Genomic DNA, 56685 nt, shown 5'->3' with positions numbered 1-56685 from the left:
GGGCAACCCCAACAACAAGCCATGCTCTTTAGCTGGCAGAGTTTGCTGTATGAGGTTTAGGCAAAGTCACTTGGACTGGCCAGGCTGCTCCGGGTGTCATGGGCTTTGCCATGACAGCACCTAGCAAGCTAGGACTTTGGAAGTTCTCCATCTAATAACCCGTGTGGACAGCCAAAGTAGAAATTTACTTGAAGGCTACATAATCTGGTTGTCTGTAGCAATGAACATATCAAATTTATTATTAGCTGTGTGTGTACCTTGCACAAACCTTTTCTGAAACAGGCAAAGACTTTTAAAAGACCTTCCACATTTTGCCCTACTGAGGACTGTCCATCTGCAACACCTTTCTGGAACCTGAAAACACTGACTCTGAACGTGTTTATGTGTGGCATGCCAAGTGGCTTCAGTCGTGTCTGACTCTTTGTGACCCTGTGGATGGACTGTGGCCTGCCAGGCTCCTGTGTCCATGGAATTCTCCAGGCAAGAATACTGGAGAGGGTTGCCATGCCCTCCTCCAGGGGATCTTCCCAGCCCAGCGATCAAAACTGCATCTCTTGAGCCTCCTGCATTGGCAGGTGGGTTCTTTACCCCTAGTGCCACCTACGAAGCCCAGAAGTTTTTATAAATTCATCTAAATACCCTTAAAAAATTTCCTTACCTATTTTTTCCCCTTTAAGAAGTCACTCCAGTTCCAGAGCATCTTTTTCTGCCCTCTTCTTTCTCCAATAGATAGTCAAGTGAGGAGAAAGACAAGCATATTCTCTTGCTTATAATATAAAATATGAAATAAAAAAGTTTTTCTTTCTCTTTCTTCCCAAAAGGTTATCACTTATTTTCCTCTTTTATTTACCTAAATGTGCAATTCATTCTCTTTAAAAGAGATTTTTTTCCCAATATAAATTTTTATAACTCTTTGATGGGAAATCTGGCAATAAGTTTTTAAAAATTTAAGTATTCTTAATTCAGAAATTTATTTCCAGGAATCATCAATAGTGAACAAAAATATTTTCAAGGAGCAGGGTGAAAAGTTGGAAACAGCACAAATAGCCACATGAGTGAAATGGTTACAGAAATTCTACTTTATCCTTACAACCCAATACTATTCTGTTACTACAAAAATATTATAAATGTTTTATCATAGCTAATGCAAACGTGTTTTTGTTTTAATGGGGAAGAATGAAGGCTACTACACAGTATTTATTAGCTATTTTTTAAGTTATAAGCAGATATGAGGAGAAATGGGACCAGAGAAAAATCTATCAAAATATTAAAAAGGAGTTTTCTCTGGGGAGGGAGTTCAGTTACTGGTTATTTATTTATTTTTTGTTAGCTTTTCTCTATGTTTAAAAAAATGTCATTAACAAATTTTACTTTTGCAATGATACAAGAACACAGTTATTTTTTTCAAACTTGAGAAAACATTCCCAAGCCTATTTTAATTTAATAGAAAGGCAGTGTCATTTAGGAGCAAGAAGAACTATAGCTGTGACCTACCTCAGCACAAAGTCCATTCGCTGAAGATTCTGGAATGCTGTCTCCTCAGCTCAGACACTGCAGTATAAAGGGAGGTTGAAGTAGAAGAGCAAGCAGTATACCGACCACACAAAGCTTCTTACCCTATAATCGGCCATCATTCTAGTAACCAGCTTCACTGCCTCAGGCCTAAATTCTTCTGCAGTTGCTTTCATCTGTGGCTACCCTTTTCTCTGACGCCCTGGTGGAATTCATTAGGCAGTTTTTCCCAAGTGCAAATGTACAAGACTGGGCTATGGAAGATTTTAGCTGATACCTGTGCATGGTATTAAATAATGTTGTATCACTTGGTATGAGAATTAGTCTCTGTATTAGTTTCCTATTGCTTCTGTAACAAATTACCACAAACCTGTCCTGTTCTTAGTTGCTCAGTTGTGTCTGACTCTTTTAGACCCCATGGACTGTAGCCTGCCAGGCTCCTCTGTCCACAGGATTTCTCGAGGCAAGAATACTGGAGTGAGTTGCCATGCCTTCCTCCAGGGGATCTTCCCCACCCAGGGACTGTATCCAGGAATCCTGCATTGCATGCAATTTCTTCCATCTGAGTCGCCAGGGAAGTTCATCATATGAGTTTATTCTCTTATAGTCTGAAGGTTAGAAATCTAAGTTGGAGGGGTTGACCGGTTGTATTCTTTCTGGAGACTTCCCTGCCTTTTCCTGATTCTAGAGACTTCCTGCATTCCTTGGCTCCTGGTGTATCACATCAATTCTTGTTGTTCCATTTTCATAGATCCCATTTTTGACTTTGATCTTCTTGCCTCCCTCTTATTAGGACCCTTGTGATTACATTGGACCTATGCAGATAACCTAGAATAAACTCTCCACCTCAAGTATCCTAACTTAATCACATTTCTAAATTTTCTCTTGCCATATAAGGTAACATCTTCACAGTTTTCTGGGATTAGGACATGGACATCTTTCAGCAGGGGGCGGGGGGCATTATTCACATTTTTCATCCTACCATATTCTCTCTATATAATTTCTTTCGCTCTTTTGAGTGCATCAAGAAGAAAGTATAAATTTGGTTTATGGCTCTTTTTCTAACACTCGTTAACTTCTCTTTCAAACGAAGAGCCCATATTGAATGAAAACAAGGCAGCAAGTGTCCTGAATAGTAATCAATTTTATTCTCAATCATCTCCTTTTCACTGTTGCTACGTTTATGCATGTGCACTCTGACTCTATGTGATCCCATGGACCCTAACCCACCAAGCTCCTCTGTCCACAGGATTTTCCCAGCAGTACTGGAGTGGGTTGTCATGCTCTCCTCCAGGGGATCTTCCTGACCCAGGGACTGAACCCAAGTCTCTTGCCATCTCCTGCATTGCAGGTGTCTCCTTTACTGCTGACCCACCAGGGAAGCCCTATTATGCTTCTGGTTATCCTTAAATTTTAGCAAATAATATTTTTCCCTCTCATTTACAGTAATTGTAGGAAGTTTAATTTAAAAAGTTATTTAATTAAATAGGCAGATTGATTTTGAGGCTTTTAATTAAGTAGTATTAAAGGTGGCATACAGATGGGGCAAACATTGTGAATGAGGAATGTGAATGACTACAGTTTAGGAAATATGCCGTAGTAGAACACCACCCTAATTAAAATTAGGGAAGAATCAGGGAATCCAGGGATGGTTCTGCCTCTCACTTAGTTTTGCATGAGGCCTCCCTGGAACAGACAAAATTTCCTCTCTGTCTCTTTTGACAGTTGGTTCTATAGCTGCTACAGGATGAGCCAGCAAGATAGAGAAAAAGACCTTCCTTTTCATTCTTGGCATTGGCAAATTGCCAGTGGAAGATCTATGGGGTAATATGCATTGAGTGTTGGATTAGTGCATATCACCTTGCGAGTCTTGCTGAAATGGAAAAAAAATCCTTGAATGCTGGTGGTCTTATTCTAGTAAATGACTACAGATCAGGGCAACATAAGGAGGAAAATGTCAGATCCATAGGAAAAGCAGTGATACAAAGTTGCAGCATTCAGACAGGAGATGATCCTTTCAGTTTGAAGGTAGAGAGGAACAGGTGCGAAGGGAATAAATGGAGAATGTGGAGGATCAAGAAACTCTTTATGATGAAGACATTTTTCTTCAGAGACTTCATCAGGCCTTTCCTCAGGAAGCACTTGAGGAGAGGGGCTTCATCATTGCCATCACTTGGGTTTTTTCCTTGACACCATCCTCGGTATGAGAAAGATTTCCTGAGTCCCTTGCCAGAGTTGCTAATAATGTGCTGATATAAAACTAGAGTTTAATTTTCTCTCTGTTAAAATCATAAGATATCTTAAATTATGAGTCTTTTGTTAATAAAGTTTATAAAAGGATTTTCCTTACCTTTTATGTAATGTGCCCATGAATCATAGATGCTATGTCTTTTCAATATTTCTTGTATTTCACACTGACTTGCTCAAATCTTTGATTATTTAGAAAACTAAGTCTTTTCAACAAAAGAATAGGTTTTTTAAAACTTGTAATTTTTTGTATTTGCCTTTCAAACCTTAAATAATTGGAAATATGGATATGCATTGCACAAATCCCCCCACCCCAAAAATCTATTTAAAGAAGTTACTTAGTAGTGAACAATTGTTATAACATTTGCATTTCCCATCATGCACATGTATCATTTTTATGGTATGAATAGCATTGTTTCACTATTTCATTATTTAACTATTGTTACTTCATCCTAAAGGAGATCTGTCTTGGGTGTTCATTGGAAGGACTGATGCTGAAACTGAAACTTCAATACTTTGGCCACCTCATGAGAAGAGTTGACTCATTGGAAAAGACCCTGATGCTGGGAGGGATTGGGGTCAGGGGGAGAAGGGGATGACAGAGGATGAGATGGCTTGATGGCATCACCGACTGGATGGACATGGGTTTGGGTAAACTCCGGGAGTTGGTGATGGACAGGGAGGCTTGGCGTGCTGAGATTCATGGGGTCGCAAAGAGTTGGACACGACTGAGCAACTGAACTGAACTGAACTGAACATGTAAACATAAGCAGTTTCCACATAGCCTTGTGATAAGTCTTGTGGAGTATGTGATTAGTAATTTTCCCTTCCCTCCCTCCCAGTGCTGATTTGTTGGCTTTATTTTCAATGTGCAGAGCTTCTGTATCCCATTCTGTTGGCAGCATGCTTTGGCTGCCTGGGACCAGGTGTTCATTACCTATAACAGAGTTTCCAGAAATCCTTTCTTGGAGGAGGGGGAAATGGCAGGGCATGGAAGGTACTTTTTTTTTTTTTAGGTGCTAACTTTGATGAAGCTTATGGAGGGCACATAGGATTCCAAACAAATTAACTTTCAGTTCAGCTGAGAACTGGTTTGGTTAGGAGAACAGTTGGCACACAAAAAATCCCTGGTGCTTTTACGTATACTTTATATGTGCATGCTATGCATGCTAAGTAGCTTCCGTCATGTCTGACTCTTTGCAATCCATGGACAGTAGCCTGCCAGTCTACTCTGTCTGTGAGATTCTCCAGGCAAGAATACTGCAGTGGGTTTCCATGCCCTCCTCCAGGGGATCTTCCTGATCCAGGGATCAAACCTGTGTCTCTGGCACCTCCTGCATTGGCAGGTGGATTCTTTATCACTAGCGCCACCTGGAAAGCCCCATACTTTATATAATGCTTTTAATGATTACCGCACAATTGCACTCATCTCACACTCTAGTAAAGTAATGCTCAAAATTCTCCAAGCCAGGTTTCAGCAATATGTGAACCATGAACTTCCAGATGTTCAAGCTGGTTTTAGAAAAGGCAGAGGAATCAGAGATCAAATTGCCAATATCCGCTGGATCATCAAAAAAGCAAGAGAGTTTCAGAAAAACATCTATTTCTTCTTTATTGACTATGCCAAAGCCTTTGACTATGTGGATCACAATAAACTGTGGAAAATTCTGAAGTTATGCCCAACCTAGACAGCATATTAAAAAGCAGAGACATTACTTTGTCAACAAAGGTCCATCTAGTCAAGGCTATGGTTTTTCCAGTGGTCATGTATGGATATGAGAGTTGGACTGCAAAGAAAGCTGAGCACTGAAGAATTGATGCTTTTGAACTGTGGTGTTGGAGAAGACTCTTGAGAGTCCCTTGGACTGCAAGGAGATCCAACCAGTCTATCCTAAAGGAGATCAGTCTTGGGTATTCTTTGGAGGGACTGATGTTGAAGCTGAAACTCCAATATTTTGGCCACCTGATGCGAAGGGCTGACTCATTTGAGAAGACCCTGATGCTGGGAAAGATTGAGGGCAGGAGAAGGGGACAACAGAGGATGAGATGGTTGGATGGCATCACTGACTTGATGGACATGGGTTTGGATGAACTCTGGGAGTTGGTGATGGACAGGGAGGCCTGGTATGCTGTGGTTCATGGGGTTACAAAGAGTTGGATCTGACTGAGTGACTGAACTGAACTGAACTGATGCTGGGAAAGATTGAGGGCAGTAGGAGAAGGGGATGACAGAAGATGAGATGTTTGGATGGCATCACTGATTCAGTGGACATCAGTTTGGGTGAACTCTGGGAGTTGGTGATGGACAGGGAGGTCTGGCGTGCAGTGGTTCATGGGGTTGCAAAGAGTCGGAGCCGACTGAGTGATTGAACTGAACTGAACCATACTATTTTCATCATTATTATTTGTATTTGGGTTGGCTCTGTGGGAGGTATGATGATACTGATGAGATTTTTGCTTGTTTTATTTTAAAAGTGACTGAAGTTTTGATGGGACTAAAGTCCTGTTACATGTTGACATTGGCTAGGAAAAGTATTTCTTAACCTGTCAAGAATACCAACAATCTGTTTGCATTCTACCCCAAAGCACTTAAATCACACAGAACTCTAAAATGTAATGAGAATCACATCAATGTTTTGAAATCATGGGCAGAGAACTGTGTAGTTAAGTCAGTGGAAGCTTTTAGAGAACTGACATTTCCCCTGAGTTCCCTATACATGCTAGTGATGACATCAGCATAAAATTCAGCTTTGGTTGAGTTGTTGTTGTTTAGTCGCTAAGTTGTGTCTGACTCTTTGCCACCCCATGAACAGTAGCCCGCCAGGTTCCTCTGTCCATGGGATTTCCCAGGCAAGAGTACTGGAGTCGGTTGCCATTTCTTTCTGCAGGGGATCTTCCTGACCCAGGGATCGAACCTGCATCTCCTGCATTGGGAGGTGGATTCTGTACTGCTGAGCTACCAGAGACAAGGAATTAACTCAAATTGTAATTCTACATTCTCTTTGAACCAATAATTCTGGTTCAAAGATAATTTATCTTGTAGGTACAAATGATATTTGTATAAAGTTTAAACTGATATTTGTACAATATTTTCTACAATACTGTGTGTAATTACAAAAAATCCTAATTCATCATAATCTCTATTAATGATGAATTTCCATGTAACCTTTAATAATGTTCCATGTGAGCTGATGGAGAATGATTCCCAAGAGATAGTAAGTGATCATAGCAAGACATGGTAAAGAATGTACACTATGGTACCAAAAGGAGAAAAAACTAAATGGGTATCTGTGGATTCATTTGAATAAGCATACCATAATCTGTAGAAAGACACACAAAAATATTGGTAAGAGTTAGGTGTCTTTGAAGGAAAGAGTGTATGATAAGGAGTTGGGAGAAAGAGGAAAACTTACTTTTTATTCCCTATTTTTATCTTTCAGATTTTGGGCCTATATATGGTAGAATGGAGTATCTTCCCCAATTCTTCATTCTTATGTAATAGCATTTTATATCCACACTTTTTGGCATGTGGTTTGCAGTTTCTTCCTGTAGGTGAAGCAGACTACTCTGCACCACTGAGGTAAGGCTTGGTCCTGTGATCTGAATTAGCTGAAGGCATGTGAAGAAGCAGAGGTTCAAATATTCTAGTGTGATCTCGTTCACCCTCTTGTGTTCTTGGGATCTGTCACATGAAGAGCATAATCCTGAGGGCTGTTATTTCCAGAATGACGAGAAGGTATGGAGCAGACCAGGACCCAGCTTACAGCTTTCAGCCAAGGCCAGGTGATCTGTGTAAAATGGAGCCACACCAGCCAAACTGTGGACTTGTGAACATAAAAAATAAATGTTTGCTGTTGTAAGCCACTGGGTTGTTTATTGCACAGGATTGTTGTAGCGGTAGCTGAATAGGACAAATCCTATTGAAGCTCTCTTAATTGACCCTCGCTTAACCAGATTCCTATATTAACCAATGCCCTTTTTTCTATATGTAAACATATTAACTGATGGCCAAAACCTCTTAAATATTCATAACTAGTAGGCTAATCTATTATAGTCACATCCTTCCACTCCTTCCAGTTGAGTCATATTCTTACTAAGAGTTAGATATCTGTTCTCAGTCTTATCTATTTGTTCTAGCAGTTAAGTTATTGATAACTTACAGTTATCAATGAGTTTTGATTAATTTAATTAAATGTGACTAAAATAGAATGTGGGCTTCCCAGGAAGCATTAGTGGTAAAGAAACCTGTCTATCAATGCAGGACATGTAAGAGGCAGAGTTTCAATTCCTGGGTTGGGACGATCCCCTGGAGGAGGGCATGGCAACCCACTCCAGTATTCTTTCCCAGAGAATCCCCATGGATATAGGAGCCTGGCAGGCTATGGTCCATAAGGTTGCAAAGAGTCAGACATGACTAAAGCAACTTAGTATGCATGCATGCAAAATAGAACGTATTGTTTGTATGAAAACTACCATGTAATCTTTGAATGAGCTCAATAAAAAGTCACAAAATTAGTTTAATCTTGGTGAATAAATACTATAAAGATATAAAAGGATTTTCATTTAAACTTGCTTCCCAAATTTTAAAAAATTATCATCCTTTTTAAAGACACTAAAACTAAAAATGATCAATTATAGATTATTTATTGGAGAATGATTATATGGTATTCAGCATCCAAAGACCTTGATGCAAATATTTGTGAACTACTACACTTATCTGTTTTAAGTTAAACTGTTGAAAGTATGTATTATGCATTATTTATTAAATTTATGATTCCTTGAGGCTCATAGACAGTTTTCCATTAATTACATCTTCATGGAAGGAAAGGTCTTTTCCAGGTTCGCACCTGGAATTCATTCAGGAATGAATTCATTCAGGAATATAGAGCTGACACTAAAACTTCATGCTACTTTTGGAACTCTGTACTGAGTCCTAGACTCAGTGTCTGGCATTAGTTAGATACTGAAATAAAGCAAGACTTTAGAATTCCTAGTGCCTCTCTTGCTGGTTGGCCTTTCAGAAAGCTGCTTTAAATGTTAAAGGGTATGAATGCAGTAGTATAAATTCTACTTTGATAGTGAAGACATAATGACTGATCAGTCTAGTTTATCTTTAAAGCAAAACAAGAAAGAATGAGCTTTCAAATGCTATCACTTAAGACTACTGTCTATGAGTTCTAGTACACTATTTTCAAAAAACTTTATTCAATTTAACCTTGTTGTAAAGACAGTAGTCTAAGTGAATAATTTTAACAACTAGAAATTCAGTTTATCCTAATCATCCTCAATCTTGTCTGCCCCCCATCCCCCAGCTTGTAACAGTAAAACTCCTGGATACTTTAATTTGGTTATTTTTCCATCCTGCTATTCTTTTCAAGCTTGATGTGGATCAGGCTTAGTTCATGGCTTGTTTATAGTTGACTATTTGACTATTGCTCTAACTGTGATTTTGAGAAGGCCACAATATTACAGCCACCTGAAATATTTTCCCAAATGACTCCCCGACAAGATTTTTCTAGGCCAGCACTCCTATGCTTACATTCAGTCCTTTGAAAAGAGGGGATGGGGAGTGGGTATTATTTGCATGAAGCCACTATATGTATTTGAAATAAGAAAGACAAAGGCCTCTTTTAATTCTTCCCTGAAGTGTACATTTAGCAGAGAAGAGTTAACCAGGGCTTCTTAGATGAAAAGCATGGACTTGGTTCTGACTGAAAGGAAGAGTTCTGAGAGTTCAGGTGTGGACATTTGTTTGAGAAAGAGCAGCACAGTTGGAATAATTCCTAGCTGGGATGCCGTGATAAGAGAACACCTCAGCAAAAGCAACAAGGTGAAGGATGCTGGTGTACATCTCACTGCTACTTAAGTAGATTAGTACTTCCCCAAAGCCTCTTATGGACTTGGAAGCAACTCCTAATTGAAAAGTAGGTATATTGCAGTTAGGGATATGACTTCATCAAATCTATGATTTTGCTGTATACTCGTTGAGCAGCATCGAGGCCCCAGATGAAATCAAAGTGGTTCCAATCCGGCAATAGTTTGAAGTAACGGAGATTCCTGATTTGGGGGAGTATCCTGGCCACATCTCGGGGTGTGATAAGAATATCATTTCCACCAGCCCAAATAGCAGTAGGCACTTTCATGGCAGTCAGATCATATAGTGGAGGACGACTCTATGGAAGAGAGAGAAAGGACATTCATGAGAGGAAGCTCCTCAGAGCAACAACTGACTTCAGATAAGTAGAGAGACTACTAAATGAGGATTTATGACGACCATAGGAAGACAGCATGCAATGGTCCCTATATTCAAGGAGTGTGAAGGAACAAGGCAAAATGCCTAAATAAATATTTGTATACAAAGGAGGGTATGTTAAATGCTATAAAACATTCCCCAAATGTGATGGAAGTGAAGACAAAGAAGAAATTATTTTCACCTGAGGTTTCATGTAAAAAGCAGTCATTTGAAGGGCTTCCCTGGTGGTTCAGATGGTTAAAAAGTCTGCCTGCAATGCAGGAGACTGGGATTTGATCCCTGGGTCAGGAACATCCCCTGGAGAAGAGCCTGGCTACCCACTCCAGTATTCTTGCCTGGAGAATCCCATGAACAAGGGAGACTAGGGGGCTACCATCCAAGGGGTTGCAAAGAGTTGGACACAACTGAGCAACTAACACTCATTTTCACTTGAGGAATGGTTGTATTTTAAAGATAAGGATGAATGTGGGAGCACTTTCCAGCGGGTAGATACAACGTGTGTGCCATGGTCAGGAATGGCAAGTTGCCCAGTGCACCCAGAAAAGAAACTATGTGAGGGAAGACAGTAGGATATAAGACTGGAGACAGTCAAGGTCTAAATGCCAGGTTAAGGCAGTCGGGCGTCCTTCAGAAGTTTTAGAGAAAAGGCACGGTCATTTCTCATAGCTCTGCCTAGTTTGCGGGATGACTTGAAGAACAAATTTGCAGGGAATGGGTCCTGAAGAAAATCTAGGCAGGCAGTTTGGATTATCCTCAGAGCAGGATAACTGAAGCTGTTGTTTAGTCGCTAAGTCATGTCTGATTCTGTGATGATATAGACTATAGCCCATCGGGCTCCTCTGTCCATGAGATTTCCCAGGCGAGATTACTGGAGTGGGTTGCCATTTCCTTCTTCGGGGATCTTCCTGACCCAGGGATTGAATCCATGTCTCTGGCACTGGCAGTCTGATTCTTTGCCACTGAACCAGTGAAGCCCTCAGTTGAAGCTGTAGAGATGGCTAAATTATTCAAACACAAAGGGGAGAGATATGGGAAGAATTGTGGAGAATTCTGATAATTGAGAGTGGTGAGGGTTAGAGAGTAGCTAGTGAGAGGATAAAGAGAGCAATCAAAAAGGGAGGGAAAAAAATCAGAGAGTGTTACATTACGGAAATCCAAGTCTGGGTGGTAAGTTGCAAGGAATCTATGGTAGCTAACACTACAGGTGAGAACAGGCAATTATATTTGGCAATTAAAAGCCACAAATAATCCCATGGATTGGGGCCTGCCAGACTCCTCTGTCCACGGGATTTTCCAGGCAAGAATACTGGAATGGGTTGCCATTTCCTTCTCCAGGGGATCTTCCCCACTGAGGGGTCAAACCCAAATGTCCCACGTTGTAGGCAGACTCTTTATAGTGTGAGCCACCAGGGAAGGTACCTTAAATAGAACAGCTATAATAAAAAGATGAAGACTCAGACTACCTTTTCCAGTGTTCAGGAGTGAGTGGAGAAGTAGAGATACTTAGCATTTTTAGATATCAAAAAATGTTGATAAAAACAGAATGATGGAAGCATGACTTGATAGAGTTCAAGGCTTGAGGGAAGGGTTTCTGTTTGTTTTTGTATGAAACAGGAGTTCATTTAAGCTAGCAAGAGAAGCCAGTAAGAATAGATGGAAGAGATGGGTCAAGGACACAAGACAGGATAACTTGGATAATAAGAGGATCATCATATTCTGAGAGTGAAAAGAAAGACAGAATCAAAAAGACAGAGAGATTTTAAGGTGGATTAAAGGGAAGCTAAGAAATTTCATCCATACAGAAAATGATTATCAAGGGACTAGTAAGTGCCAGCTACTCTACCAGCTGGGACAAAACAGAAGGAAATTCCTACCCTCATAAATTAATCTTTTTATTCTCAAGAAAACATAGAATGGACACAGAGATTGTGTTGGGAACTTATGAAGAGGACACACTGTTGAGAATGGAATAAAAATTGACTTCCAATGATACAAAATTACAAGCAAATAAAACAGAATTGGCCTGGAGTAGGGTAGGACCAGCTAGCTAACTGTAAATTCTGAGAACATTTGCACCCTCAATATTTGTCATCACATCATACACTTCAATCTTAAATCTTTTGGGTCAGTTTTTCCTCAATAAAACTGAAAAAGAGAACATGATAATAATGGTTTTATGTGTATGTGATTTTTTGGTCTTATTTTCTTGTAAATATAAACAATATATAAATATAACTTGTTCATGAAAAACAATGAAAGAGAACAAAAGTGTGTGAAATCCAAAATAAGAGCCTCCTTTTACTCCTTTGCATGAATCCACTTCACCTTTTCGTTCTTCCTTTTCTTGAAAGTTATCACTTTAACATATGCTGTTTATTTTTTGGCCCTTTTCTAAACATTTGCAAATATATGCATCTGTGAATTTATATTGTCTGAGGAACAGGAGAAAACTTTTGTGGGTAATGAAAATGTTCAATCTCTTGCTTGTGATGTGGTTCCATGAATGAATATATTTGTTGAAACACTGAGTTGAACATGTAAAATCAGTAACTTATACTGTGTGTAAATCACATCTTAATCATGCTGATGAAAAATAATAAAAAAGATAATAATAAAAAAGAAGTAGATTCATTTCCCTAACAATTCGATCTGTTACTGAGAAATTGAGGGCTTCCCTGGTGGCTCAGCAGTAAAGAAGCCACCTGACAATACAATACAGGAGACATGGGTTCGATCCCTGGGTGGAGAAGATCCCGGGAGAAGCAAATGGCAACCCACTCTAGTATTCTTGCCTGGGAAATTTCATGGGCAGACGAGCCTGGCAGGCTAACGTCCATGGCATTACGAAAGAGTCGGACATGACTTATTGACTAAACAACAACTGAGAAATTGACTGGTCTGATTGACTCATTTGATGTCCAGAATCAATTTAATTGACCTATGTTTGCGCCCACAGCTTTAAGTATGTCAGTTTGGGAAAATAAAGGAAAAATTTAATTTAACTTTCTTAGTTCATACTGAGAAGCCCAGCCGCTGACTTAGAAAATAAAGGAAGGTGGCAACAGCATTGATTAAAAGTATAGGATGGCTAAATGAATATATAAATTTTGGTGTGTAAAGTTAGAGGGAAAAAGATGCCTCTAAGACTCAACACCTCACAGGTGGATAATTCTCTTAACTTCTACGTGCAGTTTTATTTTTTTCTGTTGCATCAAGACATATGTATTCATTTACTATATAAATTTTTATCACACAATTTTCATTATTATGCAGCCATTAAAATTATATTGAAAATCTCTCCTGCAACATTAGTTATGGTTTCCTGTGACTATAAGTAAAAAACAAGATCAAAAGTTGTGGAAAAGTAGTGATGTTGAGATTGGAAGAAATGTAACAAAATATTGATCCATCTAGTTATCTCTGGGTGGAGGGATTATAAATGATTTAACTTCCTTAGTATATACTTCTTTTATTTTTAGATTTTTTGAAATAAATACATATTTAAAATACACTTTGAAAAATCTCTGTCTACCATTGTGAATCTGACCAAGTACCAACTAGGATTATTTTTACTGTCAATAATTTATCATTATAATTTTTCAAAGCCAACCTTCTGGGGTTGCTCTGAGGAACTCACCTGGTTGTAGTGATGCATGTTTTCAGCTTCACTTCCCCAGTCATAAGCTCTGAATTCATCAGAATGGTAAAGCTGGAATGAAATGTTTTATAGAAAAGTAGTATTCAGAATAAGAATTAGGGTTAAGATTGTTAGTAGCAAATCTTAGAAAAACATACTGTATGCTGGGAAGAAAATAAGGCTTCTGCATCACCAGAGGATATAAATAAATTTTACCAGTGTGCAAAGCAAGATCAAGAGAAATGGAGGCAATGAATTCCTTGGTTTGAAGGAAAAGCTAACGAGAACCCAAGACTCACTGAGGGAAATCAAATGTCAGGTATTTCTCTCTCTGGGGAAGGCTAAGTTCTGAAGTTCTCCCTGTTTATGTTTAGTTTCAGCTCAGAGCCTACTTTGCAAGGTCGTATTTAAAATGGAATTCATTTATGTGACCTACTTGGTCTGTGCATAAGTTGTTCTTTCTCTTAAAATCCAGGGAAATGCAACTATAAAGATGGTGAAAAAGGTAAAATGGAAGGTAGCTGCTAAGCTTCTTAGGACAGACATGCTAACTCTGTCCTTTCAAATATAAAGAAAATAAGGGGAATGGTTTTCCATGTCACTACCTGTTTTATATGCAGGATGTTCTGTATTGATGATCCAGTGGGAGCATGGGACATATACACATCCATTCGGCTCTGAAGATAAAACAAAACAAAACAAAATATATTAAAGCAACAACCACCCAATGAAAAAACTGTGCCTTTAAGAAGCAGAGAATAATTATGCTAAGAATGAATAAATAAATATTGCAGTAGAATGGCAAGGCAGAATTCATTCCATTCCATTCCATGCTGTCTTACAAGTTCCAAGTGGTGAATTTTATTTGAGGCTAAAGTGACCCAACAAGAGAGGGCACAAAGAATAAGTTTAAAGCTTCTTTCCTAAGATTTCATTTTATTTTTTAATGCATTGTATTATAAAATCAAGCTGACTATATTAAGTGGTGGCTAATTGCAAACATGTGAAACCACTACCTATTGTTGGACAACTATTATCTTAAATTTGACCGAAGATGAAAGGATGAAGCTGCCTATTCTCTTTTTCAGTCTTCACATTTATGGTCCATTGAATATTTAATCTTCTATGCATAGAAAATCTCTGCCTTTAAAATGAGTTAAGAAAAGCACATTAATTTTTTAATATGATAGATACATCAAAATGAAACAAAGGGAACTTCCCTGGTGGCTAAGTGGTAAAGAACCCACCTGCCAACGCAGAAGATGCAGGTTTGATTCCTGATCTGGGAAGATCCACATGTCGTGGAGCAACTAAGCCCATGGGCCACAACTATTGAGCCTGTGCTCTAGAACCCAGGAACCACACTACTAAAGTAAGTGTGCTTGGAACCCATTCTCCAGAACAAGAGAAGTCATTGCAATAAAAGCCCACGCACCTCAACTAGAGAGTAGCCCCAGCTCCCTGCAACCAGAGAAAGCCGGCACAGCAACAAAGACCCAGCACAGCCAAAAATAAGTGAATAAAATAAAAAACAAAAAGAAGAACCAAAGGAAAGCTGGAATTTCTAAAAGCATCAAATGACCCTAAAATCATTATACATACCATATTCATGTTTTTCTTGTTGAATCCCGCCCATAAGGACATAAATTCACTACATATCACCCATAATATTTTATTGTTGCAGATTTTGATAGAAGGTGACTTCCCTATACTTTCTTCTAAAAGGACACCTTTGGTACCAAACAACTTCTGTAAAAAATAAAAAATAATTATTCTTTCAGGAATCATTTTCAGACTTCTTGATGTTCCCTTCACCTCCGGAATGAGAATTCTTAGGAATCTATTTATATTCATATATTTTTTTTCCTGTTTTGCTCAAGGAGACCAAGTTATTTGGGAAAAGTAGCTATTTATAAATCAATCTTTACCTAGGGAATATCATCAAACATAATTTACAAGGAGATGGTAGCAACGACCTTCAGCCCCAAATTAGCTAATTTATCCATTGTGAAAGCGCCCCTGAAATCGGTCCAATCAGCGATTGCCTATATTTCTCATTAACTTGCAAGAGAAGTAGAACAGTTTCTCTTTTAAGGTCAAACATTGCCTTGATTAGGAAAGAAAAGCAGGGTTTTACCCATGTACACATCACCTTTCTGGTAGTGTACCAGAGTGCTTGACTTTCATGCTGAAAAGTAGAGGATGGTGTACTGAAGGGAGGGTGCCATTGGATAGAAGAAAATGATGTCATGGGCGACAGCATGATTAAAACTTCTAGAGTTTATAAAAGCAATCTTGGGTGGGGATCTCCGATGGAACGACTGGAGCTTCTAGGGGCAACAGATATTATGGAGGGGTAGGAGTAGAGAATGGAACTTAGAGTGGCAGAAAGTTTGACAATAGGGAATTAGAAACTGAGATAAATCAGGGAAAATACGTACCTCAGACCTGACCTATGTAGGCAAAGCAATACATATGTAAAACAGGTATACTTAGTGATAGATGTGTCTATCTCTGGATTTACTTTAACTAGTTTGCCTGCTTAACTCTGCCCCAATGTAGAAAACATCCCAAACTAATGGATGCCAACACATTTTGAAATAGAACTATCAATCACACAAAAGGGAAGTTACATGTGGTTTAGTCGCTAAGTCGTGTCCAACTCTTGCGACCCCATGGACTGTAGCCTGACAGGCTCCTCTGTCCATGGGATTTTCCAGGCAAGAATACTGGAGTGGATTGCCATTTCCTTCTCCAGGGGATCTTCCCGACCCAGGAATTGAAAACAGGTGTCTTGCATTGCAGGCAGATTCTTTACCAACTGAGCTATGAGGGAAGCATTGTACTCAGTCATTCAGTTGTGTCCCACTCTGCAACTCCATAGACTGTAGCTCTCTAGGCTCCCCTGTTCATGGAATTTTCCCAGCAAGAATACGGGAGTGAACTGCCATTTCCTCCTCCAGGGGATCTTCCTGACCCAGGGATTGAACCCATATCTTTTGCATCTCCTGCATTGGCAGGTGGATTCTTTATCACTGAGCCACGTGGGAATCCCTAAATTTATTGTTGCTATTGTTCAGTTGCCCAGTCATGTCTGACTCTTTGAGACCCCTTGGACTGCAGCATACTAGGCCTCCCTCTCCCTCACCATCTCCCGAAGTTTGCTCAAATTCATGTCCATTGCATCAGTTCATGTCCATACAGCCATTTCATTCTCTGACACCCTCTTCTGCTCTCAATCCTTCCCAGTATCAGGGACTTTTCCAATGAGTTGACTGTTCACATCAGATGACCAGAATACTGGAGCTTCAGCTTTAGCATCAGTACTTCCAACAAATATTCAGGGTTGATTTCCCTTAAGATTGACTGGTTTGATCTTGGTGTCCAGGGGACTTTCAGGAGTCTTCTCCAGCACCAAAGTCTGAAGGTATCAATTCTTTGGCACTCTGACTTCTTTACAGTTCAGCTCTCACAACTCTACATGACCATTGGGAAGACCATAGCCTTGACTATACAGATCTTTGTTGGAAGAGTGATGTCTCTGCTTTTCAACACACGTCTAGGTTTGTCACAACTTTCCTGCCAAGAAGCAGTCACCTTCTGATTTCATGGCTGCAGTCACCATCTGTAGTGATTTTAGAGCCCAAGAAGAGGAAATTTGTCACTACTTCCAGCTTTCCCCCTTCTATTTGCCATGAAATAATGGAACTGGATGCCATGATCTTAGGTTTTTTAATATTAGTTTCAAGCCATCTCTTTCATTCTCCTTCACTCTCATCACTAGGCTCTTTAGTTCCTCTTCACTTTCTGCTGTTAGAGTGGTAGCATTTGCATATCTGAGGTTGTTGATGTTTCTCCTGCCTATCTTGATTCCAGCCTGTAGCTCATCCAGCCCAACATTTCTTAAGATGTGCTCAGTGTATAGGTTAAACAAATAGAGTGACAACAGACAGCCTTGTCATACTGCTTTCTCAATCTTGAATCAATCAGCTGTTCCATAAAGGCTTCTAACTTTGACTTCTCAACCCACATACAGGTTTCTCAAAGACAGGTAAGATGGTTTGGTATTCCCATCTCTTTAAGAGCTTGCCACATTTTTGTTATGACCACACTGTCAAAGGCTTTAGCATAGTTGATGAAACAGAGGTAGAGGTTTTTTTCTGGAGTTCCCTTGCTTTCTCTATGATCCAGTGAATGCTGGCAATTTGATTTCTGGTTCATTTTTCTTTTCTAAACACAGCTTGGACATTTGGAAGTTCTTGGTTCACATAATGCTGAAGCCATAACATGCAATATTTTAAGCATGACCTTACTAGCATGGGAAATAAGTGCAATTGTCCGATGGTTAGCACATTCTTTAGTACTACTCTTCTTGGGGATTGAAATGAGGACTGATCTTTTCCAGTCCTGTGGCTGCTGGGTCATCCAGATTTGCTTACATATTGAATGCAACACCTTGATGGCATTATCCTTTAGGGTTTTGAATAGTTCTACTGGAATTCCATTGCATCCATTAGCTTTATTAACATCAGTGATTCCTAAGGCCCACTTAACTTCTCACTCCAGAATGTCTGGCTCTGGGTGAATGACCACATCATTGTAGTAACCCAGTTCATTAAGATCTTTGTTGTACAGTTCTTCCATGTTTTCTTTCCATCTCTTCTTAATCTCTTCAACGTCTGCTTGGTCTCTACCGCTTCTGTCCTTTATTGTGCACATCTTTGGGTGAAACGTTCCCTTGATATCTCCAATTTCCTGAAGAGATCTCTAGTCTTTCCCCACCAAATATGATCCACTGGAGGAGGGAATGGCAAATCACTCCAGTATACTTGCAGTGATAACTTCATGAACTGTATAAAAGAACAAAAAGATATGACACCCAAAACAGTATTGCATAGGAACCTGGAATGTTAGATCAATGAATTAAGGAAAATTGGATGTGGTCAAGCAGGAGATGGTAAGAATAAACACTGACATCTTAAGAATCAGTGAACTAAAATGAATGGGAATGGATGAATTTAATTCAAATGACCTTGACATCTATTATTGTGGGCAAGAATCTCACAGAAGAAATGGAGTAGTCCTCATAATCAACAAGAGTCTAAAATGCAGTACTTGGGTGCAACCACAAAAGTGACAGAATGATCTCGGTTCATTTCCAAGGCAAACCATTCAACATCACAGTAATTCAAATCTATGCCTCTACCACCTGAAGATGGTAGAGAAGCTGAAGTTGATCAGCTGAAGCTGAAGACCTAGAAGGCCTTCTAGAACTAAGTTTATTAAACAATACAAAAAACCTACTACCAAATCAATCATTAGGGCTCATGAAAGTTCTTCCTTGGGTTAACTCACAAATCCTTTTTTTCCCACTCTTACCTCTCCACCACAAACCAGGACCTCATCTTAAAAGTGAATTATTGATATCTTGACTTGTCTCTTTGATCTCATTTTGGTCACAACTTATTTTATCCTTCAATTCACATTTAAGGGGCAATCTTGACAAAAAAAATAGTCAATGAGATTTTTAGAGAAACAAAAAGCAAACAGAAAAAAACTTTTAATGGATAAAATCTTAAATTCACAATTGATTATCAAACCAGTCTTCCAACCATTGGAAAATAACCAATAATTAGTTGAGTGAATAATTCAGCTGTAAAACATTTAGGCTTTGGCATTTTAGCTTTAGTAAATTGAAGCAAGCTCCCATATGGAAAGGGGTATATTATTCCAGCTTATCTAACATCAAAGTCAAGGACATCAGTGGTCAAATTGAAAAATGTCTTCCATTTGGGCACTGTGAATTCATTGACATGCCCAGTGGAATAAGAACAGAATAAGGAAACTGCGATAGCAGTCAGCTCAGCTAGAAATTCTGACTTATACTCAGGTCTATAACTGAGTATAGTGAATCGTATATGAGAGCTGTAGACACTGTGACACACACACACATACACACAAACACACACACACACAGCACCTGACACCAGAGTCTGGAATCTACAGACTTCAAAATATCCTACTTTTGTTTCATAGTAGATTTTCAAATAATAAGGATCTATCATCCAAAAGGAGATCCTCATATACACTGTGGCAAAAAGAAGAACTTACCTTGATTACAGAACTTGGAAGTTGGAAAAATCTGGTAAAAATGCCCGTGGGATATTTGAAGGAGACCACAGGACCCAAGGCAAAATTCATTTTGATTCTTCGTGCCAGTTCAGGCATGGTGGCAAAGGATACAAACCCTAAGAGAAGAGGAGATAAGACAATCTCATAAAAATTAGGAGTAGTGATGTAGTGTTTCTACTAACAAAAGTGAAGCTCTCCTTTTTCATTTTATTCTTGTACTGCAGAACATGGGGGATGAATTGGGCAACTCTTCTGAGTTATTCTGCAAAGTTAATCTATCTTCAGCCCTGTCTACTCGCAAATCTCCATTTCTTTCTTATTCTGGACAATTTAATTTGGTTGGGGAAAGTTAGGGATAAACTGCTGAAGCAACTCCTGCCAAGTAAACTGAGGATGTCCTCAACCCCCACCAAGCGGGGGCTAAGAGCTGGCAGTATTGTCACTCCACCCCGACTCTGAGATGACAGAGTGAGTCACGGAACCTCTAGAAATAAATGATCAGTTTGTAGGAGGTGAATCAATCAGATCTTTGTGCATCACCATCTAGCTATTCTGGAGGAAGAAATGGTAACACTCCAGTATTCTTGCTGGGAAATTCTCATGGACAGAGGAGCCTGGCAGGCTACAGTCTGTGGGGCTGTACAAAGAGTTGGACATGACTGAGCATGCACACACACACACACAGAGCTATTCCACAGTTTTTTTTCTCACAGTGGAACGAGATTGCATTGCTCCCAGTGCTTCATTGGATGCTTACCAAACCTCCAGAATCTTTTCTGCTTCCAAAAGTCCCACCATAGTCCCTGTAAGTACCAAGTGTCTCCATTTATAAAGCAATAGCATTGCGTTTGTATCTAGCAATATGAGGGTGAAGGGGGTGGGGCTCAGCCCCACACAGAAAAGTCAATGTGGAGGATCTCTTTGTTTTGGTTCCCTGTTGGGCTTTCCTGGGCCGCCCTCCATTGTGTGTGTGTGTGTGTGTGTGCACAAAGTCATAGTAGAAGTTTTTTGTTATTTTCTGAATTTCTTGTTGAAATACTGAAACTGTTTTAACCAGAAAAGGAGCTGGCTGGGCACTGAATTGAAACAGGCATAATAACTCCCCCTAGATGTCTAGAAATGAGCAGAGGTAAGTTTTTGATGGTCATACTGGCTGAAGAGTCCTACCCCATGCGGTATTTAATGGGCTAGGCCTGGTTGTTAAATGTCCTGTGAAGAATCGGTCCTTCCCACATAACAGAAATTTCTCTGCTCAGGATACAAATCATGCTCACTGAAAAATGTCATGCTCGAAATGCAACGCAGAGCCCTGATAATCAAACTGACTATTTTCTCTGCCAATCAGGTATGAGAGCATATCTAAGTCTTACCGACTTTTCTAGTCACACTCAAATCATCCTTCTCCATACAATCTCTCCACAGCACCCAAGAACCCCATCAGTGAAGTCAAGATGACCTGGTGTGAATTTTGTGTGCCATCCCTAAAGTGAAGAGACCTTGAAGGAGCCAATTAATTTCTTTGAACTTCTGTTTTCTTTTTCTATGAGATGGGAATAATAGTGGTAGGCTTGTTCTAAAGCTTAGAGAGGGATATTGTAGGAAAGGTCCTGAATGAAAATCCCTAAACATAGAAAATGCTCCTAAGTGTTAGCAATTATGGTGTGATTATTTTCCCGTTAGTGGCAGGGTTTTTTTTTTTTTTTTTTGGTTGGGGGTTAGGGTCCTCTTACTAGTTCTTTGATACTCCTTTAGTATATTCTCTCTAATGCTCATATGCTGCAAGCTAAGTTGCTTCAGTTGTGTCTGATTCTTTGCAACCCTATGGACGGTAGCCAGCCAGGATCCTCTGTCCATGGGTCTCCGGGCAGGACTATTGGAGTGGGTTGCAATGCCCTTCTCCAGGGGATCTTCCTGATCCAGGGATCAAACTCAGGTCTCTTACGTCTCCTGCATTGGCAGATGGTTTCTTTAACACTAGCGCCACCTGGGAAACAATGCTCACACCCTCACAGCCTCTCCTAAATTTGTAAGCTGCCTATCAATATAAATGGGCTTCCCTTGTGGCTCAGCTGGTGAAGAATCTGCCTGCAATGTGGAAGACCTGAGTTCGATTCCTGGGTTGGGACGATCCCCTGGAGAAGGGAAAGGCTACCCACTCCAGTATTCTGGCCTGGAGAACTGCATGGACTGTATAGTTCATGGGGTCACAAAGAGTCAGACACGACTGAGCAACTTTCATTTTCTCTTTATCAGTATAAAACACTGGTAAATACATGTTTGTTCTTGATGATAATAGTGGCAATGTAGGATTATTTATTATCTCTCACACAGTTTCACCCCAACTAAGAGTGCATTTTCATTAACCCAGCCTCTTAAAATTAGAAATTTTAGTGGAAGATTGATAACAAATTCATATTTTTAGTAGTATCGGGTTTTTAAATTTTTATTTGGAGCTAGATTATTGATTTCTTTTTTGAAAAATCTGGGAAACCTTTGAGAAGTATACATTCAAAGTACATTTCTTGGACTTTTAAAAAACTTTCTATACAGTACTTACAGTTAATTGTCTGCTAAGTCACTTCAGTCACGTCCGACTCTTTGTGACCCTATGGACTGTAGCCCTCCAGGCTCATTTATTCATGGGATGCTCCAGGCAAGAATACTGAAGTGGGTTGTCTTTTCCTCCTCCAGGGACTTTTCCTGAGCTAGGGATCAAACCCGTGTGGCTTATGTCTCCTGCACTGGCAGGCGGGTTCTTTACCACTAGCGCCACCCATGAGTCATACACTAAATGTATATGCCCAATTTACTTATTATAGTGTTTTTGCCTTCTGATTCACAAAGAAAACATTACTATATCTTTTTAAATTTGTTCAAATATGAATATAAGCCCTCTTTTTTATTTTTTAATATCCCATGTGGGCTGTGAGGAAGGTATGACTGATGTATATTTAACATTCTTCAAGGATATTTCACGCCATTTGGCTTTACTTTTTTCAGCCTGGAGGAGAGACTCAGTCTTCGGAAGTATTTCTTTGGAATTCCTGGCAAATTAACATTACAAATGTGCTGCAGTGACCGGAAATGGATGAAAGATGTTTCCTACAAACTCACAGTCTCTGGAATTCAGGTTTACAGCCACTAGAGTTACATTCCCATCACAGGACATAGAATTAAGGACACTATAAATGTAAAACAGTGACTCTGTTCCTGACTCAAAGGTGAACTCTTGCATGGCTCTGACTCTTGTAAAAATGTTGACCCTTGTAAACATACCTATTGTAGTACCAAGCGAATGTCCAACAAAATACAACTTCTGCTGACCAGTCTTATTGACGATGAAGTCTATTATTCCAGGGAGATCATATTTGGCCATTTCATGAAAGCTGAAGAATAAAACAGGACCTTATAAATATTTGCAGCTAAGTTCAAAACAGAGCACTTGCTCATTTATTTTTTATACACAGAATTTTGTGCTGTCCACTTACTTGGTTTGTGTTTCATTATTTATCCAGTTACACGTAGGCTATTGTGGTTTTTGTTTGCTGCACTTATATGTTACTTTCTAATAGCAGGAATGATGTCAAGGCTTGTGTATACTACATTTTCTGAAATTCAGTCTTGTCATTCTCCTTCTTCACTCCCTTCTCTTGCATTTCTTTTGCTGCCCTTTACCTACCTGGTTTGCATGCCTCTCTTTCAGTCTCTCCCAGGGAATTTCAAGATGCTTAGGGTCATTTAACACTCAAATTTTGAAATGGAAGTGGTTGTAAATCATGATTGTATCATGTACTAGCTAAGTAGCTTTCTGTAAGTTACTTAAATGCTCTGAGCTTAAGTTTCATCATCTGCAAAATAATCATGATAGTGCTTTATGGCAGGGGAGTTATGGGGGCTGGATAGTATTAAAGGAATGACTATAGCAGCAATTAGACATTCAATTGGATGTTGCTATTATTATTTCTGTCCATTTACAGTTATATTCAATATATACCAAAATCCTATAGTACTGGTTCAGCCAACATTAATACAAATGTTGAGAGAACAAAAAAATGCCTAAATAATATACGGTTGAGTTAGGTACTTCACAAACTAAGGGCCTGCTTATTAAAAGAACATGAGAGGAAATATAGATTGGTACTTTCCAGTATAAGAGAATCGTTGTGGTGCCTTACAATAAACAAGCTGTAAGTTCCCAACCAAGGATCAGCTGCACAAAGTATTTCCCGATGCTTGCCCCTGGGCCAAAGCTCTGACCCTAATTGGCCTATTCTTCCTTTGCTTCCAACTTGTCAGTAGGTACAGAAATAAAGTATGGAATATTTCATTAATATGGTTCTGTTCTAGCAGCAGGCTTCAAACAACCAGGGAGTTTAAGCCTGAGAAAGGATGCTCACTGCAGGCATCAGCCTGTTCTCTGATGACAGAAGAAAACATTTTCATTAAAGCAAGCAGTCAGCATGTCAAAAGATTCTTTCCTATTGCCTATTAACAAGATTGTAAATATCTCATATTAGAGTTTTCCTGAAAATGGTATTCTATACATTCTCAACCATAGTTCCTATAGGTAAAATATAGTACTGATACACAACATCTTTGCAAAACTAATTGACAGTCCAAGAGAAGAAAAAATTGTAATAACATCACTAGGATAAAAATATAAGCTTCGTGAAGGTGGAGGCTTGTTTACTCTTGGATGCTCAGGGACTGAACAGTACATAGGAAAGGCACTCAATAAATATTGGCTGAATGAGTGCATACATTGTTCCAGGAATTTTCTAAGCTGTCGTTTGAGACACACCTTGTATTAGACAGAAATGTATGTTAAAGTGACCTTGTTGAAATGATAATTCACTTGTCGAAGAATCAGTGTAAATCAGAGCTTCCTGCTGTTTATCTTGGAGAAGGCAATGGCACCCCACTCCAGTACTCTTGCCTGGAAAATCCCATGGAGGGAGGAGCCTGGTGGGCTGCAGTCCGTGGGGTCGCTGAGTCAGACACGACTGAGCGACTTCACTTTCCCTTTTCACTTTCATGCCTTGGAGAAGGAAACGGAAAGCTACTCCAGTGTTCTTGCCTGGAGAATCCCAGGGATGGGGAAGTCTGGTGGGCTGCCGTCTTTGGGGTCACACAGAGTCAGACACGACTGAAGTGACTTCGCAGCTGTTTATCTCCTTTGAGCTGTTAGTAGAGACTAGAAGGAGCTGTGTGACCCCAAGGATCATACATATTATTAATACCATCCACACTATTACATTTAAAGGACTTGTCTCAAATTGTGTTCATGGTCTTTCTTAGATAGAGTTTACCTAAAGGCCCAGAATTTCTCTTCATTCACCGAGAGTGTTTTGTGTCTTCTTGACCAAGTGTTCCCCCGACTGTTTCCCATCCATACATCATAGCCAGCATCAGCTAGAAGGAATCCAAGGCTGCCGTTGGCAAAATTCTCAAGCCAGCAGGCACTGTCTGAAAACAGGGCATGCTGCATATATACAACTGGTCGGGAACCTAGAGGCAAGAAGGCAGAGAGAGAAATTTATAGCTAAAGCATCTGAGAAACATAAGAATCACTCACACACACATCCCCCACTGGAAAAAACCCAAACCAAAAAAGAGACACATAATAAATATATTTTAATTCTCAATCTTGCCCAAATTCAATCCTCCCTTCTTAAGCAATCTCTTTCCTGTAAATGTTTCTCCTTTTATATTTCATAGTGGCTCCCCACAACTCCTCATCATGCTTGGTGTTGCAAGATGAGCCAAAAACAAAAATAAAGGTAAACAAAAAGACCCAGGATGCCCTGTTAAATTTACATTTCATATTAACAATGAACTAGCTTTTTAATATAAGTATATCATAAAATGAGACATGAAAAACTCATCTGCTCTTTATCTGAAATTCAATTTTAACTGGGCATCTCATATTTTATATAGTAACCCTACCCATGTCGCGCTCCCATTTTCATTCTGAAACTCTTGAATTCTTAAGCAACATGATTTTAGCTGCCTCTGAATGTGGATGGGAGATGAGATAATGCAGAGCGATCACAGTAAACGATTTGGTAAATAAAGACCACTGAGCCTTTGCAGATACTTTGCTTACTCTTCTCTCTCCCTCCTCAGATGATTTGTGGTTACATTTCCCTCATAGTTCAAAAGGATCCATAGCAGTACTGTTTGCAATAGCCAGGACATGGAAGGAACCCAAATGTTTGTCAACAGAGGAATGGATAAAGAAGATATGGTACATGTATATGATAGAATATATCTCAGCCATGAAAAGGAATGAAACTGGGTCATTTGGGAGATGTGGATGGACTGACAGAGTGTCATACAGAGTGAAGTAAGTCAGAAAAAGAAAAACAAATATCATATATTAGCACATATATATGGAATCTAGAAAAACGGTATAGATGATCTTATTTACAAAGCAGAAATAGAGACACAGATGTAGAGAACAAATACATGGATACCTAGGGAGAAAGGGGGTTGTGTGGGAGAAATTGGGAGATTGGGATTAACAAGTATATATAATTTCTTTCCAACAATGAGGAAATCCACTTTATGGGAATACAGCAATTTCTCACATGAGAAATAAGTAATGAGTTGACATAATGTAGGCTTCACCTCCACACTGACTCCCTAAGAAGCAAGTCTGGCAGCAGTCAACTAGATCAATTCTGCCCTTTGTAATTTTCGGTTCTTGCCTGCCTTCAGAGAGTTGGAAAACAACGAGACTTCCTGTTAACTATATGAAAACTAATCCAAAATTCAAACCAATTTTGATAAATCAGTCACTATCTTAATGAACAGTCAGTACTAAATTTTAGTCATGTGCAATTCTCCTCAAGATAGACATGTCTTGTACCTGTGATCCTAGTGTCTTTTCGCCCATGGGGAATCCGATTGACGCTGAGTATGTATCCATCTTGAGTGGTTACTTCATACTCCTCACTGGGGTAGCCATTATAGGTGATGATTTCATTCTGCCCAGTAAAACAGAAGCATTAGCTAAACATTTTCTCTAAAGGTTATCAAAAGGAGCTAGAACAAAGCAGCTAGTGTGTGCTTATTAGGGTAAGTTATCTGAAATCTGCAGCCCCAGGTAACAGTGAGATTAATTTACTACATAAAGTCATGATTAAAAAAATAAGTAGACTATTAGAAAATGTCTGCTAGTGGTAAATTTTTGGAGGGAGTTAAAGATAATATCTGTCTTTGACCCATTCTTCTGACAAAGCTATATTCTCAAGTCAGTTGTCTTTTTAAAGTACATAGAGATATATTTTAATTGAAATGTAGTTAATTTACAAATTTGTGTTAGTTTCTGGTATATAGCAAAGTAATGCAGTTTTATACACACACACTATATATGTATTACATATATATATATATTCATATTGTTTTCCATTATGGTTTATTATAGGATATTAAATATAGTTTCCTTTGCTAGACAGTAAACAATAGAACCTTGTTGTTTATCCATTCTATACATAATAGCTTGCACCTGCTAATCCCAAACCCTCCTCTGTCCCCCCCCAACTTTGGTAACCACAAGTCTGTTCTCTGAGTCTGCTCCTGTTTCATATATAAGTTCATTTGTCAGTGACTTCATATGCTATTTGTCTTTCTCTTTCTGACGTACATAGTATGATAATCTCTAGGTCCATCAATATAACTGCAAATGGCATTATTCTTTTTATGGCTGAGTAAAGTTCCATTGTCTATACACAAAATGTAGGTATTCATCTTTTTAAAGTTTTTATTTTATACTGGGGTATAGTTGATTAATGATGTTGTTTTAGTTTCAGGGGTACAGCAAAGTGACTCACACACACACACATATATATATGAAACAATTGACATATATATATATATATATATATATATAAATGTCAACTGTGAGACTGCTCTTGGTTAAAAGGTAATAAAACAACAGTTCAGTGGAGGGCAGTCACATATATTATCCAGAGGGCTTAAAATCTGTGTGTGCTCAGTTACCAGTCATGTCTAACTCTTTGAGACCCCATAGACTATAGCTCGCCAGGCTCCTCTGCCCATGGAATTCTCCAGGCAAGAATACTGGAGTGGGCAGTCATTTCCTTCTCCAGGGATCTTCCCTACCCAGGGATCAAACTCAGGTCTCCTACATTGCAGGCAGATTCTTTACTGTGTCAGCCACCAGCAAATCTCTAAAAATCACTTATGTTTTTATCTATATCAGAGATTTTCTGCTATAACAGGAACTTCAATAATCTTACCACCTATTGATTTGCTTTATTTGATGTTCTTTGGAATTTTCCATTACTTACAGTATTCATCCACACTTCAGGATTCGCTTCTTTTTCCAAATTGAAGAATCCAGCAGCATTTAAAGTTCCACAAATCAAATAGGCTGTTGTTAAAAGCAGCCACATGGTGGGAATGCCTGATAGAAAACATTTAATAACCACAAATTGTTACATGTCAAAATTGATTAATGAAATGAAATAGTCCCCCAGTGAAAACTTGAATAACATCCTGAGAAAGCTGAGACTGTGTGGAAGGGAGTAAATACAATGAGCTAACTCCAAACACTATTAATCTATTTTTTCACATAGAAACTGCCCTGACATAGTCCAGTTCCAGAGATGAAACGAACTAATATGAGGGCTTATTTTTTATCTTATTTTAACCCAGGATTTTCACTTAATTTAAATCTTTGCTTACCTGTGAGTTGCCAGGATATATAAAGATTCAGAGGACACCATGATTCTCCACACCATGGAGAAGCTAAAAGTGGAGTTACCCTTTAATTTCCTCCAACATCTCACAAAATAAACAAGAGCAATGAACAACGAAGCTTCAAACAAACAGGTTTATGGTGAGTTTCAAGTGATGTGACTATCTCTCTTGTGAACAACCAAAGGCAAATTTTGCACATTTGTATGTGCAGTGTCTCTTCCTTAGCACAGCTTAAAAGCATGCCTCCTCAAAGCAGTTTGACCAACATCACAATGCAGAATACTCATCAAAGGAGAGCAGCAGTTCAGTGGCCTGAGTTTGAAGTCCAGGCTCACCATGAACAAGATTTCTGACCTTGGGCATGTTATTCAGTAGCTTTGTCTCTCGTTTTTCCTGCTGGTAATATTAGGATAATAAAATAGCCTACCCTATAGGATTGTAGGGAGAATTAGTGACATGTAATGTATTAATCACAGCGTAAGCTCTTTCACTATTTTTTTTTTTAATCTAAGAATGAGCATGAGAGTCACATCAGAGAACCTTTATGGTAATAAATTAACGACAGAATTCTAGAGAAATTCAGAGTTTACTTTTGCAGTTCAGTAGCTTTCCATAAACTTGCTATCTGGTTGAAGATGATTTAACAGCTATAAATGTTATGTAATTAAAACCATTTTTGAAATTAATAATAGCTAATGTGTATTGAGGGCTCAGCTTGTGTCAGGCCCTATTCTAAATGCTTCCTGTATGTTATTTAGATCTCAAAGAAATGCCATTGAAACAGCTACTGTTATTATCCTCATTTTGTCAATGAAATTAGCAAAAGCTTAGAGAGATTAAAGATCTGCCCAAGGTTACAGAGCCAAGAGATGACAGAACTAGGACAGGAATACAGGAAGCCTCAGTACGGAGCGCTATACCTGGCTACCGCGCCCAACCTGCCTCCCAGTTGGGCTAAGTCTTGATCTTACCTAGTTAAGAGAGTTTCCCCTGCTCCTGAGGACTCCTTATCGATGAGGGACTTCTGAACTTTTGCTTGGGACAGTGAGATACGATTGCAGCTAGAAGCTAGAAAAAGGAGAGATGGAAAGCCCGTGGAAATGAAGAAATCCTGGACAGTGGCACACACCCAAGGTTAACCAGTTTGACTGAATCCTCATTTGCACTATGTCTGTCACCCTTGGGAGGGTTCAGCAACATTTTCAAAACAAGGCATCCAATGCGGAAGTGTGTGCTCAGGATCCTAAGGCAAAATCAGAGTTAGCAGTTATCTACCTTCTCAATACCAGAGTTCACTAGGAGGGTCAACTTGAAGCAATGTTTGTGCAAGTACTGACAACCACCAGGTAACATGCAATGTGCAGGAAAGTGATTGATTCCAACAGTTGACACGTTGAGGCCTTCCTGATTCACTTTTTTTTTTTGTATTTTTTAAAATTTGTTTTTTAATTGGAGGATATTGCTTTGCAATGTTTGTTGGTTTCTGCTGCATAACAATGTGAATCAGCTATAGGTATGCATGTATCCCCTTCCCCCTTGAGCCTCCGTCCCCCCGCCACCGTAACCCCATCCTACCACTCTAGGTCATCAGAGCACTGAGCTGACCTCCCTGTGTATTACCTTCCCACTAGCCATCTATTTTACAAATAATAGTGTATATATGACAATGTTGCTCTCTCAATTTGTCCCACTCTCTCCTTTCTCCTCTGTGTTCACAAGTCCATTTGCATATCTGCATCTGCATTCCTGCTCTGCAAATATGTTCATCAATACCATTTTCTAGATTCCATACATATATATTAATATACAGATTTGTTTTTCTCCTTCTGACTTACTTCCCTCTGTATGAAGGCTCTAGGTTCACTTCTGAGGCCAGAAAGTGTTTGGACATAGCTATGTAGCAGAGGAAATGAACCCTGATGCCAAAGGGATTTGACCAGCTGTTAACTTTGGCATAGAGACCTGAGGACAATGAAGACAATTTAGCTCAAAACCCCACCTGAAATACTGGATGATAGAGGCAGAAGCGCCTTCATTTCCTACTTCACTCTGAATGCTGGAAAAGCCCTAGCAGTAACTGAATCTCTTTCTTTTCCCAGTGGGAAGAACGGTAAGTTGCTGCCCAGGATAAAGTAGTTCCAGTTCTATTAGTCTGGACTCATCCTCAAATCCTTTCAAAAACACACATGTTCATATTTATCCAGAGCCTAAGATCTGTTCCACTCGAGCCAATTAAACAAATGTAGAGTGAAAGGAAACACTCAGCTTGTTGGAAGAGGTGGAAAGCTTAAGTACCAGTCCACACTCATTCAGTCTCTTTGATGAAAAAGACAACCATACTTTGCCTTCAATGAGAATGGGCATAGGTGTGTGGCAGAGGCAGAGATGTGTAGATTTGTCTAGATCCTCTCATGGGTTGAGATTTTAAAAACAATCCTTTTAACAAAATTTCAATGAATTCCTTGAAGAATTCTAGGAAGCACAAATGTTGCTATTACTTCTTGTAAAAATAGCATAAATATAGTTAAACTTCTCAGGTCTTTATGGAGTGTAGACCAGCTTAAATCTCAGAAGGACTTCAACATCATTGCCTTCTCATAGTCTTACTCAGCTTTGAGGTTTATCTAAAGAATCTGGAGACTTCTTCCAACTGATTTTCTTGTAAAGGCACAAAGTCGTCTTTTTACAGTAACTTCATAAGAATAAACAATCTTGCTTTATACTAACCTGTAATAAGTCCACTATTATCTGTAAAGTGTATTGCACACTAATAAAATAAAAAATTATTACTCAACAGTTTTTCTGCCATTCAGACTCCAAACTATCCTTAAGTTTGGAGACCACTATGGCACAATATGATGTCTTTGACACAATTTACATTCTCTCATTTCTCCATATATTTAAAAAATTTTAGAAATGCATAATTATTCACATTTTTCCATCATATTTCATAGAGGACACTTACCTTTACTCTTTTCTCTATTCCAGTGCTGTCCAGTAGAAGTGTAATGTGAACTACATATACAATTTACATTTTCTTACAGCCACATGTTTTAAAGTATAAAGAACAAATGACTAATAAAAATTAAAAAAAGAACATATGACATCAAAGTTTTATTTATAATTCATTTTATAAGATTTAATTCTATTTCTATTTCTTTTAAACCAATAGATCCAAAATATTATCATTTCAACATGTAATCAATATTATTATTGAGAAATTTTCCTTCTTTTTATTTTTTGCACTAAATCTTTAAGTTTGAATATCATGTTACAGTGTAGCACATCTCCATTAGTATTATCCCATTTAAAGGGCTGAACAGTCGCATCTGACTAGTGGTATTTATTGGAGATTGCAGCTCTGTACTCTCAGGCTTATGTTTCTTTTGTCTTGTTTTTCCTTTTATTTTGTTGAAACTTTCCAACCAATTCTTTATTTTTCATATGGTTCTCACCTTAAATACATAACTTTGTATCTTATATGTGCTCTGCTAAGTCACTTCTGTTGTGTCCAATTCTTTGTGATTCCATGGACTGTAGCCCACCAGGCTCCTCTGTCCATGGAATTCTCCAGGCAAGAATACTGGAGTGGGTTGTCATGCCCTACTTATATTTGGCATGAATTGAGTATCTGCCTATCAAACATCCTACTATTTGAATCACCAACCATATCTTCTCAAGTGCTTGGCCTCTGCTCCCCAAATGAGCTTTGAGCCTTATTGTCCAGCAAAAAAGACATGAGCATAAATACTTAGCTACAGTCCTTTATCAAAAGCGTGATATCCAACAGTGTTCTTGTGGTCACTACATCTGGAAGAATGGCTTGTTAGGCTGACTCTACTCCAATAATAAATGTCAAACTACTATTTAAAACAGAAAATGTCACCAAAATAATATTATTTAAACTTATTTACAGATTTGACAGCTTTCTGGATTTAACTCTTCTGAGAATACTGATTGAATAAATGGCAACAGGAATCAGTTCATTTCAATTGCTCAATCATGTCCAACTCTTTGCAACCCCATGGACTGCAGCATTCCAGGCTTTCCTGTCCATCAGCAACTCCTGACGTTTGCTCAAACTCATGTCCATCCAGTCGGTGATGCCATCCAAGCATCTCATCCTCTGTCGTCCCCTTCTCCTCCTGCCTTCAATCTTTCCCAGCATCAGGGTCTTTCTCAGTGAGTTAGTTCTTTGCATCAGGTGGCCAAATTATTGGAGTTTCAGCTTCAGCATCAGTCCTTCCAGTGAATACTCAGGACTGATTTCCTTTAGGATTGACTGGTTTGATCTCCTTGCAGTCCAAGGGACTCTCAAAGAGTCTGCTCCAACACCATAGTTCAAAAGCATCCATTCTTCAGTGCTCATCTTTCGTTATAGTCCAACTCTCACATCCATACATGACTACTGGAAAAACCATATCTTTGACTAGGTGGACCTTTGTTGGCAAAGTAATATCTCTGCTTTTTAATATGCTATCTAGGATGGTCATAGGTATATATGTGTGTAAATAGCACAGCAGCTTACTTGAGAGATTTTGCTTTGAGATCGTGAGTATCAACACAAATTGTCCCTAAAAGAGCCCTGATTCCTTAACATTGAGCTGAGAATATCTTTGTTCCTGGATAATTCAATAGCCACATAATAGCCCAAGCTATCTTCATCACTAGCTGGACCCCTGCAATCTTCTAACTAAATTCTCTGCATCTATCTCATCTGTTCTCATTATGCACTATTGTCATCCTTTTAAATCACAGATATGATTGTGTTTTAAGCATTCTTGAGATTAAAAGTCCTAATGACTTAGCATCCAAACTTCTGTGAATGGCAAGGAAAGCGTAAAACCAGGGTCTATCTCTTTAAACTCATCTTGTCCCATTTTCTCCTTGTGCTTATTTAACTTCCTTTAGTAAGCCTATCTTGTTGCCACTGAGAGCTAGTTCCCTATCTGTAACAACTGGCAGAATGTATAGATCTCAGCCAAAATTTCAATTCCTCAAAGAATTGCCTGTCCACTTTGATGAGAGTGAACTTCTTATTGGTGATTCAGTACAGTTACAATTAGATTTAATTATGTGAGTAAGTAGCTATAAAAATATCTGATTTTTTTCATTAGCCTTTAAGTTCCACTTGGGAAGGAATGGTGTCTACCTTATTACCCTTCATGTTCTGATTGCCTAGTTATTAATAGTTCATAATAAATATAACATTATTGCATAAAGATTAAGAGCTTGGTATCCAAAGTCAAGATTTCAGAGTTAGAGAGGTAATATGTTGGGAGAAGTAGCTCAATAGCTCCAAACTTCAATTCTTTGGTCTATAAAGTGGGGATAGTAGTGATACCATTTTAAATGACAATTGTTAAGATTAAATAAGATAATTCACGTAAAGTACTTACACAGTTATTTCCTTATGGAAAATGGTTCAGTGTACTTGAATTATTTTTTAGGTGATAATTTTTGCTAAATCATATACTTCCTCTGTGTTTTATTCCCTTGCACAAACAAGTAACATTTTTATACTGGGGCTTCCTATGTGTTTTATTACAGGGAAAGAATGCGCTGCTGTGGCCAAAAAATTGAAATAGTTCTTTTGGCAGCTATAGTTTTAAATATAAATTATAAAGACATGTTTTGAATTATGCTTTTCACCTTGTAAGTTTCAGTTACGTGACTGAAACATGCGTAAGTATTCAGCATGGGTAAGTGCAATCATTTCTGGGACACTGACATGTCAAGTGCTGGGATTGGCCAGTCTGATATGCCATAGTCACCAAAGAGGTGCCTCCCTGTGAAACTTTTTGGTGCCCTGCCAGCCAGCCTTCCCTTGCCAACACTCAGATCTTCTTTAATACTCCCCCTCACACCTATAGCTCCTTTATTTAAGTATGCTAGGACATTTTTGAGAAATGAGTCTTAGCCAAATATGTATTCATTACGTGTATGAAAAGTATTCCAATTTCCATAGTACCTAGTCGAATGCTTAGAGGACAGAGGTGGCCAGCCATTCAACAGCTATTTATTGATCACTGAATGTGCCTGGGTCGTTATCGGTGCAATTGTGAATAAGACAGACAGAACGACTGTCACAAGACAGTTGTTTTCCCACCTATGTCCATTGGATACAGATAGATTTCACATTCTCTGCTTTTTCTTCTGTCTGAGGCGCCCAAGTCTTCCCTTACAACTTAGATCATTTATTTTCTCCTCTGGGGTTTGTGCTCAGACACTTTAACCTTGTGTAATCATCCCTTTTTCATATATGACTATATTCATACCTGGGCTTCATTGGTGGCTCAGAAGATAAAGAATCGACTTTCAATGTGGGAGACCTGGGTTTGATCATTGGGCTCGGAAAATCCCCTGGAGGAGGGCATGGCAACCCACACTGGTATTCTTGCCTGGAGAATCCCCATGGACAGAGGAATCTGGTGGGCTACAGTCTATGGGGTTGCAAAGAATCGGACAGAACTAAGCAACTAAGTACAGCACATAGACATACCTGGATCATAACATTGAGAGCATAGGAAAGTGCTCTTGAAAATTAGAGTAACCGGCTAGTTATTTGCTGTTTGACTTTGGGTACCCTTGTTATTTCAACTACTTATCCTCTTCATATGTAAAATGGATATGCTAATATCTAACTCATAAACCATTGCAAGGACTAAATGAGATAATGTATGTCTAGTTTGGTTCTTGGTGCATAGTAGGAACTAAGCAAATATTAATTCTTATTTCTGTGCACATGTTTCTTCTCTTTCTCCCTCCATTGTATTAGGCAGTATGGCACTGGATAAAATCTTAGAGCTTATTTAATTGCTTGTGTGAATAAATGGAGATTAATTGCTTGACAAATCCTATTAATCTGGCAATACTGCATTGTGAGAAGTAATATAGCATCATGGTTAATCAACAGTACTGGCCCCTGTAATGAGACAGCTTTTCCCCCCAAAAGTGGGTCTATTACTTTAGCAAGTTATTAATTTTACAAACATACTGTTATGTCTTTAAAGATGTATAAAATGGACAGAACATGGAGTTCATTTTTAGGACTATTATGAGAATCCAACAAGATAATGTATAGAAAACACTTAGTATAATATCTGGCAAATGTGAAGTGTTTCAAAATAATACATTGCCTATTAGGGTAAAGGGAAAATGTGAAGATGATTAGTACACACAGCATGAACCCAGATGGCTTAGCGGGGTCTGACACCAGCCTCAGAACAGGGATAGTCGAGCCCATTGTAAGTACCATTGAAAACAAACAGCGGGCCAGGCAGACACCACAGAAGATGGACGAAGGACAGCGAGAAGGGGATCCGGAGATTTTGTTGACCTTCATGGGTTTACAGCCTCTGTCTCTAAACAAAGTATGGAAACAGTAGAGCTTTTATTTTGCTTTTGTTTTTGTTTTGTTTTCCCCCCACTACATAGAAATGAGAGTTCTTAGTCTGTTTCTGGCCAGTCTGTTAATTTATTAGGATAGTTGTCTTTCGTTTGCTTTCCAGTAGGCATAGTGAATTTAGTTGAAGAGCAAGCACATCTGTAAGCTACAACTTGATTACATCTTTTTTTTCTAGCTGTTTTGCATTTTTTCTTTTACCATGTTTTAGTTTCTGCATGTAGAATTAAATAAGAAACAAAACTGTAAAGTTGTAACATTTCACATGGAAATGCTGCCCAATCTTCACCAGCTTCAGAAATCTGACCTTTGCCGATGCTGCAATAAAGTGTTGTAATTTAAAAAAAAAAAAAAAAAAAGAAGTGTTTCAAAATAATAGGTAGAGGTGATTTCTATTTTTAATGTTAGTAGGATAAATATATCAAAGTCTCAAGATGGCAGGAAAATAGGATTTTGCATATGTCATTTAATGTTTTGGTATACTTAATTCCTATGTAAATTAAGATTTCTATTTTCCATATGGGAATTTGATCAAAATTAAAGATATCAATTATCTTTATTTGAGTGAGTGAAATTCACTCAGTTGTGTATGACTGCAACACTATGGACTATACCCGCCCAGCCTCCTCTGTTTGTGGAATTTTCTAGGCAAGAATTCTGGAGTAGTTTGCCATTCTCTTCTCCAGGGCATCTTCCCAACCCAGGGATCGAAGCCAGGTGTCTTGCACTGCAGGCAGATTCTTTACCATATGAGCCACCAGGGAAGTGCTTCCTCCCAGCATTTTATAAATAATATTTATTAATCCCTTTCTATGTAACTGGCATTGTGTTAAATTCTTTTAATGCATTATCTCATAATAACTCAATAATAGAGGTATTAATGTTGTCTCTGGGCTTCTCTGGTGGATCAGTGGTGAAGAATCTGCCTGCTAATGCAGGAGATGTGGCTTCTATTTCTGGGTTGGGAAGGGCCCCTGGAGAAGAAATTGGCAACCCACTCCAGTGTTCTTGCCTGGGAAATCCCATGTACAGAGGGGTCTGGAGGGCTGCAGCCCCCCCAAATATTCAAACACAATGCAGCAACTAAACAACAACAAACATTATTTCCATTTCACAGATAGGAAAATGTGATTAAAGTGATTCATTAACTTGTCTATGGATATAAAGATAATAATAGGGCTAGGAACTGAACCTAAGCAATGTGACTTCAGGGCCTCTGTTTAAGTGCTGTGCTTTACAAATATGCTTCATGTATTAATACATCTTTGGTATCCATGACAGCAGATGATGTAGGTAAGAAAGAATGTCACTATTTTGTAGAAAAGGAAATTGCTGGAACCAATGGTACATGATATTTTTGGTGTCATGTGGCTAATCAGTTGTGGAGTTGGCCCTGGAACTTTCAATATCTAATGCTAACATGAGTATTTGTTGTTGTTTAGTTGCTAAGTCATGTCAAACTCTTTTGTGACCCCATGGACTGTAGCCTGCCAGGCTCCTCTGTCCATGGGATTTCCAAGACAAGAATGCTGGAGTGAGTTGCCATTTCCTTCTCCTTCCTTCTCCTTCGAACCTTCATCTCTAGCATTGCAGGTGGATTCTTTACCACTTAACCACTGGGGAAGCCCAACATGAGCACTATCCATAACCATTCCTTGTTACCTCTCAATCAAAAAAGAAAGGTAATTACGGCTCTGAAAGCACTTTGAATAGAACACAATATGGTACAGAAATGAGAATGATTTTTGTTATGATGATCTTCATAACTACTGGTATTATCCTTGATGTCCTTTAAGGGAAGGACTAACAGAACTAGTTCATTCCACTGAGCCAAATGTATCCATGTAACATCACATTGGTGTGCAGGACACAATATTTTGAATCAACACTGAAAGGACTGGATCTGGAAGGTGTGGAAAAAAGTGTGAAATGTTCAGCCTGATTTAGGCAAACTCAGGTACGAAGATGAAGGAAAGGCCTTTTCTTACAAAAAATAATGGCTTCCACAAATTTCTGACTCAACTAAATGTGGAAAGGTAGATTGTTATGTTGAGGGTTGGGTAATTCTCAGTGTTGCAAGACAGGGCTTCATGGAGATGAGTTACATTGGGTAGGGTCAAGTGATTGCTACCTGAAAGTGTGACTATGGAAAAACTACCACAACACACCTGTCAACACATTGGCAGGTAAATACCAACCAGGCTGCCAGATCTGGCTTCATTCTGTGCCAACCTAATTTTGACTCAGAACCTGGGTAGCCTGTTTCACTTAGTCACCCACACTTCTGCTCTGTCTGAACATTACTCATCTTATACCCTGTCCTTGTTTCTGGTTCAGCCACTCCCTTTCTGTTCTCTGGTGATCTTGCTTTAGTCCTCCTGTTTAATTTTAAGTTTTATTTAAATAAATAAATAAATGCTGTGTCCTCGTTGCTGCACGCGCTTTTCGTTAGTTGCAGGGACTGGGAGCTACTCTCTGGTTGCGATGTGTGGGCTTCTCATTGTGGTGGCTTCTCTTGTTGCAGAGCATGAACTCTAGTGTGCAGGCTTCAGTAGTTGTGGCTCCTGGGCTCCAGAACCCAGATTCAATAGTTGTGGTGCATGGGTTTACTTGCTCCATAGCATCTGGGATCTTCCCTGATCAGCGGTTGAACCCATGTCTCCTGCACTGGCAGACAGATTCTTTACCACTGAGCTCCAGGGAAGCCCCCTGTTTACTTTTCCCTTAAGTAAAAACGTGTATTAAATTCTGCCCTTACCCACTGTACAAAGCCTCAGAAATTCTCTAATAAGCAGGACCTTCCCTGACCAGGACAATCTGTATTGGATTTCCTCATCTACATCTTTAGAGGAACAGTACCAGGAAGAAGCAAGAGCTAGAATTTGGATCTCAATAACTCTGCACTCAAGATCCAGATTTTTATTATTATTCTTAAATATTTGCCTGAGTTAGTATTTAAGTCTTCTGAGCATCAATGGTCTTCCTTAAAATAAGATAAGCGTAGTACTGTATCACAGAGACAGGGACAGGAATAGACATCTTTGGCTATGCCTTTGATAAATGCCAAATAAGCTAAAAAGTGCTAAAGAAATACTCTGTGTGTGTGTGTGTGTGTGTGTGTATGTGTGTGTGTGTGTGTGTGTGTGAAAGTCTCTCAGTCACGTCCAACACTTTGCAGCCCCATGGACTGTACAGTCCATGCAATTTTCCAGGCCAGAATACTGGAGTGGGTAGCCATTCTCTTCTTCAGGGGATCTTCCTAACCCAGGGATCAAACCCAGGGCTCCTGCATTGCGGGAAGATTCTTTATCATCAGAGCTACCAAGGAACACACAAGAGGTGCAGGGTAAATTTTTTATATTAATAACTGGTAAGGATTACAAAGACATGATGTCACCAAGGAGACTCTGACTCCCCAAGTCCTGTGGACAGAAGCCTTATAGTGGAACTGAAAAATGGTTCCATATTAAAATGTTCGCCCCTCTGGAAGTTGCTAGTTCAGATTCCTGACCATGTAATTCAAACCAAAAATATTAAATTGATATGATTGATGAGAATGGTGGTGATGTACCTTGAGGCTCCTACTGAAAATAAATTATAAATTAAGATAGAATATTCTTAAGATGTAGGAATAAAAACAAGAAAATCCTACCTCATTAAGAGATGTAATGTTGTGTACACACTGCTATAATTAAAATGGATAGCCAACAAGGACGTGGTCAATGTTATGTGGTAGCCTGAATGCGAGGGGAGTCTGGGGGAGAAGGGATACATGTATATATATGACTGAGTCTTTTTGCTGAACACCTGAAATTGTCACAACATTGTTAATTGGTTATACTCCAATGCAAAATAGATTTTAAAAAATGGTGTAGGGAAAGTGATCAAGATAGTAGAGTAGGGAGAACTGAGCTCCCCTCCTCCCATGAGCACATCAAAAGTACAACTATTTACAAAGAACTATCGATGGGAATGACCTGAGGACTATCAGAAAATATTTTCCACAGTTAAAGATATAAAAAAAGGAACAACAAGGCAGGAAGGAGGAGTGAAGATGTGGTATAATCAAAACCCACACCCCTGGGTAGGTGACCCACTTAAAAATACACTTAAAAACATATTAAGAGGGTAAATCTTACGTTAAGTGTCCTTACCACAATAAGAGAATATGGTACCACACTGCAAGAATGAATCACTAGCAGATCTGCATAACAAGAAATATTCAACTCAGTTCATCATGAGAAGAAAAATAAGACAGAGAAAAATAATGAAATAAGAAACAGGATTTCTCCAGCGTCTAATCAAGGAAAAAAATAATGATAGAGGTAATGATAATAATTCATTATTAATAATAACAGTAGTAGTTTGCCACTGCTGATAGCAAATGACCACAAATTTAGTGATTTAAAACAATATTTATTAGCTCACTTTCTGTGGGTCAGTAGTTCAGGTATGGCACAGTTAGGTCCTCTGCTCTGGGTCTCACTGGTTCTCAGGCTGCAATCCAGGTGTTAGACAGACTGCTTTCTCAACAAGAGGCCAAGCTAGGAAAGAATGGACTCCCAAGCTCATTCAGATTTTAGGCAGAATCCATTTTCTCATATGACTGAGAGTCCCAATTCTTTGCAAGTTATCAGCTGGAGGCCACCTGCAGATCCTAGAAGCCACATACAGTTCCTCCCCACATTTGTTAGCCTTATTAAGCCAACAAGGAGAATCTCTTGCTCTAGTTTGCTTAGATGGATTCTTAAATAATAGACTGCAATTAGGGGATGACATCCCATCACCTTTGCCAATTCTCCTGTCTGGAAGCAAGTCTCAGGTCCCTCCCACACTTAACCGGAAAGGTTTACACAAATTTGTGGTTCCTGGGTGGACCACAAATTATTGGTGGGGTTACCTAGAGTCTGTGTACCACATTCTTATGACTAAAATCCACTTCCTTAGGGAAAGGAAAGTGTATTTAATTTTACAACCATTCCTCCATCATTCTAATTAGGTCTTGGTAAATTTCACAGGGTGCATCCTGTCCAAGGTAAAAATCCACATGATTGTAGTGTGGAATTGACTTGTAATAAATGAGCTTGGTAATTGTAGGGAGTAAATTCTCAACATCTTTGAGATCAGCCACGCAGTCCTGTCCACCACTCCACACTGCTGTTGGAACTTCCATATTAGAAACGTTGTATAGAGGAGGTGTAAGCTAAATAAAATTGAGGAGAGAGAAAAATTGTTTTCACAGAAAATCGTATTATAGAAGGAACATCAATTATCAGTTGTTAAGCAAGTTCTGTATGTTCTAAATGTTACTGTATGTTACGTACATACATTAACTGTTGTACTACTATCTTAAAAATAGTCTGAAAATGCAAGCAGCATATGCAAGCAGAATTGAGAGAGAGTGACAGGGAGAAAGGGAGAACCTGATGATTGTGTATATTCCTGGCTATTGTGAGTTTACCATTATACTTCTTATTTCAGTAAAACCAAACCATATTTTTATAAAACTTAAAATAGAGTGATTTTTACTACTTGCATTGTAAAGACCTACATATTCTATGGACTAAATTGTGTTCCCTGCACATTCATATGTTGAAACTTTAACCCCAAGGTGATTGTATTTAGAGAAAAGGCTTTTAGGAAGTAATTAAGGTTAAATGAGGTTATAAGGTTTGGATCCTAATCCAACAGGATTGGTGGCCTTATAGGAAGGGGAAGTGAGAGAGAGAGAGAGAGAGAGAGAGAGAAACCTCTCTCTTCAACCAGAGACAAAGAGGAAAGGCTATGTGAACATACATGGAGAAGGAGGCTGTCTGCAATCCAGTAAGAAAGCCCTCACTAGAACCTGACCATGCTGGCACCCCTGCTCTTGGACTTCCAGCTTCCAGGACTGTTAGAAATAAATTTCTGTTGTTTAAGCCACTCAGTCTATGGTAATTTTTATGGTAGCCAAAGGCGATTAATGCACCATAGGTAATTTCAGCAGCAAGACTAAGAAGTAAAGGTAACATGGACCAAGTTATAAATTCTTTGAAAACAGTAACTTTGGTCAGGAGGAGGTTTCTAAGACTAGAAATGTGCCTGGGGAGACCCCTGACTCGGTAACTGCACCAGGAGTTCTCTTAGTAGAGTGATCGGCAGGCAGAGCACTGGTATAGCCATTCCACATGTCACCATCAGTAGATGGGTCTTTGCAATAGCAAATATCTTAAGTGTAAGTCCCTACATCATAATACTGGGAGACCTTGGATCTGGGCTTAGAAGCAAGTGGTAAATAGGAATGTGTAGCCATGAGAAGACAATGTGAGGGGCAAAGAAGGAAATCAGTGAAGATTAGAACTACTGAGTACTGCATGCAAGGGAACGGTGGGCTAAGGAAAGCCTGGTGCACTCAATGCCAAGTGCAACTGAAGAAAGAGGCTTGCTTTTCCTGACTTGGTAGTGTTCTCAATAGAAAAATACGAGGCATAAATATTCAGAGGCAAAGATAGAGAGAGATAAAGAATAGAAAAACAACACAGCACAGAGGAAGCAAAAGTATTAACAAGCTTTAAGGCACAAGTTTATCTAAGGAGCTCCTGAAATCAGAATACATTGACTGCAGTAATTTAATACTGTACTCAGAATGAACTGAGAAGCCCAGAAGATGTCAAAACAAAATGAACATCCAGATCAGGATCCAAATGATACGTGGTAGCTTTTGGCCCAGAAAATTTTCTTTTTTCACTTTTTTTTTTTAGTAATACAGGATTGGTGATTATATTGGTAATTACACCTGTCTAACTTATGATGATATTACTTATAGTTGTGACAAAGGTTGTTAATCATTAAAACTTATATATTGTTTACAGTTTAAGTTTTCTTTTCCTCCCTAAAGTTCCAAGCAAAAGATCCATAATTGAACCTGAACTGCCATGTATTTTGATAGAATCTATGAGCACAATGACGGAGTTAATACCTGTGATTCAGCTTTCATCCAAGTAGGTATTTGACTTTTATAGGGTAAGGTCATCACCTAAAAAGCTTTTCCTAAAGCAATTACATACTCTTGCTAGTACAAGGAGCTATTAATCACAAGAGTAAATAGCACTCTGACACAGTGTGTGAGTTTGTATGTGTGGGCACACACCTCTCCACACACATACAACTATAGCAGTTTAGGGGAAAATCAGATTTTTTACACTACTTGAAGTTATGCATTTTCACTATCATAGTTATTATGGTAACAGTGAAATTGCATTAAAAAATCTCCAAATTTCCACATGCCTGATTTGAAAAAAATCCATGTATCTTTGTTGCCTACTTGTTTAATTTGAGCTCCGTCTATTAGCCAGAAGCTGAAGCCATCATTGAATTTCCTTAAATATTGGAAAAATTAACAACAATACCTATTCACTTTAATATGGAGTTTTTTAACAAGGGAAAGTTTTCATATATAATGTCAAGATATAAATGGACGTATCATTATCTGGCAAACAGCGTTGTTTTTTTCTAAAGGTGATAATCCTGTCTGCAATATCTTTAATCATTCATAATTATTTTTGAATGATCAGTAAATGACATCCAAAAACTGATTAGGATAATGTTAGTTCGTTTTATGAGGTTCATTTATGAGGGATGGATAAGAAGCCAGAGAATATGCTTTATAAATAAAATTGTGCATCTTTAATTCTTTCTTTAAAAATATGGTCTTAAGTGCTGAGAGTTTCTGTTTTTTTGAGAAGGAGTAAGTGTAACAGAAGAATGGACTTTTGATCCAGGAACCCTGAGTGGTATTCTGGTTCTTTACTAGCTAAATAATTTCTGACAATTCACCTAACCTCTCTGAGCTTCTGGAAAAATAGAGACAATTTACCTAACCTAATATTTATCTGGGAAGGTCATACTGAGAATCAAAAACAATGATATGGCAAGTGGTAAGATCCCTCCAAATAGCATCTGATCTATACAAAGTATCTGGCATAGTGAATGGAGCATAGTGAGTAGATGCTTGATGAGTAGATACTATTTTTACAAATTTCATTTGCAGTATGCAATTGGTGACTATTGTTATTGTACCTGGTGGAAGTGCTTCATATTCTGATCAGGGTTTCCCCAATCAAAAGCTTGGAACCGACCAGAATTAACAGCCTATAAAAAGATACAAATAATAAGCACTTTAAAATGATATACGAAAACAACATACATGTAAAGACAGTAAGCAAAAAATATACAAAAAAGGTTGACATGACGTCCCATGCTTTAGCACATGAGCTAAAAGTCAAAGTTTAACAAGTGACATAATAAAAATGATTAAAATTGATACAAACTCATGGGACTATCTTTTCCCTTTTATACTTGTCCAATGAAAATCTTCGAGCAGTGATGTCTTTAAACAAATTCTATGCTGTGTACATAGACATGTTTTAAAAGATGCTACATTGATTCTTGAACATCTTGGCTTCAAGAATTTTAATATTTTTTGAAAGGCACTAGCTATACATTAAAAAATGACTGCTACTATTATTAAACTTTATACCTTGTTATCGTATCAGATGGTCTAGGATATCATGACTATATTCCTTATTCTTAAACATTTTTGCTACCTTTGAAAGGAATGCTCACTCAAAGAATACCTTCAAGGCTTTCTGAGGTATAGTGTCTGTCTGTCTTCTGTCTATATGGCCAAGCAGCCTGCCATGTTGTCAATAACATGGCCACAGGCTGAGTGTCTGAGACACTGTGTGTGCTCTTTTGTTATTTTAAGTTTTGGACTTCAGATTTTAATATAGAAACATTAATACTTCTAGGGATTCCTTTTTCTGGTTATTTGCCACCCATTTGGATCAAGGAGACTTAATTTTTACCTTTACCTCAAGCACCTCATTAAATTATTTTCAGACTACTCCAAAGGTTTTATTTAACTTGATTTTTTTTCACATTAACTGATTTAATTCTGACTTTTTGTTTGAAATGTTTCCCATTTTGATTTATATTCACAGAGGCAGTAGTCTGCTGTGTTTGAAATTGTGTAGGTTTTCAGCAATGAGAGGCAATAGAATGTACTATATAGTTAGGAACTTGGCTTCTAGCATCAAACAGACCTAGTTTTAATCCAGGCTTAATGGATTATTAAATCTGTGATCCAGGCTGTATATGCATCTTCTCTAAACCTGTTTTCTCATCTGTGCAATGGAAATGACAATAGCATTCTGCTTATAGGGTTATGAAGATTAAGTAATGTATGAAAAGCATGTGGCACCTAGGAACGGTTAAGAAATCACTCTTTTTATTGATATTGTTACCATCATGTCATTATCATCATCCTTGCTTTAGCTGTCTACGTAACTTATAACCAAATATTTTATCTCCCCACCCCACCCACTTGTTTCTATTCTCAAGAGAACTTTCTATCAAAGGAGAAGGGATAACTTTAAGAAGAGTCAACTGTGAGAGGTAAGGATTGGCTATGACATTTTTAGAGTGGGGAATATCAATGGTTTCATTGAAAGATTGTTAGGAGAATTCATAACAGGCAATGAGATATATTTATCTGGACAATAAGAACACATTGTAAGTGCTCAATGAATACGAAATCGAAGTCATATTATCAGGAAAATTATGCCTTTCAGAATCTACCTGTCTCCTCACCAGTAGGAAGTCCTAAATCTGAAATATCTGTCTTCCTTTAGGAACTTGAACACTTATCTCTTGAGGGTGGAACTCTTCAAAGAATTTCAGAAATCTTCAACTAGTATTTAAGACTATCTATAGCAGTGATTGTCAACTTTAAAGCATGGAAGAAATTTATCAGGGTGTAGGTTAAAATTCAGATTCCTAGGGATTTCAGATTCTTATTCAACTTTTTAAAGTATTTTAAAATTAAGATATTTAATTAAATATTAAATATTAGACCTCCCCCACTTGTACATGTGCACACACACATACACACACACTGACATATGCGGCTTAGAAAGCTATACCAACTGAATCTGACTTATCGCTGAGCTTGCCAAATCCTGAGAAATATAGTAACACACACAAAAAACTTAAATGGAGAGTAAAAACAGAAACACTTAGTCCATTTAAATCCCTCTCTAACATTCAATATCCTTTAAATTAGGCAGTATTTCCACACTCTGAAATTGCCTATATCCTAGTTAGAGGGTAAAAAGTTCTTTCTAGAATAACATTTATCATGTTATGTATAGCTCTGTTAGAGTGAATGATTTCCCAAAAGAGGAAACACTAGACAAGACAATTAGGAGTAATCTGAAGATCAGAATTCAGTCAGAATATCTGGGAATACACAGAGGACCTGGAGAATAGATGAGAGTAAAGAACATCGACACGAGTTGATCTGATTCCAGAAGCATCCACCCAACAGTGGCATAACCCACAGAGTGAGCTCTCCGGACGTGCTCCTCAGGGATCTTGCAGAGATATGTGTGTGTTATATCAGTAAGTGGGAGTACATACCTGGGCCCAGTGCAGCATGGTCTGAACAGATGTTCCCGCAGAGCTCTGTGCAAAATAAACATCTAAGCGACTCTGCAAAGTACAAAGATTATTTCTTACCTGAAGGCTAATCATGTAATCACAACACAAGTGACTCTGAGTATTTTCTTTCCCTCTCTCACCTGACCCAATCTCTCTCTCTCAGAATAAACATGTACCACATCCTCTGAAGGCAAACTAAGCAAAGAAGCCCATCTTTAAGAATTTTCTCTTCCCTCACCTCTGTTTTCCTGCCTAGGGAAGTGTCTGTGTAAAGCCCACAGAGGACATCCTGTGGTCAAAGACAAAAGGCAAAGCACTTTTTCTTTCCCGGTCCAAGAATATAGTCAAGAGATATTTAATGAAGCCTCAAATCCTCCTACTCAAGCAGGTGGACTCTCAGCTTGGGTTGGAAGCCATGAACATGCTAGTTACACTCCAGGAGACAAAAAGGCTTTGAAATGTGGTTTCCATGCAATTTAGAATGAACTCTCCTTATCTCTGTCCAACAAAACAATTGCTTTCCTGGGTCTGACTACTTACACGTACCATGTTTAAGTTTTTCGGATCAAATCCGCTCAAAGTAAATATTAAGTTGCTGCAAATACGATGAAATATCTTCCGGTTGCATACCTTGGTGGCAATGAATTGGTTAAAAAATGTGTGCGGAGAGAACATCTTGTCACCGAATAATACCTGCAAGATCGATTTAAGACACCATCAAATTTCATGGATGTGAATGTCAAGTGGAAAATGAGTGGTAATTCAGTCAAGCACTGGACATGGTGACATCTGCTCAGTACTAGCCCCAGTGAAACCAAAAAGCCCATTAAATTTTGTCTTTGTAGTCCTCCCAACTCACCTCTTGAAGCTTTTTCTCCCAAGATCCTTTAGTTGAAGTGTTTTTGGAGCATCCCCCAAAAAATCTAGTCTCCATAGGAAATTGCTAAAGCTTTGGGGGTCAGTGATACCTTGGTTTCATTCTAAACTCTGTCTCGTATTTAATTTTCTATTATCCTGGATTTCCTCAACTATAAAATAGAAAATCAATGTGCACTAAGAATTTCTGTGTAGAAAATAAATCACATTTAAAACACACCTAGTGCAAACTAGGCAAGGTGGTAGAGTAGAAAGACCCTAAGCTCATCTTCCCCACAGGCACACTAAAATTAGAACTATTTACAGAGCAACTGTTGATGAGAAAAACTGGAAGACCAATGTTTGGCTAATAGGAGAGGAAAAGAGAAAACAAAAACAAAAGCAAAAATCTTAACTCTCTAAAAGTTTATACTATACCTATCATTTCATTGTCAAATCCTATAAAGTTTGCCTTCTTTTGCACAACCTTGGCTAGGTTTCTCAACTGAAGTATAACAATAATTCTATAACCATTTCCCTCATCTTTTGCCCTTCTTATATATTTTGCTCTCATTCACTTCCATTTGGTCCCCAGGAGAATTTTTCTAAAAAGAGCATTATGCATGTCATTCCTTTGTGTAAATACCTCCCATGATCACCCACCATATATCGAATATAACCCAAGCTTCTTAACTTGGCATTTAAGTCCACATTTCTAATATTCCTACATTTCCTACAGAATCTATTCATACATTTCCAATATTATTTCTCATACCTTTCACAAATTTAAAGCTAAATAAAGTCAATTGCATGTGATTTCCCAAGACATGAGCTTCACCCATTCAATGGTGCTCAGGTTTCCCTCTTAGCTTGGAAAGACTTTCTACAAAACATTGTAAGTTGAAATCTTGTCCTTTAGCCCAAACTCAGAAATGCCATCCAGGAAGTCTTCCATGATTCCAATGCCTAGAAACGTTTTCTCTGAGTTTGTCTGGCAATTTCTTTGATCTATCATTATGATTTTGCTGGAATTTCTATTAGGAATTAGTGAGTTAGTCACATGTGGTAGCTTCTCTATTAGAGTTAATGCACCTTACAGGTAATATTTCTAAAACTATAAAACTGATCAATCCATTTCTCTGTTCAACATTCTTCAATGACTTCCCATCACCAACAGAACAAAACTCTTTAACATGACATAACTGCTTTCTATGAACTGTCCATTATTCTCTTCTTGGTCAAGTCTTCCACCACTCACACATTGCCCCAAGTTTCAGTCATGCCGATTGGCTGAAAAGTAGCTTTATAGGCATAACTGTTTCCTGATGCCATATTTTTGAAACAGTAGCTCTTAGATAATCTTTTTTTTTTACAAAATTGAATTGAACTGCACTACACTATAGGTAGATCAAAACATTTTGAAAGTTGAAGCAGAATTGGGCAAATTGAGAATGTGAAGATCCTGCCATCTCAAAATATCTCTTAACTTTGTGGGAATGCTGAAGGAATATAACAAGAAGTCTGGTGTTGTTTGCCTGATAATGTAGGACCAGGTTGAACTGAAATCTCTATGGTAAAAGGTGCCCATGTACTATGAGCGATCTGTGAGCATTTTTCACATTGTTAGCGTAGTTTTGCTGCTACGGTCTTTCTTGGTTGTATAGGTATGGAATTAAATCGCCCTGGGCTATTTTGCTTATCTCTCACCAATCAGAACTCCTGGCTTCTATAAAAATTCTTTCACTTTTGTATGCTTTCACTGAAATCACTAAATAGTCTAATCATCTTCTGTCTGTCACGGGAGAAGCCCCTATTACTATGTAACAGGAAAACACATCAACTCACAAAGAACAATTCTCTTCATTGAGCAAATAATCATTTAGTTAGCTGGCAACTGGCAGAATTCATCTGAGGTCTAGGATACTGCCTAGGTTTTGAGGAATTGACAAACAGAGTTGACAAAGTGTGGGCAACTTTGGACTTTTAGCGTTCTATGGAAATCATGACAGCAATAACAATAGCTGGAATTAATTGAAGGCTAACAATGTATAAGAGATTTACATATATGTACTCACTTAATCCTCAGAGCAGCCCTTCAAGTAGAGACTACTATTATCCTCAGTTAATAGATGAATAAAATATTTCCTAGAATTAAGGTCTTGACCAAATTCACCCAGCTACCTATGATTCAAATTCATGCCATCAGACTCCATACAGTCTGAAATACTACACCATACTGTCCTTGATACAGTAGGGGGCACTGGAGAGAAAGTTAACCTGCTAAATTAAACCACTGATGCTTTTGAACTGTGGTGCTGGAGAAGACTCTTGAGAGTCCCTTGGACTGCAAGGAGATCAAATCTAGAGGAAATCAACTCTGAATATTCATCGGAGGTACTGAAGCTGAAGCTGAAGCTCCAATACTTTGGCCACCTGATGCAAAGAGCTGATTCATTAGAAAAGACCCTGATGCTAGGAAAGATTGAGGGCAGGAGGAGAAGTGGATGACAGAGGATGAGATGATTGGATGGCATCACCGACTCAATGGACATGAGTTTAAGAAAATTCCAGAAGATGGTGAAGAACATGGAAGCCTGGTGTGCTGAAGTCCATGGGGTCGCAAAGAGTCAGACATGATTGAGCAACTGAACAACAAGGAAAAATTAAACCAATCAATCAAATCAGCTCTTGCTATATCTGTGATTGAGGAATCATGTAAGAGAGAAGCCTCTAAATAAAAAATGAAGATGGTAGAGTAGAATGGCATCAGAGTGAGTATCCTGAACTCAATTGGAAAAAGTGTGCATCATCAGTAAACCTATGTGTGTACCTCAAGCACCTATTTTATTCTTTCTAGATGCTCAGTTGTGTCAGACTCTGTGTGACCCCAAGGACTGTAGCCTGCTGGGCTCCTCTGTCCATGGAATTCTCCAGGCAAGAATACTGGTGGAGTTAGCCATTTCCTTCTTCAGGGGATCTTCCTGACCCAGGAATCGAACCCGAGTCTTCAGCATTGTAGGCGGGCTCTTTACCACTGATCCACTTGGCAAAATTTTATGTCTCAAGTTGACTTTTCTTGAAATCAGTAGAAATAGAGATCGTTTTAGTTACTACAGACCGAAACCTGGGTAAAAGTTGTCACATACCTTGACTGCTTTTCTGGAAAGATTTGTAAATTTTTTCATAGGACTTTGGGTGTGTTTCAAGGTCGTGACTGGAGCCAATGCAAAAAATATCTTAATCCTTTTAGCCAGCTCTGGATTAGTGGAGAATGCTATGAAAGCTGAAAGGGAAGAAGATACTAATTCATGGATTTAGAACAATTCTTACTTAACTCACTTTAAATGATAGTAAAAGCAGTTATATTAAAAAAGAAAACAAAGACACTCAGAGTAAGTACCATTTGGGGGCAAGGATTTTTAAATTTCCAAAGATGAAACTGGCTAATTCAGAATAAAGTGAGTTTCCTGTTTCTGAAGGATGCAAATCTACTTACAGAGACTCTTACAGAAAGGATTCAAATATCTGTTGTCAGGCATGTCTAGGTAAACTCCAACGGCCATTCTAGCTGGATCACAGTCTTTGGTATCAGACAAAACTGAGCTAGAATTTTGGTTTCCCATTTGCTAGCTGTGTGAAAACTTGGGCAACTTACCTCCCCTTTATGAGTCTCAGTTTTCTCTATCTGTAAACATGGAAAATAGAATACTTATAGAATAATTCTTTCAAAGGTTAGATTTATATATATGTAGAGTTTCTAATGGCATTATCATGATTAGAAAGGACTCCTAAGTTCAGCCATTTATAAAATATGGATGATAATGCTCTCAAATGCCTGGTATAAATGCTGTTAGCAATGTCAAGGTCTCTAGCTGAAAAGAGAACAGAGAAGAGAATGGAGAGCGTTATGGCGCTGCCAATGTGGCCCATCCACATTTAGCCTACCTTAGCACCCACTGGTTACTAACTAAAAGTCACATTGATTGTGGCATATGATCACTGAGATTTGTAATTCTCTGCTCTCTTTTTAGTTTCCCTCACTAGACTGTGAACTCTTCCAGGGAAAGATGTATACCATATTTATCTTTGATTTCCTGGTATCTAATCCAGTGTCTGGCAAGTGTTTGCTGGGTACACAAATGTATAAATAAATAATGACTTTCTTTCAGTCTTTCCATCGATCTCCAAATTTAGTCCTGAGGGGGCAGGAAAATTCCTTAGTCATCCTCACTTTATTTACTCTTCAGAAGATAGCCAGGCGTGATGTTTTTCCAATTCAAAGTCCCCAAAGCTAGAGACTGCACAGAGGGAAGAAATCCTGACCCCTTTCATGAATATGAAGAAAATCTCCTGACACCCTCAGATCACATCTGTCCCAAACACACCAATGGTGGTGCCTTGGGAGTGGCCCACGTAGTAGAGTTGCTCTTGTTTGGTTTTCTCTATGATAAAATTGATTGTGGCTGGAAGGTCATATTTAGCCATCTCATCCAAACTGCCAAAGGAAAAAACAAAACAAAACAAAACAGCATTAGAAAAAATCCATCTCTTTGTTAGGCTTGTAATACTTAAATATATGTGTTGCAGATCTAGATGCTTAGCTTTTGTTAAATATAAGGCTAGAATCAACACATGATGTCAGGCATCTTCTGAGGATCTCGTCTTGATCCAAGAGTAACTTTGTGTTAAGAAACTGAAAACTCTGACTTGTAAAGCCTACAGGGTTGTTGTAGTTGTTTGGTTGCTAAGTCATGTCTTTGCGGCCCCTTGGTCTGCAGCATGCCAGGCTCCTCTGTTCTCTACTGTCTCTCAGAGTTTGCTCAAATTCCTGTCCATTGAGTCAGTGATGCTATGAAACCATCTTATCCTCTGCCACCTGCTTCTCCTTTTGCCTTTGATCTTTCCCAGCATCAAGGGCTGGGATCTTTCCCAGCATCAGCCCAGTCTACAGAGACGTTTCACTTAATCCTATAGCAGATTTACCAAACTCCTTTGGAAAGAAAAATTACCTGGAATGCTTATTTTACAAACAGAAAAAGTGAAGAGACTTGTAGACCTCAGCCCAGATAGACTGAATCAACATTTCCAGGAAAGAGGCCTCAGGTGCTTTCTCTCCTGTGTGTAGTCGGGAAAACACTCATCCAGGGAATCGTGATGTTATTTGCAATGGTGCCATGACACAACTGCCTTGGGATGTGGAATTAGGGGATGACAAATGGCTTCCAGGAGTGAGGTGGGAATGAGGTCAAGGAACAAGCAGCTTTAGGGACCTTCAAGGCATGGTTCTTTGCTTCACTACAAATGGCAGGCTTGCTTCTGTGACTCAGTTGGCCTAACTTCTAAGGCAAACAGCACCCTCAGGGACTGCTGTTGGCAGGTTGGCTCCACGGAGAAGTTTCCGCACCCTCAGTCTCTGGAGGACAGAGTTCCTTCACTCCTCAGTGAATAAACATTGAAGTGTCATCTCTGCTCAAGTGCTTGGCTCATTTTGACTTAACTGGAATGTCTGGTTCTCAGGATTTTCAACTAGAACATTGTTTCTGTTCCCATTTCTTGATCAGTGTCATTATTCCTCTTCATTAAGTATACCATGTAAATTTCTGGACTGCATGTTGACAGTGTGATAGTCCTGGAATTTGCATTTTGATTTTTTTTCTTTCTTATATACGTTACATACACATAGGCCAAGTGGAGTGTTTAAAACAACTAACAGTGCAATAATAAGGGCATTTCTTCAGAGCTTGTGAAGAAAACCTGGGTAGAGGAAGGTGTGTTTATTTCCATCTTGTGGATTCCACAATGTGCAGTTGGACAAAAAGAGAAAATTCAAAAGGGTAGTCATCCATTTAAAAGAGCAATGTACACATGTTAGTCATTAGCAGTGTTCTTCTTACCTGAAGGCCCAGTATTCTGGTGACTTGGGTGAAAATTTCAAGTGTTTTCTGGACCAGGTATTTCCCCGGCTGTTCCCCAGCCACACATCATAACCAACATCTGCCAGAAGGAAAGCCAAGCTGTTGTTGGGCAGGTTGCAAATCCAGTTACTGGCAGATGCAACTAAGCCATGTTGCAAATACACAACAGGCTTTGGAGCTGCAAAACACAGACAATGAGAATTTTTTTATCTGAACTTCCTTGGTACCTACAAGAAAATTCTCTTTTCTGAATACCTGTAATACAAAAGAGAGGTTAAGAAAGGAAATTTGGCACCACCAGGCAAGTCTAGGTTTTAGGATTTTGAACTACTTTCTGAAGCTGGTCAAGTTATTTATCTTCTCCATGTCTTGCTTTTCTCTTTGTAAAACTGGGATTATGTCCAAAGCAATGAATTGTTAAATAGCTTTTGGAGTCAGAGTGCCCCACTTCAGAAATCTCTTCTGCTGTGTATCAACCTCTTTGTGCCTTAGTTAACTTACTTTGTAAATGGGGGATAATAAAAAATGCGATCTTATGGTGTAGTTATAAGAATTAAATTAGAATTAAAATATAATTTTGTTCAGCCACAATAATTACCTGCTCTATAATTATTCACATTAATGACATTCTATTTCTCAAAAAGCATCTGATTACAAAGCTCATATTTTTCCAAGATAATAACAAAGACAATAAAAATGCCATTTGTTGAATATTTCACTGAATGCCAGGCACTATGCTAGTTAATTTGCATTGTCAGAAAGTGAAATGAAAGGTTTTAAGTGAAATGTACACAAGGTAAAATTGTTCATTTGATATAAAAATTCTGCTCACAATGTAGAGTTGGAACAATTTGATTAAAGAAAAAGAAAAGAAAAGGAAGGAAATGGGGAAGTGGTGCTGAAAACATTGAGAAGAGAAAAAGAAGTGATTAGGATATTTCTGTCTTTCATAAATGGTTTATGATGCTGTGTTGGTACCACAGGGCTTTCCCACAGGTCCCCTTTGGGGCTCGACCAGCTTCCTGAGATTGAGTAGGTGAGACTGAACTCTCAGAGAGCCTCAGCCATCTGGAAGCAAGGACCAAAATCTATATCCATTAATCCACCTTTTGAGAAAAAGACAGAAGGAAGAGGTGTTACTAATTCTGCTAAAATACCACCAAAGTGCAGTCACAATCCATAGCTCATCTCTAATCTGAGCGCTCAGGCAGCTTCTCATTGTAGAGACAGCTTTCCTTCCATGCTTTTTGGCAGCTACCTGACAGAACGGACAAGGTGAAAGTTCGGGCAAGTAAAGTTCTCAAGAGTATTTCCAAAGGTAGTGGAGTTATTTTAGGGAACGGTCGGTTCTATAAAGTGAGCAACACTGTTCCATCTAGATTGTGTAAATTTTTTTTAAATCTTCCAACAAATAATCCTTCTGATATTGGAAAGTTTGTTTATACAAAGTTCCAAAGAATAAAAGGCAGTAAGAAATGAGAGAAGCAAACAATTCTTGCCAAGTGGATCCTGTCTTCTCTCTGATACTAACCTGTATTGCAGGGAGCTAGAAATGGCTCTTTAATTACAATCAAGTATAGAACTAGTAGGGTCAGGTTTACTGTAAAAAATAAAATCCAAATGACTTGTGTAGAGAACTAATTACAAATGAAATAAAAGCACCGAGAAAGCTATTGCAGTAGCCTAAAAGATAACTGATAATGTCAAAGATGAAGATAATGTCTAAGCCTGGACTTGAGTGACATTGAAACTGAGAGTTTTCAGATTAGAGAAAAATTTAGAAGGCAAAATTGGTAAGTCTTGGTGATTGGCTGGATATAGAAAGTGAGGGGAGAAAAGCATCAAAATGACCCTAGAGTTCTGGTTTTTAAGCTGGAAAGTGGGTATTCCTAGAATAAGACCACATTTTCTTTTGTTTCCGTGTTTGTTGGGAAAGAGGACAAAATGATGGAGAAAAGGAAAGACTAAATAGTGTATGCCAAAATGATTTAAACACTCCAGCGTTATACAAATGAAATGGAATAGTGGAGGTGACGGTGATGCTTTTCTTCCACTAGAAGGAGGAAAAGAAGAGAATAGGCTCTATTTTAGAATCACAGCTGTCCTGCTGCTATCAGCACATCCAGGAATCTCTCCTTAGGCATTATTCCTTTCATAATGAAATAAATCCTACCTGTTTTTGGACATCCTCTTCCATGAGGAATCCTGTAAATTCCGAGGATATAACCATCTTCTGTGACAACGTCATATGTTTCATAAGGATAGCCCCAGTAGGAAATAATCTGGCTCTAAAAAGGGGAAAGGAACATGTATACCTTCATGATAAAATGCTCAAATTTTTACCCACATTGCAGTATAATACTTGAAGTCACAACCTACTGTTCATCTGCGTTTTGGAACAGAATAGAGCAGGAAAATCAGGATACCTTGAGGAGGATTTTAAACGGAAGATGCATGCCAAGGTGTTGGTAAGGTAAGGTGGTGATCATGCATGGTAGTTTTCTTGGAATGGTATTATTAATGCACTCAGGTTCACTCTCTAAATATTTTTGAAAAATTTTATCATTGATACAGTTCTATTAAAGTTCTAATACAAATGGGTATGTGTGGGGACGTGAAGGTACACAATGTATACAAGAAATATGTTTTCCATTGAAATGAAGCACATAGTAAGCATTTGTCACTGGTCTTTTTTTGTTTGTTTTTGTTATTTGCATAGATCTATTTCATTCCACTTTGTTCTAGTCCCCTTCGGATATGAATTCCTGCATGTTAAGATATTTTTGTTTATAAGTAGCCCAAACCAAATCTGGCTTACTAAACTTAAAATGTACATGAATGCAGTTCGTAAATCAGAGAAACTGCTCTAGAGAAAACCTCAGGAAGAGCCCAAGGATTCTCTAAAAAGATCATCAATAGGAATTCGTGAACTTTCTCTTCAGGAAACCACCATGAGATGGTAGCTCAAACCACCAGCAGAGGGAGCCTTACTGCCCCAAATTTGGGTCAGGTCTTTCAGTTCTTTGGTTAGTCAGCTATGCCAAGGAACAAAGGTTGGAAACACAGATTTAGTCAATTTAGAATTTTTAAAAACTAGACAAGCATACCAGTTATATCTAAAATGACACCAGGAAAGCCCTAAAATGACAATAGCTTAATAATTACTTATCTTAAATATTTTCCTTTAATGAATGACTTACAATATTCATGTTAGCTTCAGGATTTGTGGTGCTTCCTTTCTTGTGATAACCATATACAGGTCCAAGAAGAAGCATCCAGCATGTTGGTGCTAAAAGCTGCCACATTTGGAATCTACCTGTAAGAGGAAATATTAATATATTTGCCATCAAAGAGAATTCTAAAAGTGAAACTCCGTGTAATCTCTCTATAAGACTACTTTTGGAGGGAGTGGAAAGATCCTTCTAGGTAGTGTCTTAACATATAATATACTTAATTATTCAAGATTCAGCCCATGAAAAATCTGAACTGGTCACTTTTTATTAAGAAAAGAAAGAAAGAAAAA

At 38.6% G+C, this 56685-nt stretch overlaps 2 protein-coding genes across 4 annotated transcripts; both read right to left on the bottom strand.

Annotated features, from left to right (window-relative positions):
- Positions 1–9698: 9698 nt before the first annotated feature.
- On the bottom strand, positions 9699–28201 carry LIPN (lipase family member N). The gene is made up of 9 exons (XM_065919221.1): positions 28097–28201; positions 26653–26770; positions 25091–25289; positions 23058–23167; positions 19761–19897; positions 15252–15398; positions 14255–14326; positions 13650–13721; positions 9699–9932 (listed from the first exon to the last, which is right to left on the bottom strand). The coding sequence occupies exons 1-9, from the start codon at positions 28199–28201 to the stop codon at positions 9699–9701; spliced, it is 1194 nt and encodes a 397-aa protein (XP_065775293.1).
- Positions 28202–40882: 12681 nt separating this feature from the next.
- On the bottom strand, positions 40883–56467 carry LIPK (lipase family member K). Of its 3 annotated transcripts, none has more exons than XM_065919995.1 (9): positions 56363–56467; positions 55336–55450; positions 53142–53340; positions 51633–51742; positions 50394–50530; positions 46939–47085; positions 46372–46443; positions 43972–44043; positions 40883–41116 (listed from the first exon to the last, which is right to left on the bottom strand). In XM_065919995.1, the coding sequence occupies exons 1-9, from the start codon at positions 56465–56467 to the stop codon at positions 40883–40885; spliced, it is 1191 nt and encodes a 396-aa protein (XP_065776067.1). The 3 variants fall into 3 exon arrangements, with proteins under 3 accessions (XP_065776067.1, XP_065776068.1, XP_065776069.1); XM_065919996.1 differs by having other exon boundaries at positions 53142–53241; XM_065919997.1 differs by lacking the exon at positions 46939–47085 and having other exon boundaries at positions 56363–56371.
- Positions 56468–56685: the final 218 nt, after the last annotated feature.

Source organism: Muntiacus reevesi, chromosome 2 (genome assembly GCF_963930625.1).
Source record: "Muntiacus reevesi chromosome 2, mMunRee1.1, whole genome shotgun sequence".
In the NCBI taxonomy this organism is placed as follows: domain Eukaryota; kingdom Metazoa; phylum Chordata; class Mammalia; order Artiodactyla; family Cervidae; genus Muntiacus; species Muntiacus reevesi.
This window is presented reverse-complemented; position numbering and strand designations above follow the sequence as displayed.

What these genes read in the sequence shown, in the direction of transcription:
- LIPN (XM_065919221.1), bottom strand. Translation starts at nt 28,201, where the DNA reads ATGTGGCTGCTTTTAACAACAGCCTATTTGATTTGTGGAACTTTAAAT. An exon ending in GAGAAATTCTGGGCCTTTAG is followed by an intron (nt 23,168 to 25,090) that starts GTAAACTCTATC and finishes TTTATTCTTCAG; the next exon opens with CTTTCATGAAATGGCCAAAT. An exon ending in ACATGCATCACTACAACCAG is followed by an intron (nt 9,933 to 13,649) that starts GTGAGTTCCTCA and finishes TCTCTTCCATAG; the next exon opens with AGTCGTCCTCCACTATATGA.
- LIPK (XM_065919995.1), bottom strand. Translation starts at nt 56,467, where the DNA reads ATGTGGCAGCTTTTAGCACCAACATGCTGGATGCTTCTTCTTGGACCT. An exon ending in AAGAGGATGTCCAAAAACAG is followed by an intron (nt 53,341 to 55,335) that starts GTAGGATTTATT and finishes TGTGTTTTGCAG; the next exon opens with CTCCAAAGCCTGTTGTGTAT. An exon ending in CCATGCTGCACTGGGCCCAG is followed by an intron (nt 44,044 to 46,371) that starts GTATGTACTCCC and finishes ATCTTTTTATAG; the next exon opens with GCTGTTAATTCTGGTCGGTT.